The sequence below is a fragment of the Hordeum vulgare genome, chromosome 4H, assembly GCF_904849725.1.
Source record: "Hordeum vulgare subsp. vulgare chromosome 4H, MorexV3_pseudomolecules_assembly, whole genome shotgun sequence".
Classification (NCBI taxonomy): domain Eukaryota; kingdom Viridiplantae; phylum Streptophyta; class Magnoliopsida; order Poales; family Poaceae; genus Hordeum; species Hordeum vulgare.
In genome coordinates this window covers 505,164,706-505,236,794 of record NC_058521.1, presented here as the reverse complement: position 1 = coordinate 505,236,794, position 72,089 = coordinate 505,164,706, and the positions used below count along the sequence as shown (strand labels likewise).

Below are 72,089 nucleotides of genomic sequence, written 5' to 3'. Positions count from 1 at the left end.
CTTTTATTCCAGAAAAAATCTCCGTAAATTTTTAGGACGTTCCGAGAACTTTCATTTCTGCACAAAAACAACACCATGGCAATTCTGCTAAAAATAACGTTAGTCCGGGTTAGTTCCATTCAAATCATGCAAATTAGAGTCCAAAACAAGGGCAAAAGAGTTCGGAAAAGTAGATACGACGGAGACGTATCATGCGCCAACTTTCAACCTAATCCGAAAAAGGTTTTACGCAATTTTAAAATCAATATTTTTGAGTTGTCGCGGGAGGGTGCGCGTGTGGTTGGACCCGAAATGGTCAATGGCAAAAACAAAGAGAACCGGCAACTAATAACGGATGCATGTTTTGAAAAATGCCGGCAATGGAATGTGGATGTAATGCGAATGATGTGATGACGAATGTGTGACGCCCTCATTTTAATCGTACGCTAATCATACACGCAAATGCGTACAATCAAACCCAAGGACTCACGGGAAGACATCACAACACAAATCTAGACACACAAAAAAACATCAGCTTCATATTACAAGCCAGGGGCCTCGAGGGCTAGAATATGGAAGCTCGATAAACACACGAGTCAGCGGAAGCAACAATATCTGACTACAGAGATAAACATGGGGTGCCTTAGAGAGGGCTAGCACAAAAGATACAACGATCTAACGAGGCGAGGCCTCCTGCCTGGGAGCCTCCTAACTACTCCTGATCATCAGCGGCCTCCACGTAGTAGTAGGCACCGTCGGGGTAGCAGTCGTCGTTGGCGGGGACCTCCATCTCCTGGGCTCCATGATCTGGTCGCAGCAAACGGATCAAGGGGACAAGGGGGAGCAAAGCAGCGGTGAGTACTCATCCAAAGTACTCGCAAGTCTTACATCAGATCTATTCTAAGTATGCATCAGTATCAAAGAAGGGGGGTGGTTAAATGTGGACTGACTGTAGCAATGCGAGAATAGAGAGAGAAGGCCTAGTCCTATGAAAGACTAGCATCTTCAGGGTCTTGCAGCAATAGACGAGAGTAGAACAGGTGTAACACATTAATAGTCATATTGTTGCAGCATATTAAAGTGAGGTCACGCCCAGAGATCCTCCCGCGACTCCCTGCGAGGAAGCAATCCCGAGGCAACTAATACCAATTAAGTAACAATTGTAGTTGTATAAGATTAGGGCACAACTCCAAGTCGTCCTGCAACCGTGGACACGACTATTTGAATAGTTAATTTTCATCCCTGCAGGGGTGCACCACATGTCCCGTCACGCTCGATAACACTTTGGCCGGATACACTTTTCTGGGTCCTGCTCGGCCTCGGAATATCGACACGTCGCAGCCCCACCTAAGACTAGTCAGAGAGGCCAGCCCGCCGTTCTAAATCCTAAGTGCAAAGGGTTCATGGGCCCAGTTCCCCTCCACGTTCCTGCACGATGCAAGGGCGGCCGACGTCAGTTCTAGCATCCCTTAATCACAAGCGCGATGCATCTCGGGACCACTCGGGCGCGCGCCACTACGTTGCTGACATCTGAAAAGCTTCGGCTGATACAGCGATGCCGAGTACCCATAATTCTTCCCGCGTAGCCGGTTAGTGCGAAAAAGGTCTCCGACCAACCCAGATCAAATACCCAAATCCATTAACATTTTAATTAGGCCATCGACACAATCTCGCGGGAATCCACCCGTCTTAACAACTAATCACAAATGATCCCAGTAACATGGTCGAGTAACTGTGTGGTTGTAACATCGGGGGAATCCGAGGTATCACCCTCGTTGAATTCCGAATGATGTATCCATCAAGGTGGGGCTTAGAGGAATCACCCTCGGGGGTCCCACACTTGAGGGGTTGCACGATAGAGGCATCGTCGGGAATGGTGAAAGAGGAATCACCCTCGATAACGACGACCGACTAGCTATACTACAGAGATATCATCAGGAGTACATAGTGAGGTGTCACGCTCGGTACCCGATAGTATCTGTGTAGCGTCGTACGACTAAGGGGGTGTATGTGCTGTGTCGGGTCTGGCTCATCGATCAGGGATCGAGATTTGAAAACAAGCGGGGCAACTGGACTACGGGGTCAGAGGGGATGACTGCTCCACCTATACTAAGCATATTAAAGGTACAGGACTGAAAGTAGCAGTTCATCAAAAATAGACTATGCATCAGGTATAGGAGCTAACTACAACAGTAGCAAAATACTAATGCAAGTAGTAGGAAGAAAGACATAGGCGATATAGGAATGATCAAGGGGGGTTTGCTTGCCTTGCTGCTCTGTGGCAAAGGACTGATCGGCAGGGTCGTAGATGTACCCGACAGCAGCGTCAGTCTCGGGGTCTACCGGTAAGAAGAGGGGAAAGAAACAATAAATAATAGCAACGGTGCAACACAATGCATGACATGGCAAGATGCAGGCTAGACATGAGCTAACGCAGCAACATCCGTCATAGACGGGTCGGAAGAATATCTCACGATATTTTCCGGGTCTCGGGCTACTACCGGCAGATGGAAAACGATGGAAATGTTCCACGTTTTCTATGCTAGGGACGCGTAACAAACGAATGGACCGTGTATCCGGGTTCGTCTCGTTGTGTTGATCACCTTTCATGTTGTCAATATTTTGATGTGACTTACGGATTATTTTATATTAATTTTTTAAGTTTTATTCAATAATTAGGAATTAAAACAGATTAAATTAATTTAATTAAATGTTATTATGACATCAGCATGATGTCATGCTCACATCAATAGTTGACTGGTCTACTGACCAGTGGGTCCCGAACGTCATAGACACAAGTTTTTAGTTAAGATTAAATAGTAATTAATCAGATTAATTTAGTGGGGGACCCACGTGTCATACTCTAATCATACTAATTACCCAATTAATTAATTAATTAATATATCTATTTATTTATTTAATAAAAACATTATTTTTATTTCTATATTTTAATTTTCACTTTTCTCAAAAAAGGGGTGTGGGGCCTCCGTGTCATAGACACCGGGGTGAGTTGGCCCCACCGGTAAGTGGCTTAGGCCACATACATATATTTCCTACATACACGTATTCTCCACATACCCACATACATAAATACATACATATGTGCATCTCATACATACAAAATACGTATGGCATCTAATACATACATACATACGCAATACATCATTTATTTTTATTTCTTTCTTTCTCATCTCACAACTCCAACCTCTCTGTTAACACAGACTCAACAAAGAGAGAGAGATACATCACCAACATCACCTACACAAACCTAACGGCGTCGGATCGGAGCGCTGTTTGCCGGAACGGAACCGGGACGGCGCGAGGAAGGAGATGATGGGAGGAGCCTGGAAAGGGGCTCACCGACGTTGACGAGAGGGCCCGGTGAAGCCGGAGTTCTCGGGAGGCGGAGGTGACGGCGAGGAGGAGGACGAGGCGGTGACGGTGATGACGCGGTTCCGGTGAGGTCGTACCGGCGAGGGGAGCCGGCCGGGGAGTCGCCGAGAGGGGCCCTGGTGAGGAGGGGTCCCCGGGGATGTGAGGGCCGCCGGATGGGCTCGGTCGACGCGGGGGGGCCGACGGGAGATGGTGTGGTCGACCGGCGGGGCTTGTAGGGGAGGGTCAGTCGACTGGGCTCCTAGGGCCGATGGGGGGAACCCGGGGCTCGGTGGGGGTGGTGTCGTGGGGGAGGGGCTCGGTCCCTGGGAGTTGGGGCCGACGGGAGTGAGGGAGAGGGCCGGTCGGCGGGGTGACCAGGGGGGTCGCGGCCGACAGGGGAACCGGGAGGGCTCGGGTGGATCTGGATCGGGGCCGGCCTCCACGGAGGACGAGGGGGAAGAGGTGGATCGGGAGAGCAGGGGGTTGGTGGGGAGATCGAGCAGGTGGGGGTGTCGGCGGCACGGGAAACGAGGGGAGCTGGGGGTCGGTCACTAGGGTTTCCCATGCGGGTGGGTGGTGGCGTGGCCGGCTCGGCCACTAGGCCCAATTGGGCCAGGGGGTCTCCTTTTTTTTAATTTCTTGTTATTATTTCTAATTCTTTTTATTATTATTTTTATTATTAAATCTTATTTACTTTCTTTTACAATTTATTATATATGGTTTTAATACTTCCTTTCTATTTCTTTCTTTTCATTTACTATATTTCTTGCGACTCAAGGCATCAACCATTACGTTAGCCTTGCCAGGGGTATATGATATACTACAGTCAAAACCTGCTATACGCTCCATCCATCTTTGTTGACGTAGATTCAGCTCCGGTTGAGTGAACAAGTGACTTGCACTCTTTGGCAATAGCTAGACGAATGCTGATTCTGTGACAACAAACCTTCCCTTGCAACGGCACCAGAAGAATGCTGCTAGCACTCCCCGGCAACGAAACTAGAAGAATGTTGTTGATGGCCCACCAACGCGTGGGTTCGCAACAGTTTTCGAGGGTAGAGTATTCGACCCAAATTTGTTGATCGCCAAACAGTAGGTGAGAGAATACTCTCGAGTATTAGCAGCTGAATGTGTCAGACTCAACCACACCTGAAAGATTAGTATCTGCAAGCAAAGTAGTAACAGCAAATTAGCGAGTAACGGCAGTGGCAAGGAACAACAGTAGTGACAGCACTAGCAAGTAGCAACAATAGCAAGCGACCGTAGTAGCAATAGTAGCAGCAGAGCAAGACAAGTAACAACAGTAGTAGGACAAACTCGTAGGCAATGGGTCGGTGATTTGTTTGGATGATATTCATCATGCAACAATTATAACACGGAGAGATATGTGGCTAGCTCCCGTTCGTCAATGTGATGTAGGCATGCATTCCGTGTTTCATCATACGTGCTTAGGGAAAAGAACTTGCATGGCATCTATTGTCCATCCCTCCCGTGGCAGCGGGGTCCAAAAGGAAACTACGGTATATTAAGGTTCTCCTTTTAATAAAGAACCAGACCAACGCATTATCACTTGGTGAACACATGAACTCCTCAAACTATGGTCATCACCGGGAGTGGTTTCGGTTATTGTCACTACGGGGTTGTCGGATCATAACACATAGTAGGTAACTACAACTTGCAAGATCGGATCTAAAACACACATATATTGGTGACAATATAATAATTTCAGATCTGAAATCATGGCACTCAGGCCCTAGTGACAAGCATTAAGCATGGCAAAGTAGTAGCAACATCAATCTTAGAACATAGTGGATACTAGGGATCAATCCCCATCAAAACTAACTCGATTACATGATAGTTCTCATCCTACTCATCACCGCCCAGCGAGCCTATGAATATATTACTCACGAACGACGAAGAGCTTCATGGAATTGGAGAGGGAAGAAGGTTGATGATGACGATGGCGACGATTTTTCCTCTCCGGAGCCCAAAACGGACTCTAGATCTGCCCTCCAGATGAAGAACAGGTTGTGGCGGCGCCTCCGTATCGCAAACGCGATGAAATCTTCTCTTTTTATTTTTTCTGGGACGAAAGTGAACTTATAGAGCTGAGATTGGGGGCGGCAGAGCCACGTCGGCCCCACAAGCTTGCCCACCGCCACCAGGGGGGTGGCGGTGGCAGGGCTTGTGGCCCACTAGCCCACCCCCTCAGGTGGATCTTTGCGCAGGTATTTTTCATATTTTCCAAAAATGTTCCCCGTTAATTTTTAGGACGTTCTGAGAACTTTGATTTCTGCACAAAAATAACACCAAGGCAATTCTGCTGAAAACAGCGTCAGTCGAGGTTAGTTCCATTCAAATCATGAAAATTAGAGTCCAAAACAAGGGCAAAAGAGTTTGGAAAAGTAGATACGATGGAGACGTATCAACTCCCCCAAGCTTAAAACCTTGCTTGTCCTCAAGCAACTCTGTTGACAAACTGAGAGAGAAAGAAAAACTTTGACAAACTCTGTTTGATCTTGTTGTTGCAACTATGTCTAACTCATAACCAGAATTTCATTAAGATCACAAGTTAACCACATAAGCAAGTGACACAAAGGTCTCACGGTAAACTAATATCAATGGCATAATCAGCTAACAAGCAAATAATAATGAGTTTCAAATACCAACACTTCAATCAAAACAAGCATGAAGCAATATGAATAGGTGGTATCTCGCTAGCTCTTTTTGAGACCGCAAAACATAAATGTAGATCACTTTCAAAGACCAAGGGCTGACTAAACATTGTAATTCATAGCAACGAAGATCCAGTCATAGTCATACTCAATATCAATCAAAAGAAAAGCATAAAAATGACAGAAGTGCTCTCTAATTGGTGCTTATAAAAGAGGAGGATGACTCAACAGGAAAATAAATAGACAGTCCCTTCGCAGAGGGAAGCATTGATTTGTAGAGGTGCCAGAGCTCAAGCTTTGAAAACAGAGATAATAATTTTGGGTGGCATGCTTTCATTGTCAACGCAATGACCAAGAGTTCTCAATATCTTCCATGCTACTCATGCTATAGGTGGTTCCCAAACATAAAAGTAAAGTTTTAACTCCCCCACCACCAATCAATCACACTCCACGGCTAGCCGAATCCTCTGGTACCGTCCATACTAACATCAATCCGAGGGGAGTCTTGTTTTACAGTTATGTTTTCGATTTAAGCGTGGAACTGGGAATTCCAATTACTGGCCCCTTTCTCATAAATGACAGTGAATAAACACATGTCGAGGATAACACTCCTAGCATGGAAGATACCAATAGCCCCTTGTCACCACATGAGCGGTTCGGGCATGCAAAACAGATTATTTCTTGAAGGTTTAGAGAGTGGCACATGCAAATTTACTTGGAACGGCAGGTAGATACCGCAAATAGGTAGGTATGGTGGACTCTCATGGAAAAACTTTTGGGTTTATGGAAGTGGATGCACAAGCAGTAATCCGCTTAGTACAAGTGAAGGCTAATAAAAGACTGGGAAGCGACCAACTAGAGAGCGACAACAGTCATCAAGATGCAATGAGTTTGACTAACATTGAATGCAATCATGAACAGGATATAAATCACCATGAACACGAACATCATAGAGGCTATGTTGATTTTGTTTCAACTACATGCATGAACATGCGCCAAGTCAAGCCACTTGAATAATTCAAAGGAGAATACCATTCTATCATACTACATCATAGTCATCTCAAAATCTATGTTGGCATTCAAGACAAACCATTATAAGCTCTCAACTAAATAAGCATGGCATCATAAACTATGATCTCTAAGTTGTCATTGCAAACATGGTTCTCTCACAACAAAGCTGAATCTGGGTCGACAAGCTAGTCATATTTACAAAAACAAAATAGATAGAGTTCATACCAGCTTTTCAGTCTTAGTCACTTCATCATATATCATCATTATTGCCTTTCATTTGCACGATCGAACGATGAGAACAATAATAAGAGTGCTCGTGCATTGGACTAAGCTGAATCTGCAGGCAAACACAGAGGAGAAGACAAAGTAATATGGCTCTTTGAAGGCTAAACAGGTATGCATGCAAGAGCCACTAAACATTGTAACCAATATCTTCTACCTTGACCCAAAGAAAAAGAAAACTATTTACACGGGAAAGCTCCCAACAAGCAAAAGAAGAAAGAAAAATCTGTTTGAGTTTTCTCAAAAGGACACAAATCAAGAAAACAAGAAAACGAAAATAAACTAGCATGGATAATACAGTGGCAAAGTGTAAACACCGGCTAACAAAGTGAAAGCATAAGCATGAATGTAAAGTCGGTGAGAACACGTACTCCCCCAAGCTTAGGCTTTTGGCCTAGCTTGGTCTACTCCAATGGTGGGAAATCACCTGCTCCAGGATACTCCGGAGCAGACTATGGATGCCACTGCTGTGTGAGCTCCTCTGGCTCCCACTGATAAACTGGCGTCTGGTACTCGACTGGCGGCTCGGGCACGGGCGCCTGTGGTTGGGCCAAGCCCCAATATGCGTAGATGTCCAAGGGCATAATAGTGTACCTGCCTGCATGAAGATCGAACAAAGAAGGAGCAGGCAAAGTAATATTCTCTCGAGTACCCTCACTAAATACCAGGTTATAAATCATCCGTCTACTAGCATCTCTATCCAGAAAATCATGGCAAACCATGCTGCCATAATCCAGATATTTCTCGGGGAGAAGCATCTCTCCTTCCTCTCCCAGACTAATGGGTATCTCAAAGTGTCTGGCAAGACGGGTAGCATAGATACCTCCATAGACGACACCCTTGGAACGGTTGGTGTTCAACCGCTGAGCCACTATAGCACCTAGGCTATAAGCCTTATCGTTATAAAGGCCTTCGCGCAAAACCGCAAGGTCTGGAGAACTAAGTGATCCAGCCTCCCCACGGCCAATCAAACATTTTCCCACAAATAGTGAGAAGTACCAAAGCACAGGAAAATGTATGCTAGCAATTCTAGCACGAGACACTCCTCTCTCCTCTCCAACAGCAATAGTACCAACGAAATCCTCCAAGTCCCGTGAACGAGGGTCACAGATATCCCCAACATAAGGTAATTTGCATACATTGCAAAAATCTTGTAATGTCATGCACTGGGGAACATCGTATATCATGAACTCAACCATGGGAGGATTCTTCCTCGGATAAAAGTTGAAGCTTTGAACAAAAATATTGGTGAGGAGGAGGTATTGTGAGCACTTATCTGCAACGAACGCAGTAAGACCTGCGTTCTCCACCAAGTAATAAAAGTCTTCATAAAGCCCAGGGACGCGCAAGAATTCATCACTTGGCCACTCGCACGCTCGAACTTCTGTGACTCGAGGGACTACGTACTTGGGGTGGTTATTCTCATCCTCCTTGGGGTTACGGCTTGAAGAGCCTCTCAAGAACCTCCTCATCTTTTCCTTTTTCTAGCTCTGAAAAATTCTAAAAAATTTAGAGACTTCGAAAGAAAAGTGAATAAAGATTAACCCAACTTGTAGCAACTACTCCTACTAGTGCCTAGAGACCGTATCACGCGCTAAAACTACTTGGGACCATCTAAAATCAACCTTTCTAGCTCAAGAACAGGGTCACCAAGGTAGCAAGAATACGTGAAAGATAAAGCACTAGAGCAAAAACTAATTGGACCAATGGAGGAGTCACTTACCAAGGAGTAATTTCCCCAAAATGGTTTGGAGAATGGTGCTTTGAGCAAGGAGATCGAAAATCACAGCCAAAATGAGCAAGAACACGGGTTTGAGCCGCGAAACAATTTTTTCTGGAGGTGGAAGAAGAGGCTGGGAGCTGGAATGAGTGGAGGGGGCCCTGTGGGCCCCACAAGCTTGCCCTCCGCCACCAGGGGGTGGCGGTGGCAGGGCTTGTGGCCCACTGGTCTGCTCCCTAGGCCAGCTCTCAGGCCCAGTAATTTTCAAAAATTCCATAAAAAATCATACTAAATTTTCAGGACCATCAGAGAACTTTTATTTTCGAGGTATTTTTCACCAGGATGCTAAAACAGAAAACAGGAAAAACTAAACTAAATCCATCATTTTTCTTCTAAGCAACAGAAAATGAAAGCTCAAAACAGAGGTATGTGACTCTTTGATTCATCCATTTCATGGTCATCGAAAGAAATCTGTCAATAGGGTTGATCAAGTCCTCATGACAAAACCTTCTTGAATCTCAAGAGAGAACGGAGAATTTTCGAATAGCCACTAAGTCACCTCAATGGGGATATGTATCTCCCCAACAAGCAAATCATACTTCATCTTGACACGAGGAATAGGGCATTCAAAGCTCCCAATAAGAATCGATGAAGTCTTTTCGATAGCATTGATGCAATGTACTTGATATCGTTTCTTCAGAAAGTGCACTCTGTGCTCATTACCGTTGACATGGAAAGTGACATTGCCTTTGCTGCAATCTATAACAACCCCTGCAGTGTTTAAAAAGGGTCTTCCGAGTATGACAGCCATGGCATCGTCCTCGGGAATATCCAAGATGACAAAGTCTGTTAAGATAGTGGTGTTAGCAACCACAACAGGCACATCCTCGCAAATGCCGATAGGGAAAGCAGTTGATTTGTCGACCATTTGCAGAGAAATTTCAGTGGGTGTCAACTTATTCAACTCAAGTCTACGATAAAGAGAGAGCGACATAACACTAACACCGGCTCCAAGGTCACATAAGCCAGTTCTTACGTAGTTTCCTTTAATGGAACAAGGTATAGTGGGCACTCCGGGATCACCAAGTTTCTTAGGAGTTCCACCTTTGAAAGTGTAATTGGCAAGCATGGTGGAGATCTCAATATCTAGTATCTTCCGTTTATTAGTCACGATATCTTTCATGTACTTGGCATACGGAGACATTTTGAGCATATCAGTTAACCGCATCTGCAGAAAGATGGGTCTTATCATCTCAACGAAGCCCTCAAAATCCTCATCATCCTTTTTATTGGATGGCTTAGGAGGAAAGGGCATAGATCTCTGAACCCATGGCTCCCTTTCTTTACAATGCTTCCTAGCAGTAAAGTCATTCTTATCGTAACTCTTAGGTTGTGGGTTATCAGGATTAACCGAAGGTTCAATCTCCACATCCTCATCATTACTAGGTTGAGCATTATTATGAACATCACTGTCCATTTTGTCACCAGGTTCATGTTCATCACCAGATTGTGTTTCTGCATGAGACGCAGAAATGTCTTTAGGTTCTTCAGGTGTGACAGTATTTTGTGAACTCACATGTAGGTTTCTATCATCCTTCTTCTTCTCCTTATGATGACTGGGTGTATCAGCATTGATTCCTTGAGAATCTTGATCAATTCTCTTAGGATGACCTTCATGATACAAAGGTTCCTGAGTCATTTTGCCTCCTCTAGTAATGACTCTGACAGAGTTGTCATTTAATTCATTGAGCAAGTCATTCTGAGCTTTAAGTACTTGTTCTACCTGAGTAGTAATCATAGAGGCATGTTTACTCAGAAGCTTCAGATCATTGACATTTTTGTCTACACAAGCACTTAAATGGCTAAGCATACGAGTACTTTGTTCCAAGTGTGTGCTAACATAATCATTGAAACTCTGTTGTTTGGCAACAAAGTTGTCAAATTCATCAAAGCATAGGCTAGCAGGTTTGTCAAAAGGAATATCACTCTCATCAAACCTACGCAGAGAATTTACTTCTACTACCTGTATCGGGTTATCGAGACCATGGATCTCTTCGATAGGTGGTAGATTTTTGACATCTTCAGATCTAATGCATTTCTCTTGCATAGATTTCTTGGCTTCTTGCATATCTTCGGGACTGAGGAATAGAATACCTGTTTTCTTAGGAGTTAGCTTAGGAGGTGGTTCGGGAATAGTCCAAGCATTATCGTTGATCAAGATGTTATTCAGTAGAGTCTCAACTTGTTCTACAGTTCGTTCCCTAAAAACACAACCGGCACAACTATCTAGGTGGTCTCTAGAGGCATCGGTAAGTCCGTTATAGAGGATATCAAGTATCTCGTTCTTCTTAAGAGGGTGATCAGGCAAAGCATTCTGTAGCTGGACGAGCCTCCCCCAAGCTTGTGGAAGATTCTCTTCTTGGAGTCGAGCAAAGTTGTATATTTCCTGCAAGGCAGCTTGCTTCTTATGGGTAGGGAAATATTTCTCACAGAAGTAATAGACCATATCCTGGGGACTACTCACACATCCAGGAGCAAGAGAGGTGAACCAAGCTTTAGCGTCATCCTTTAGAGAGAAAGGAAACAGCTTAAGGATATAGTAGTGGCGGATCTTCTCCTCATTAGTGAAAAGGGTGGCTATATCGTGTAGTTTGGCAAGATGGGATACGACCGTCTCAGACTCATAACCGTGAAAAGGATCAGATTCGACTAGAGAGATTATCTCAGGATCGACAGAGAATTCATAATCCTTATCGGTGATAAAGATAGGTGAAGTGGCAAACTTCGGGTCGTATTTCATCCTAGCTTTCAGAGATTTTTCCTTCCACTTGAGAAGTAATTTCTCAGCGTCATAGGCATCCTTACACGCAAGAAAATCCTCAGCTATCTCTCCCTCCATAACGTAACCCTCTGGTATATCAGGCAATTCATATCTAGGAGAGCTAGATCTAGCAGGAGCAAAAGCAGGTTCTATCTCAATAGTATCGGCAGTTTCAAAAGCATCACGAGCATTGACAATAACTCTAGCAATATGAGCATCAAGGAACACCCCTAGTGGAACATCAGGCAAAGTAGTATCTCTAGCAGTATCAAGCATAGCATCATCAGGCAAAATAACATCTCTAGCATCATCAGGCAAAGCAGTATCAAGCATAGCATCTCTAGCAGTATCAAGCATAGTATCTCTAGCAGTATCAGGCAAAGCAGTATCGGGCATAGTATCAAGCATAGAATCTCTAGCAGTAGCATCATAAGCATCATCAAGCACATGCGACATATCAAAATTTCTAGCAGGAGGTGATGTCGCAAACTTACTCATAACTGAAGGTGAATCAAGTGCAGAGCTAGATGGCAGTTCCTTACCTCCCCTCGTAGTTGAGGGCAAGACTTTGGTTTTCGGATCCTTCAGATTCTTCATAGTGATCAGCAGATATAAATCCCAAGTGACTCAGAGAATATAGCAATACCTCCCCGGCAACGGCGCCAGAAAAATGCTGACTGGCACTCTCTGGCAATAGCTAGACGAATGTTGATTCTGTGACAACAAACCTTCCCTTGCAACGGCACCGGAAGAATGCTGCTAGCACTCCCCCGCAACAAAACTAGAAGAATGTTGTTGATGGCCCACCAGCGCGTGGGTTCGCAACAGTTTTCGAGGGTAGAGTATTCGACCCAAATTTGTTGATCGCCAAACAGGAGGTGAGAGAATACTCTCGAGTATTAGCAGCTGAATGTGTCAGATTCAACCACACCTGAAAGATTAGTATCTGCAAGCAAAGTAGTAACAACAAAGTAGCGAGTACCGGCAGTGGCAAGGAACAGCAGTACTGACAGCAGTAGCAAGTAGCAACAGTAGCAAGCGACAGTAGTAGCAACAGTAGCAGCAGAGCAAGACAAGTAACGACAGTAGTAGGAAAAACTCGTAGGCAATGGGTCGGTGATTTGTTTGGATGATATTCATCTTGCAACAGTTATAACACGGAGAGATATGTGGCTAGCTCCGAGTTGGGCCACGGGGTCTCCTTTTTTTAATTTCTTGTTATTATTTCTAATTCTTTTTATTTTTCTTTTTATTATTAAATCTTATTTACTTTCTTTTACAATTTATTATATATACTTTTAATACTTTCTTTTTATTTATTTCTTTTCATTTACTATATTTCTTTTATTTATTTTATTCAAAGCTCCAGTTTTAAATATATAGGGGTTACCAATAATTCCTAAATTGCACGATCTGATATTATAATCTGCTAGGGAATTTTTTTAACTCCCCGACGTTTTTATTTCAACAACATAAAAATCTTTTCTCGTCCGACTTTAATTTTAAGTTTCGAACTTTGATTCGGTTTCAACCAACACGAGATCATTGATATAATTAACGGTGATGTGGCATCATTAGCGCGGGATCACTGTCACTTAATTACAATCATCACTGTAGCAAAAGTCGAGGATGTCACAATTCTCCCGTACTAACAAGAATTCTTGTCCCGAGAATTAAGAGGTAGAAGGAAAGAGCCCAGGGTATTCATCACGAAGATGATCCTCTCGTTCCCAAGTGGCTTCATCTTCAGAATGATTTGACCACTGCACCTTAAGGAACTTGGTGACTTTGCGATGAGTTTTACGTTCAGCTTGGTCGAGAATGCGGACCGGATGCTCTTTATAAGAGAGGTCTTGTTGCAGCTCAAACATACCATGATCCACTGCTTGAATAGGATCCTTGAAGCAGCGGCGGAGCTGAGAAACATGGAAGACATCGTGAACCTGAGAAAGGTTCGCCGACAGTTCCAATTGATAAGCCACTCTCCCACGCCTTTCAAGAACAGTGACAGGACCAATATAACGAGGAGCTAACTTGCCTTTGATCCCAAAATGATGTGCACCTATCATTGGTGTGACACGAAGATCTTTTCGCCAGGTTGATAGACCATATCTTGATGATAACAGTCATACTGACTCTTCTGACGAGACTGAGCAGCCTTCAGATTCTCATGAATAATGCAGACTTGATCTTCGGCATGTTGAATAATATCAGGACCGAAGAGTGATCGTTCCCCAATTTCTGACCAATTCAGAGGAGTTCGACACCTTCGTCCATACAATACTTCGAAAGGGGCCATCTTCAGACTAGCTTGATAGCTATTGTTGTAAGAGAACTCGGCATACGGGAGAGATTCCTCCCATTTCTTACCGAAGGAAATGACACAAGCTCGAAGCATGTCCTCGAGAATTTGGTTGACTCGTTCAACTTGTCTCTGGGATTGAGGATGAAATGCAGTGCTGAAGGACAGATGACTCCCCATAGCCTTCTGAAAACTTTCCCACAATTTTGAAGTGAACAAGCTGCCACGGTCCGAACTGATTACCAACGGAATACCGTGAAGTGAAACAACTCTTGACATATAAAGATCTGTCAGCTAACTAGCATTAATTGTTTCTTTGACGGCCACGAAATGTGCAACTTTGGACAGTCGATCAATGACGACAAGAATAGCATCATTACCTTTCTGAGATCTGGGAAAACCAGTGACAAAGTCCATTTCAACATGGTCCTATTTCCACTCAGGAATAGAGATAGGTTGCAGAGTTCCAGCAGGCTTTTGATGTTCTCCTTTGATATGCTGGCATATATCACATTCTGCCACATAGCGTGCAATGTCTTGTTTCATATTGGGCCACCAGAATCTTTGCCGGATGTCTTGGTACATCTTGGTACTACCTGGCTGAATAGAGAATGGTGTGTCATGAGCTTCTTTCATCACCTCCCCGGTCTTCCTGAGATTTTCCTTCTTATTTGGGACGAATAGGCTACCCTTGAAGTACAAGGCGCCATCTTCAGCAACAGTGAAAAAGGAGGGTTTACCCTTCGCAATATAGCTCTTAATCCTGTCGACATCATCGTCAAAGCCTTGCAGATTCTTTATGGAGCTCACAAGATCTGGTTCAACCACTAGGTTACTCAGGGAACCCTGATTAACAAGACGAAGGTTCAGCTTTTGACACTCTTCAGGAGGGGGAACAAGGTAACCCTGAGGAACAATATGGAGGTTCAGCTTGCGGAATTCCTCTTGCAGACGATCGTGAACCTTATGAACCTGGAGGTGGTTGCAGTATGACTTGCGACTCAAGGCATCAACCATTACGTTAGCCTTGCCACGGGTATATGATACACTACAGTCAAAATCTGATATACGCTCCATCCATCTTTGTTGACGTAGATTCAGCTCCGGTTGAGTGAACAAGTGACTGGCACTCTCTGGCAATAGCTAGAAGAATGTTGATTCTATGACAACAAATCTTCCCTTGCAACGGCACCAGAAGAATGCTGCTAGCACTCCCCGGCAACGAAACTAGAAGAATGTTGTTGATGGCCCACCAGCGTGTGGGTTCGCAGCAGTTTTCGAGGGTAGAGTATTTGACCCAAATTTGTTGATCGCCAAACAGTAGGTGAGAGAATACTCTCGAGTATTAGCAGCTGAATGTGTCAGACTCAACCACACCTGAAAGATTAGTATCTGCAAGCAAAGTAGTAACAGCAAAGTAGCGAGTAACGGCATTGGCAAGGAACAACAGTAGTGACAGCAGTAGCAAGTAGCAACAGTAGCAAGCGACGGTAGTAGCATCAGTAGCAGCAGAGCAAGACAAGTAACAACAGTAGTAGGACAAACTCGTAGGCAATGGGTCGGTGATATTTTTGGATGATATTCATCATGCAACAGTTATAACACGGAGAGATATGTGGCTAGCTCCCGTTCGTCAATGTGATGTAGACATGCATTCAGTGTGTCGTCATACGTGCTTAGGGAAAAGAACTTGCATGACATCTATTGTCCATCCATCCCGTGGCAGCGGGGTCCAAAAGGAAACTACGGGATATTAAGGTTCTCCTTTTAATAAAGAACCGGACCAACGCATTAGCACTTGGTGAACACATGAACTCCTCAAACTATGGTCATCACCGGGAGTGGTTTCGGTTATTGTCACTCTGGGGTTGCCGGATCATAACACATAGTAGGTAACTACAACTTGCATGATCGGATCTAAAACACACATATATTGGTGACAACATAATAATTTCAGATCTGGAATCATGGCACTCGGGCCCTAGTGACAAGCATTAAGCATGGCAAATTAGTAGCAACATCAATCTCAGAACATAGTGGATACTAGGGATCAATCCCCATCAAAACTAACTCGATTACATGATAGATCTCATCCTACTCATCACCGCCCAGCGAGCCTACAAATAGATTACTCACGAACGAAGAAGAGCTTCATGGAATTGGAGAGGGAAGAAGGTTGATGATGACGATGGCGACGATTTCCCCTGTTTGGAGCCCAAAACGGACTCCAGATATGCCCTCCAGATGAAGAACAGGTTGTGGCGGCGCCTCCGTATCGCAAACGCGACGAAATATTCTCCTTTTATTTTTTCTGGGATGAAAGTGAACTTATAGAGGTGAGATTGGGGCGACAGAGCCACGTGAGCTCCACAAGCTTGCCCACCGCCACCAGGGGGTGGCGGTGGCAGGGCTTGTGGCCCACTGGCCCACCCCCTCAGGTGGATCTTTGCGTAGGTATTTTTCATATTTTCCAAAAAGTTCCCCGTAAATTTTCAGGACGTTCTGAGAACTTTTATTTCTGCACAAAAATAACACCAAGGCAATTCTGCTGAAAACAGCGTCAGTCCAGGTTAGTTCCATTCAAATCATGCAAATTAGAGTCCAAAACAAGGGCAAAAGAGTTTGGAAAAGTAGATACGATGGAGACGTATCAACAAGTACTTCAGACTTTGATGGTCGGTGTAGATTTCACAACGATTACCGACAAGATATTGTCGCCATTCTTTCAGTGCATGAATAACTGCGGCAAGCTCGAGATCATGAACTGGGTAGTTCTCTTCATGAGCACGCAGTTGATGTGAAGCATAAGCAATCACCTTGCGATCCTGCATCAGGACACAACCTATTTCTTGATGAGAAGCGTCACAGTATATGACGAAATCCCTTGTTGTATCCGGAGGAGCAAATACTAGAGCGGATGTGAGTTTGTCCTTGAGTGCCTGGAAACTTTCCTGACATTTATCAGTCCACTCATACTTAACACCTTTGTGAAGCAGGTTGGTTAAGGGCTTCGCAATCTTGGAGAAGTTCTCGACGAATCGACAGCAATAACTAGCGAGTCCGAGAAAACTTCTGACTTGCTTGACATTCTTCGGGGGAGTCCAGTCAAGAATAGCTTGAATTCGTTCGGGGTTGACTGAAATACCATCCTTGGAAATCACATGACCAAGGTATGTCACTTTGTCTAGCCAGAATTCACATTTGGAATACTTCGCATAGAGTTTATGCTCCCAAAGCTTATCCAGTACAAGACGAAGATGTTCGGCATGTTCCTCTTTATTCTTCGAAAATACCAGAATATCATCCAGATATACCATGACGAATTTGTTGAGGAAGTCCATGGATATATAATTCATCAACCGAGAGAAGGTTGTCGGTGCATTGGTTAAGCCGAAGGACATAACGGTGTACTCGTACGATCCATAACGAGTAACAAAGGCGGTCTTTGGAATATCCTCTTTGTGAACACGGATCTGGTGGTATCCCAATCTCAAGTCGAGCTTAGAGAAGACGGTGGATCCAGCAAGTTGATCATACAGATCATTTATCCGAGGGAGAGGATATTTGTTTTGAATAGTGGCCTGATTGATAGGACGATAGTCTTGAACCAATCGATTTGTCCCATCCTTCTTCTTAACAAAGAGAGAAGGTGCTCCCCAAGCAAAGGAACTCGGACGGATGAAACCTAGACGGAGCGAGTTGTCAATTTCTTGCTTAAGTTCAATAAGTTCATGTGGCGGCATTTTATAAGGACGCTTGGCAATAGGAGTGGTATCGGGTACCAAGTCAATGACAAACTCGACAGCTTGAGCAGGGGGAATCCCCGGAAGTTCTTCTGGAAAGACATCTTGGAATTCTCGGACCATTGGAATGTTTTCAATCCCTTCAAGAGGCGACGCATTTAATGCATTCAAAGCATATAGCCGTGCCTCAGCATTACGGACGAGATGAGCATGGTAGCTTATTAATTCATCTGAAGGGTGTAGGAGGTGGACGGTCTTGGTGGCACAAACGACCGATGCCGTATGAGCTTTCAACCAGTCCATCCCCAGTATGAGATCAATGTTGGAAGAACTTAACAACATGGGAGAGGCAAAGAATTCCAATCCTTCAATTTCAATGGGGACATTGGAGCAGACCATGGAGGGTCGGCATTGGCCCGAGGGGGTGCTTACAACTATTGGGACGTCCATCTCTTCGTACTTAATGCCATGCATGAATGCAAACTTTTCCGACATAAAGGAATGCGATGCTCCTGTATCAAACAATACAGAAGCAGGTACTGAGTTAATGAGAAGTGTACCCATCACGGTAGCAGGCTGGTCTTGAGCTTGACCCATATCAATGTTGTTGGCCTGACCACGAACATAAGCAGGCATAGCGTTGAAGTTGCGGTTCTGGTTGTTGCCATTGCCAGTAGAGGGAAGTGTCAGCTGATTCGGATTCTGCCTGCAGTCTCTAGCACGGTGATCTGGATGGCCACACTTGAAGCACAGCCCGTCCTCAGGGCGGAAAGGAGGAACTCGAGGCGGTGGAGCTGGAAGCCTCGGCTGCCTAGGTGGTGGAGGAGGCAGGCGAGGTGCAGCATAGGACGGCCTCGGAGCAGGTGCATGGTACATGTTGTTGGGAATCCAGATCTTCCGCTTCTGTGCAGATGAGCCCAAAGATGATCCCATGTCACGGTTGCGCTTGCTGCTATCCTTGTATTCCTACAGACTAGTCTCAACCTGAATACCTTGTTCACCAGGGTGGCGAAATCAGCATAGTCCTCAACGAGGAGTGTCAGCTTGATATCAGGGTGGAGGCCTTCACGAAACTTCTCCTGTCTGCGTGCATCAGTCGCAATGTCTTCTTCAGCATAGCGAGATAAGTACAGAAATTCCCGCTGATAAGCATCCACAGTCTTGTTGCCCTGGACCAGGTTGCGAAACTCACGCTTCTTCCAGTCCATGATTCCTTGAGGAATGTAGCGAGCACGGAAAGCAACCTTGAACTCTGTCCAAGTGATGACAGTCCCATCGGGCTGAGAGCGCCTGTAGCTGTCCCACCATTGAGCAGCGGGACCCTTTAGGAAGTAGGCGGCAAAGTTGGCATAGCTCGCGAGGGGCACATTGGCAGACTCCAGCTCGTAAGAAATGTCACGGAGCTAGTCATCAGCATCAAGAGGCTGAGTTGAGCTGGGATAGATCGCAGGGTTGAGGTGGCAGAAGTCTTGCAGTGTCACGCCTTGTTGTTGGTTCATGTTCGGCATTTGGAACTGGTCCATGAGCCCTTGCATAAACTGGCGGTTCAGCTCAAACTGTTGGATCATCCCCGCCATATACTCAGGAGGCGGGGGTGGTGCATCGTTGGCAGGGGCATGCGGGCGGCCAGTTGGTCTAACCATCCTGTTAAATATTTAACAGGGGTAGTTTAGCTTAAAGTAATTGCAAAGGCATCGCACGCATTCATGAAGTAATCAAGCATGATGAAAGGGAAATGCGATAGATACTTCATAGTAGTTGAGTTCGACATATAGACCCATACATAAGTTCGATTACAGACCAACTATTACAAACTCGAAATTTGGCGATAGCCTGGACGCATTAGACGATACCCTGGACTCACTAGGCGGCACGCAGGCACGCGGTGGAAGAGTACCCACAACGAGATATAGCGATAAGGCTACATCAACGTCGGAGAGGACAAACGAATCCTGGTAGCTGGCGGTGATAGAAGGTAGGAACAGGACCTTGTGTCCCGTTGTGACTCTGGTGATGGTACCGCATCCACTCGAGGAGCTAAGGTCCAAGTGCAGGGGTTCTACCCCCAACATTAGCCCACTCGAGAGCTGATGGTAGCTCTGTCCTGCTCGGCTCGCGGATGCGCATAGGGGGAACCCTCGGGCAGTGTGATGGCTGCAGCTCTATCAACGCGTCGTAAAGACGAACGCGCGTAGTGTACAACTCCACAGTCAGAGCTCGAAAAGCACGATCCAGTGCCTCAGTATACTGCACCAGAACCCGCGCGTCGTAGCGATGCGTCACGTAGGGGGCGCAAATAGCGACGTAGGATCGGTCCCTGCGCTCCCGAATGTCAGAAGCGTAGGCAGTGAGATCAGACCCGGTCTCATCCCCAGCAGGAGCATGCGGAATGTATCTGAAAGGGCTCTCCTCCAGGTGAGGGTACGCCGCATGGAGATGGGTGATAGCGATGTAGGCCGCATCATGGATGACCATCTCGACCGACACTCCAATACCATAGAAGACGTGGCGCTCGAGGGTCTCGCCGCCCATCTGGTCGAAGATGCGAACCTCAGCCTGGTACTGGTACTGGTTGTACTCGCGGGAGTCCTCGAACACAGTGTACTCGGGGTACCAGCGATATCCCAGCCTGGTCAGGAGGTCGACCAAAATGGCCGGGAACCCAGTCGTCTCAGTGGCCTGGGTCAGGCGCACGTGCTGTCTTGCGGGACGCATCTGAAAATAAGATTGACGGATCTCAAATGATAGTGTGTGTAATATATATTTAGGAGAAAAGAGTAGATAGTCCAGCGCTCCGGGTCGATGTGATTACGAGAACCTAATGTTAGAGTTAGTAAAATCTTTGACCCTAAAGAGAAGAGAGAGTAGAGCCCAGAGTATAGGAAAGGAGTAAAAGATACTAATACCACCCAATTGAGATGTGGGCCCGTAAGCCACAACATCAGTGTTAGTAAAGTTTTTCAAACACTAGACTCAACTTCGGCCAAGGAGTTGGAAAGGGGGCTACCTCCAGGCAGTCGGCTCTGATACCAACTTGTGACGCCCTCGTTTTAATCGTACGCTAATCATACACACAAATGCGTACGATCAAACCCAAGGAATCACGGGAAGATATCACAACACAACTCTAGACACACACAAAAAACAACATCAGCTTCATATTACAAGCCAGGGGCCTCGGGGGCTAGAATACGGAAGCTCGATAAACACACGAGTCAGCGGAAGCAACAATATCTGACTAAAGACATAAACATGGGGTGCCTTAGAGAAGGCTAGCACAAAAGATACAACGATCGAACGAGGCGAGGCCACCTGCCTGGGAGCCTCCTAACTACTCCTGATCATCAGCGGCCTCCACGTAGTAGTAGGCATCGTCGGGGTAGCAGTCGTCGTGGGCGGGGACCTCCATCTCCTGGGCTCCATCATCTGGTCGCAGCAAACGGATCAAGGGGACAAGGGGGGAGCAAAGCAGTGGTGAGTACTCATCTAAAGTACTCACAAGTCTTGCATTAGATCTATTCTAAGTATGCATCAGTATCAAAGAAATGGGGTGGTTAAATGTGGACTGACTGCAGCAATGCGAGAATAGAGAGAGAAGGCCTAGTCCTATCGAAGACTAGCATCTTCAGGGTCTTGCAGCAATAGACGAGAGTAGAACAGGTGTAACACATTAATAGTCATATTGTTGCAGCATATTAAAGTGAGGTCACGCCCAAAGATCCTCCCTCGACTCCCTGCGAGGAAGCAATCCCGAGGCAACTAATTCCACTTAAGTAACAATTGTAGTTGTATGAGATCAGGGCACAACTCCAAGTCGTCCTTTAACCGTGGACACGGCTATTCGAATAGTTAATTTTCATCCCTGCAGGGGTGCACCACATGTCCCGTCACGCTCGATAACATTCTGACCGGACACACTTTTCTGGGTCCTGCCCGACCTCGGAATACCGACACGTCGCAGCCCCACCTAAGACTAATCAGAGAGGCCAGCTCGCCGGTCTAAATCCTAAGCGCAAAGGGTTCATGGGCCCAGTTCCCCTCTGCGCTCCTGCACGATGCGAGGGCGGCCGACGTCAGTCCTAGCATCCCTTAATCACAAGCGCGATGCATCTCGGGACCACTCGGGCGCGCGCCACTACGTTGCTGGCATCTGAAAAGCTTCGACTGATATCGCGACGCCGAGTACCCATAATTCTTCTCGCGTAGCCGGTTAGTGCGAAAAAGGTCTCCGACCAACCCAGATCAAATACCCAAATCCATTAACATTTTAATTAGGCCATCGACACAATCTCGCGGGAATCCACCCGTCTTAATAACTAATCACCAATGATCCCAGTAACATGGGCGAGTAACTATGTGGTTGTAACATCGAGGGCATCCGAGGTATCACACTCGTTGGATTCCGAACGATGTATCCGTCAAGGTGGGGCTTAGAGGAATCACCCTCGGGGGTCCCACACTTGAGGGGTTGCATGATAGAGGCATCGTCGGGAATGGTGAAAGAGGAATCACCCTCGATAACCACGACCGACTAGCTATACTACAGAGATATCATCAGGAGTACATAGCGAGGTGTTACCCTCGGTACCCGATAGTATCTCTGTAGCGTCGTACAACTAAGGGGGTGTATGTGCTGTGTCGGGTCTGGCTCGTCGATCAGGGATCGAGATTTGAAAACAAGCGGGGCAATTGGACTACGGGGTGAGAGGGGATGACTGCTCCACCTATACTAAGCATATTAAAGGTACATGACTGAAAGTAGCAGTTCATTAAAAATAGGCTATGCATCAGGTATAGGAGCTAACTACAACAGTAGCAAAATACTAATGCAAGTAGTAGGAAGAAAGACATAGGCGATATAGGAATGATCAAGGGGGGTTTGCTTGCCTTGCTGCTCTGCAGCAAAGGACTGATCGGCACGGTCATAGATGTACCCAGCAGCAACGTCAGTCTCAGGGTATACTGGTAAGAAGAGGGGGAAGAAACAATAAATAATAGCAACGATGCAACACAATGCATGACATGGCAAGATGCAGGCTAGACATGAGCTAACGCAGCAACATCCGTCATAGACGGGTCAGAAGAACATCTGACGATATTTTCCGGGTCTCGGGCTACTACTGGTTAGATGTAAAATGATGGAAATGTTCCACGTTTGCTATACTAGGGACGTGTGATAGACGAATGGACCGTGTATCCGGGTTCGTCTCGTTCTACTGATCAACTTTCATGTTGAAAATATTTTGATCTCGCTTACGGATTATTTTATATTACTTTTTAAAGTTTTATTCAATAATTAATAATTAAAAACATATTTAATTAATTTAATTAAATGCTATTATGACATCAGCATGATGTCATGCTGACATCAACATTTGACTGGTCAACTAACGAGTGGGTCCCGAACGTCATAGACACAAGTTTTTAATTAAGATTAAATAGTAATTAATCAGATTAATTTAGTGGGGGACCCACGTGTCATACTCTAATCATTCTAATTACCCAATTAATTAATTAATTAATTAATATATTTATTTATTTAATAAAAACATTATTTTAATTTTTATATTTTAATTTTCACTTTTCTCAAAAAAGGGGTGTGGGGCCTCCGTGTCATAGACAGCGGGGTGAGTTGGACCCACCGGTAATTGGCTTAGGCCACATACACTTATTTCCTACATACACATATTCTCCACATACCAACATACATAAATACATACATATGTGCATCTCATACATACAAAATACGTACGGCATCTAATACATACATACATACGCAATACATCATTTATTTTTATTTCTTTCTTTCTCATCTCACAACTCCAACCTCTGTGTTAACACAGACTCAACAAAGAGAGAGAGATACATCACCAACATCACCTACACGAACCTAACGGCGTTGGATCGGAGCGCCGTTTGCCGGAACGGAACCGAGACGGCGAGGGGAAGGAGATGATGGGAGGAGCCCGAAAAGGGGCTCACCGACGTTGACGAGAGGGCCTGGTGTAGCCTGAGTTCTCGAGAGGCGGAGGTGACGGCGAGGAGGAGGACGAGGCGGTGACGGTGATGACGCGGTTCCGGTGAGGTCGTGCCGGCGAGGGGAGCCGACCGAAGAGTCGCAGAGAGGGCCCCCCGGGGATGTGAGGGCCGCCGGAGGGGCTCGGTCGGCGCGGGGGGGGGGGGGGGGGGGGGCGACGGGAGATGGGGTGGTCGGCCGGCGGGGTTTGCACGGGACGGTCGGTCGACGGGGCTCCTAGGGCCGATGGGGGGGAACCGGGGGCTCGGTGGGGGTGGTGTCGTGGGGGAGGGGCTCGGTCCCTGGGAGTTGGGGCCGACGGGAGTGAGGGGGAGGGCCGGTCGGCGGGGTGACCCGGGGGGTCTTGGCCGACGGGGGAACCGGGAGGGCTCGAGTGGATCTGGATCGGGGCCGGCCTCCAGGGAGGACGAGGGGGAAGGGGTGGATCGGGAGAGCAGGGGAGGTTGGTGGGGAGATCGAGCAGGTGGGGGTGTCGGCGGTAGGGGAAACGAGGGGAGCCGGGGGTCAGTCGCTAGGGTTTCCCGTGCGGGTGGTTGGTGGCCTGGCCGGCTGGGCCACTAGGCTAGTTGGGCCACGGGGTCTCCTTTTTTTCTTCTTATTATTATTTCTAATTATTTCTAATTATTTGTATTATTATTTTTATTATTAAATCTTATTTACTTTCTTTTACAATTTATTATATATAATTTTAATACTTCCTTTTAATTTATTTCTTTTCATTTACTATATTTCTTTTATTTATTTTATTCAAAGCTCCACTTTTAAATATATAGGGGTTATCAATAATTCCTAAATTGCCCAATTTGATATTATAATCCGCTAGGGAATTTTTGTAACTCCCCGACGTTTTTATTTCAACAACATAAAAATCTTTTCTCGTCCGACTTTAATTTTAAGTTTCAAACTTTGATTCGGTTTCAACTAACACGAGATCATTGATATAATTAACGGTGACGTGGCATCATTAGCGCGGGATCACTGTAGCTTAATTACAATCATCACTGTAGCAAAGGTCGATGATGTCACAGGATGCGACAAACAAAGAATCACACAACGAAAATAAATAAAAGGGAAATCTTCTGGAGCGTCGGTTCCGGGCTGTTATAGTTCAACCTAGTGAATTTCTATATCCCAGTGACAGAAGGGGACGAGATGCGTCTTGGTGTTGCTGCTACTAAGGATAAAACGATGGGTTTTATTCATATTGCTTGAGTTTACTTTGTCTACATCATGTCATTGTTCTCCATGCATTACTCTGTTTTACTTAATACTCTAGATGCATGTTGGATAGTGGTCGATGAGTGGACTAATAGTAATAGGTGCACGCAGGAGTTGGCATATTTGTTTATGGACGTGATGCCTATATACACATGAACATTGCCATAATATCGCATAACTATCCGCTTTTCTATCAATTACCCAACAGTAATTTATTTACCAACCGTATGCTATTTTTCATGAGAGATGCCATTAGGGAAAACTATGCCCCTCGGGTATATTCACAACATATTGGTCAAACCTTCAATACTTTGCTGCCATTTACTTGTTTTTATTTTATCTTGCTATCTACAATTATCTACACACCTCACTTGCTTGCAAACAACAAGACAAGAGGATTGACAACCCTCTTGCCCGTGTTGGGTGCTAGTTTTTTGTTCCTTTGTGTGTAGCCGCTGAAGATGGTTGTGGTTTATATTCCTATTGGTTCGATATAAACCTTGGTTTCATAACTGAGGTAAATACTTATCCACATTGTGCTGCGATAACCCGTTCCTCTTCACAAAAAACCCAACGCAGATCACAAGTATTAGTACATATTGTACGCTTTGTGTGTTGATCAACTTGATTCACTCTTTGTCTTAGTCTTGATCAACCTTGTATCTTATCTTCTCAATGACCAATCTTTGGACAAAACTTGAATACCACCTTGGTCACCATATAAACTCCTTGAAACCAAGAGATGGACTTCAAGAAGTGCCTATGGAAAAATCCTTCGAATATAACCCAAGGCAACAGTTAGTCCATAGGGATTGTCATCAACTACCAAAACCACACATGGACAAATATGTCTTACATCTATGTTCTCCAATGCAAATATCACCGCGATTCCTACGGTGATCTGTCCTATGTCATCCTCTTTGTATTTGTTGGGATTCTATGAATTATGAGTTTATGTTAAGATTATTCATGAAAAGTATTTGAGTCATCTCTGAATTCTCATATGCATGATTATGATAGCTCGTATTTCCCTCTGATCTATCGGTTTGGTTTGGCCAACTAGATTGATTTATCTTCAGTGGGAGTGGTGCATTGTGATGGGTTCAATCTTGTAGTGCTCAATCCCAGTGACCGAAGGGGACATGACACATATTGTATTGCAGCCATTAAGGGTAAAATGATGGGGGTTATCCATATTAGTTGAGTTTACTTCGTCTACATCATCTCATCTTGCTTCAAGCATTACTCCGTTTTTACTTAATACTCTATATCCATGCTGGATAGCAGTCAATGAGTGGAGTAATAGTAATAGATGCATGCAGGAGTCGATCTAATTGCTTATGGACGTGATGCCTATATTTGTGATCATTGTCATGAATAAATGTTACATAACTATGCGTTTTTATGTCAATTGCCCAACAATAATATGTTTACCTACTGTATGCTTTCTTTGAGAGAAAAGCCTCTAGCGAAAACTATGGCCCCAGGTATTCACAAATCATATTATAAAAACTCTAAAAATATTATTGCACTTTTATTTCTATTATTTTAGTTTATATTTATATTATCTATCTATCACTACTCATTGCTTGCAAGTAATGAGTTCAAGGGGATTGACAACCCTCTTGCCTATGTTGGGTGCAAGTGTGTGATATTTTGTGTGTAGGTGCTGACGACGGGCATTTGTGTGGTCCTCCTATTGGTTCGACAACCTTGGTTCTTATTGAGGGAAATACATATGTCTAATACGATGCATCTCCCCTCCTTTTCGGGGAAAAACCAAACACAGTTTATAAGTAGCACCCGCGTGCGACGCGAGAGCCACCAGCCCACCGCCCCCGCATGCGCAGAGGTGCCTCGCCGTGATCGTTGTTCTCTGCAACTTCGCAGCCGTCTATAGCCGCCGGACACACCATCTGCCACCCATCTACTGCTCGACACGATAACCTGATGACGAACCCATTTCATGCGACCAAAAACATGAAACCCGACGCGGCTGCGTCCGACAATTTCCTGCCCCCGTCGACCATGGCATCCTCATTCGGCCAAGGAACCCCTCCACCACCTTTGTCGCCGCCACCGCCTAACATGGAGAAAGATGTGTTCACGTTCACGACCACCTCATGCAACATGTTCGACAAAATGTCGCACAACGACCGGCTTGACATCTTCAATTTGCATTGTCTATTGGAGTTGCATTTTTACATCACCAATATGCATCATTTGTTGGAGTTATCTATTTAAAAAAATGTAAAATGCATTTTGTAGAGATGTAAATCATACATCATTTATTAAAGATGTTCTTAGGGGAAATCCAACACTAGACCCCAAACAGACGTCTGTTTCGTCGAGATTTCGACCATTTGAGGCAGAAGAACGGACATGCCCGTCTGCTTGCGGTCGTGCGGCCCTCGGTGCACCCAACCGTCCTGCCCCATTCAAAATTGTCTGTTTATTTGAACTTCAAATTTAACACACAAAAATCCAAATAAACATTGCAAATAATATAAAAACATTAATATAAACATTAAAACGTCCATATTAGCCAAGTTCACCACACTAACATAAACAAAAACTAAAAAAAAACTAGATATGGACCTTCGCCGTCGATGCCATCATCGTCATCCGTAGCCACCATCCTACTCATCGTCGTCTTTACCAGCGAGTTCGACATATGGAGTTAGCTGCGAGGTGGGCTGGTGGCCCCTTCCAGGCCGGAGGCATTTGCGGTGGCGCATGCACAACCTCTTCCTGTGGCGGGGAAGGCGACCACGGGCCAACGTCTACCTTAGGCGTTCATGACATGGTCTCTGTCCATGTCTAGGGCTGCCCGATCAAGCCTGGGTTCCGTCCAGTTGGCTCCTCCTTCCTCGGAGCCTCCGCCCGGACGTCCTCCATGGACTCCTCCTTGACGTAGGCATCCAGCTCTAGGAAGACAATGTCGCCGGCTGTTGACAGTGTCATAATGTCCTCAAGGCATTGCCATTGGCGCTCATTGTGGATGTGGAGGGAATCCTCCATCACCTACCTCATGAGGTTATCCTCCTCCTCATATGTCATTGGTGCGGGTGGTAGCGGGGACGAAGACAATGACGACGTCAGAATCACGTTGTGAACTAGCCTGCGCCTGCAGTGCTGGTGTGGGTTGGGAGAGCGCGCGCCCGCAATGGGCTCGGAGGACGGCCGACAAAGTACGATTGCCGACAGATGTCATGCTCATCGCGGAGAAATTATCCCAGAGTGAGGAGTCGACGGCGTATCTCTAGTTGTCGATGAAGTTCGGCGGCACGCGGGCGTGTTATCGATTGATCTCTTCGCGGGCGGGGGGGGGGGGGGGCGCTCACCGGGATCGGGGAAATGGAGATACGTCCCAAACGTATCTATAATTTCTGCTTGTTCCATGATCTTTTAGGTGACATTGTTATATGTTTTGCTACACTTTTATATCTTTTTACACATATTTGGACTAACCTACTAACTCAGTGGACCCAGTGCCAGTTTCTGTGTGCTGATGTCTTTTTTGCACGGGATTTTACCCTAATTTTTCGAAGCCCCAAAAATTCCGAGAAAAAAATATAAAAATAAGCGCACCAGAAGCTTCACGACGCACGAAAGGGTGCCAAAGGGGTGCCAGGGGCCGCCCAGGCGACCTGTGGGCGCGACCCACCCCTAGGCCGCATTAGGAGGCCGCCTGGGTGGGTCCCACGCCCTCTGGTGCCCTCCTTTCGCCTATATTTACCCCTCGACGAGGAAAACCCTATACGGGATCCAGAATCGCAAATTTTTCCATCGTTCCGCCGTTGCAGCGCTTCCGAGATCGGGGGCGTCAGGAGACCTCTTCCCGACACCCTGCTGGAGGGAGGATTGACCTCCGGGAGCTTCTCCACCGCCATGGACACTTCCCGGACGTGCCGTGAGTAGTCCTCCTTGGACCATGAGTCCATGACCAATAGCTATGTGATGTCTTCTCTCCAATCTTGTGCTTCCATGATTAGTCCTTGTGAGCTGCCCTACATGATCAAGGAATCTATGTAATTTTCATGCTATTGCTATGCTTGGTTTGTTGGGATCCGATGGATTATGAGATTATGTTTAGATTGTTATGAGTTATATATTTGATTATCCTTTTATATTATGTTCTTTAGTGATTCATGCATGTTTTCCGTTGCTTTGTATTGCTTTGGCCGAGTAGTAGATTGTAACTCTAAGAGGGAGCATAATGCATGATTGTGGGTTCATGCCCCCTGATGTCTAGCTTGATTGACAGAAACATGAGACTAGGAAATATGTTGTTGCCATCAGGGATAAAACAACGGTGCTTGTGAACACGGTTGCAACGATTGTTTACCTTACACATAGTTTGTTAATGCATCTGTCCGTTGCTTTGAGTTTACACTTTGGGTGGAGCTCGCAACTTAATACCAGCGAGACGTTCTGGATAGATATCTCAAGGTGGATGATTAGTAAGTAGATGCTGATGAATAAACGATCTACTTGTCTTGGTGTACTGCCCATTACTATTGAGCCTCTAACTTTCAAGTAGCATAATTAGCATTGTGGTGTGTTCATAATTCTGTCAATTGCCCAGCTGTAATTTGTTTACGCAAGCATAGTTGTTTATCGTCTTTTGGGAGGGAGACATCACTAGTGAACATCATGTGACTCCGGTCGATATCGCCACCATTGCTTATACCTTCATCATTTAATGCTTTCATTTACTTTTCGGTTGCAATCGCTATCATTATTCTCGCTTGTGTTTTGATCCTTTGCAAACTACAAGGCCGGAGAGATCGACAACCTCTCTGTACTCGTTGAGAGCAAAGTTATTTGTGTGTGTGCAGGTTCATGTCTTCTGCTAGCGCTAGGGTGGAAGACACATACTCGTTGATCATAGGAGTCCTCATAGTTCGATAAACCTTACAGTCTCCGTGTAAGGGAAAACCTGCTGCTGACTACATCTCAACCTTCCACTTATGGTAACCAACGAGGGGCGAGAAGTATATACATCATCTCGTCATCAAATGGGCACCCGATCTATAGATAGGTGCTAGTTGTTGGGATGTGCATGTCTCTCCACGACGGCGGCGTGCGCATCTCCTAGTATCTCTTGCAGATCTCCTCCTTGGCGTACGACCGCATCCGAGGTGTCGCCCCGTCCGACAAGATATGGAATGCGGGCGGCAGAGGTGGAGGTGAAGGTAGAGGTGGAGTGGTGGAGCGGCGACGGCGGACGGACGACGACCCACCCTCGTGGTCGTGCCTCGTCTTGCGGTCGGGGAACCATCGGCCCACCATTGTCGTTGGTGTGGAGGTGGAGTAGCGGCGGGCTAGGGTTTGGTTGTCGGGGCTCGTGATCGAGGAGGCATGCGTCGCCGAGAGTGAAAGTGTGGCCCACCGGTCCACGACTTTCACATTAAAAAGGACGACGACCGCTCGATGGGGTGGCTGCTAGGTGGGTCCGCCCGCGCGTGCGTCGTAAATGTGAACGATGAGAGGTAGGTGGCGAGCTGTCACGGGTTCGAGACGGACACAAAGCGGACGCGTGGGCATCCGTTCAACGTCATGTGAATCACAAACCGAATAGGAAAATAGGGTGGACCGGACGCCAAACCGATACAAAATACGAATACGGTCACTCGTTGAGTCGTGCTCTCTGTCCGTTACTCCGTTTGAACGATGGACCAGATGAGGTCCGTGGGTCGGAGTTTTTTTTGCATCGACTTCTTATGTAGGCCTTTCCGTCAAAAAATGAAAGAAAAATAGCGTGCAACGCTCATTCACGCCCAGCACGGCAGCACGGCAGCACGGGTCCTCTACGGATAAACGGTGGCTAGCCGTCCGGTGTCACACTTTCGCCCCGCAGAGCCGCCGGGATAAACCGTCGTTGGCCAGGTCTCCCTATCCGGCTTCACCCCTTGAACTATATCGTGCAAGCAGCCGCGCCGCCGGGCAAGGCAAAAATGCTCTCGGTGCGGGCGCCGCCCCGCGCTTTCTCGCCCTCGCCGCCGTGGCGGAGACGGGGCCGCCTAGACGGTTTCGCCGCGCCGCGGTGTGTCAGCGCCGCGCCACCCGTGACAACCCTAGAGACGGCTACCGCGCGGCCGGCAGGCGTCTCCTTCCCGATTCTGGTACGCTGGCTGCATTTATCACGCCACCGCTAACCTGTTCGGCGGAATGCCGCTGAGGCCACTGGTATTCAGTTGTGTGCAATCAGCAATCCTAACTTTATCGGAGTAGGCAAACTTTCACGATTGCCTTGTCATAAGTTCTTCGTTTCCTAGTTAGTTATGCAGTATGTCTACTTGATGCACAATGAGGCATCAGACTCTGTCAGCTATAAATTTGCCTTTCATCATTCTGGATTTCGAGTTCCTATGCTGCAAAGGAGGTTATTTTCAGCCGTCAAATATTAAGCTACATCATTATGTTACTGGATTTCGAGTTCCCATGGCTGCATGGCACTTTCTCATTTGAAGCAACCAAATATCAGCGTAAAACGTCTTACGCTTGTAAGACATGGTCAGTCCTGCTCACAATTTGTTGATCTCATGTTACAATTCTTTTAATCCGAGTTCCAAACCTTTATAGCATGGTAGGCCAATTTGCCAACTCCCTACTTGTACATGTTAAGGATGCCACATGGATAGTCAATAACAGTGATTACAGGTCCAGTCCAACAACTGGCTGGATAAGACCAATGGACTAGAGTTACTGAATATATTCGATTTTCTACAATGCTTTAGTACAAGATCAATTGGAATATATTCTCATACAGTCATGCTAGACAATTACTTGAGGAATTTATTTAGTACTGTAATATTTACTACTTAGTCTTTCATTTGTTCAATTTTGTAGGTGAATGGCTGCACTGGTAAAATGGGGGTATCTGTTGCTGAGGCAGCTACTTCAAGGGGTCTTCACCTAGTTCCTGTTTCATTCAGTAGTAGAGAGAACCTTGATAAAACAATACAAATTGGTGATACAGACATTGAGATATATGGCCCTTCTGCAAGAGAAGATGTTCTTTCATCTGTCATTGACGAATTCCCAGATGTCGTCGTGGTGGACTACACGGCACCGGATTCTGTGAACTGTAAGTTTTGTCTTATTATTTTATTTTGCTTTATGACATCTTATAACTTGCTTGGGATGATTTATCATTGTGGTAGCTTCTACAATCGAGAAATCACTGCTACAGAAATTTCTTTCCAATTCGTTATGTACAAACATGCTTCTATCTGACAAATATCTTTAGAAACTTCAGCTAATTGTTTAAAAAAATATATCTGCAGAAACTCCAGCTGCTTTTAAAAAAAAAAATATTTGCAAGATTTGATGCATATGTTTTTGTTTTATATTACAAGATACTATGATAGGAAACTACTTCTATTTGATAGCTTGACACATTTTACCTAGAATAACCAAACTAGTAAATTCATTTGGATCTTGCTGAAAGTCTCAGGTTCTTAATTCACGGGTAGTTTTCCCCCTCTATTGCTCAAGAGGGATACAAAACACACACTAAAGATGCTTGATTTTTTGGTCTATGTGTTGTTTCCTTTCCGTCGCCGCCCTCAGCCTTCACACTTCTGGCTGAAAACAAAACAATATTCTTACATTATGCAGCTAATGCCGAGCTCTATTGCAAGCTTGGTGTGCCATTTGTAATGGGCACAACTGGCGGGGATCAGCAGTTACTGTACAAATCAGTGCAAGATTCAAAAAACTACGCACTAATATCTCCACAAATGGGCAAACAGGTACGTCAAAAAAGCAGTGTCAAATCTAATAAGTTGATGAAAACATGAACGCCACTCATCATTTTCCCTCGTCAGGTTGTTGCATTTCTTGCTGCAATGGAAACAATTGCGGAGCAGTTTCCTGGGGCCTTCTCAGGCTATCGCTTGGAGGTATGGTTCTACCTGGATAATTAGTCTACCCTAATATGTTAAAAGTCTTTAAGCTTTTACTTCAAGGACCTGTACTTCAATCGTTAGTCTACCCTAATATGTTTGAGAGAAACTACCCAGTAATATAAGCTCCTTTGCAAGTTTTTGAATTGTCTGTTTGCTCTGAGACTTTTTGTTGGAATATTAGGCTTTGTTGTTGTTGTTGTTGTTGTTGTTGTATTAGGCCAAACACATTTCTATTGACTCACTCTAAACTTCCATGTGTCATTGTGGAGGTCTAAGTGTGAGCATATTTGCAGGTACTGGAATCCCATCAAGCAGGAAAGCTGGACACATCTGGTACAGCTAAAGCAGTAATTGCTTGTTTCGAGAAGTTAGGCGCGGTCTTTGACATGGACAGGGTAAGTTCGTATTCTTGTGCTTAAAGTTGAATGCATATATTATCCGTATTCTTAAGGAAATATCAACTTGACCCTCATAATGTGCATCATGGCCTTAAACTAGTCATTTTCAAATCCACAGTGAAATTGACGTGCCATTTTTTATTCGGAATTATAACTTTCCTTCAAATATGATTGATCTTCTCTCAAACTTCTATCTTTCTAGACCCGAGACATTAAAATAGTGCTGATAACTACTTTGGTGTTTGATTTTGTTAATATTGCATTACTGCAATCTAGATGAGGAATTATCTATTCTTTCCACAAAAAAGGTACCATAGTATGTAGTCCCTTTGTTCCTAAATATAAGACCTTTTAGAGATATGGACTACATACGGAGCAAAATGAGTGAATATATACTCTAAAATATGTCTATATACATCCGTATGTTCTTTATAATGAAATCTGTAAAAGGTCTTGTATTTAGGAATGGAGGGAGTATTACCAATTTGAAAGAAAGGTTGGCTCTTAGTGACTACTCCTGGGAGTCCAGCCAAGCTGTTTCATTGGCTGCAAGATAAATTCTGAAAATTGTATGCATGATCATAGATGCATCTCCTTATTATATTCTTGGAAAAGGTTTTAGTACATCAACTGGAGGCTATAAGTTCCAACTCTAGCCTCCTTACTCTGAAATGCTTGATAACTCCATTTGGGAATACTCGATGATTGTATTTTCTGGAAACATGATGATTGTATATAGGTCTATATCTTCGTATTTTTATACCTTTCGAGCCAAGGTTATGTTTACCTGTTAGTGTCCTGAAGCTAGGGTTGCGGTGCCTGTTTACTTTCGTCATATTTTATCGGATAAGCGGATGGTCTGATGGTAGACAAGCTTCACGGGTCCCATTTCATTTCTCCTCCTACCACCTGGGGGTGAGCTGGGAACTGCACAGTAGTACAGTGAGCTCTTGGGATGTGCCACTTGTGCAATTTCTGAAAGTTATCGAACTGGTGTTATATTATGTATTGGTTGTTACCTTCTATGCCAGCAGATGGTTAAGATCAGGGATCCTGAGCAGCAGCTTTATATGGTGGGTGTCCCCGAAGAACACATTGATGGGCATGCATTCCATTTGTACCATCTGACTTCTCCCGATGACAGGTAATTACCAATCTTCTGAAATGTGATGCTTTACATTCAGGCTTGCTGATTGTTCTGTTTTCTCCTGCCAGCGTTTCATTTGAGTTCCAGCACAATGTTTGTGGCCGTTCAATATACGCCGAAGGGTCAGTTGATGCCGCCATATTTCTGTATAAGAAGGTATGTGTATATCTTGTTTCTTATGATTGTTCTAACACGTGTTACTTGCATTTCTTGTTTCTTATTACTGTACTCTTTCTTTGTAATTTAGGTACAATCAATGGATCCTAAGAGAATTTACAACATGATTGATGTCTTGCAAGAAGGCGATATGCGGTAAAGTTACTGTTTAGCATCTTCATCCATCAAAACAGAGGGTTGGGGCGCGGGGGTAGTAATTAGTGAGCGTGGAATAGTGGAGTTGGTGATATATGTACTGAACCGCATACACCCGAAATAGTTTAGTCCGGAACCGGCAGGACGTGAATATCGTCACATGTGTGTGGTAGGTACTCCCTCTGTAAACTTCTATAAGACTGTAAACTTTTCTAAGACGTTTTAGGTAGGGAGTACTAACTGTTAAGCAAGCTTGTCCGCTCATTTTTGATCTACCAAAGTTGCATCCCATATGTACCAATCAATGAGAAGGTCAGTGGCAGAAGTCGACGTACGCATCAAGTGAGAAATAACGGGATGCCAATCATTTTTCCAACATATCGCACACAGTACATCAGGAGTGAAACAACACACACAAAACAAAGCAAGATCGAACTAGTCCAGAAATGGAACGCTCTCAACCGAACGCACAATCATCCTCGCAAACATTATTTTGTGGAAGCAACATGGCCTGCCTACCAGCGAGCAAAAGGGCGAAAAGAAACTCGTGCGTGGCTTCATCATCATTCAACCAAAAGAGCCAGCAGACTCGCTCCGCCTCCACAAGCGTATCTACGGCTTGCCGCTCTGCTTGGCAGGAGGGAAGAACGGCAGCTTCTTGAGGAACGGGAGCATCTTCTTGAAGAGCTGTGGCTCCGTGACGGCGTCACGCTGGGCTGGGGGGTGGTAGATCGGCGTAGGGGTTGGCGCCGCCGGCGTGTACACCGGCGTCGTCGGTGGCTTGACTGCAGGCGCGTGATCATGGTCATGATCATGGTCGTGGACGTGGTCATGGTCGTGGTCGTGATCATGATCGTGCTTGGGAGAGTCATGGTCATGATCATGGTCGTGGACGTGGTCATGGTCGTGGTCGTGATCATGATCGTGCTTGGGAGAGACAATGACGGGCTTGTGGAAGACGACCAAGTGGTGCTTGTGCAGAGGATTGCACAGGAACGCGGAGGCGCACTCAGCTGAAGGATGGTGCACCTCGCCGGCGATCGCGACGAAGGTCGTCTGGCCGTCGTGGCTGGGCCGTGCCGCGACGATCTTGGAGGGCTCCTGCCCGGGGCACGGCGCGCTCGACGCGCTGTGGAGCTGCGCGAAGCAGTCCTGCTTCAGCTCGCCGTCGTCGCCGACGAGGTCGGCGGCCAGGGGGACGCTGAAGGCGCCGGACTTGTCAACATGCCCCACGGCCTTGCTCTCGTACTCGCCCCTGCCGTTCTTGCACTTGACAGCAACTTGGAGACCTGACACAAGTCGATAACAACAACAACAAAAAAAGGCCAGTTAGGCTCTGCTTTTCCTTGACGCCGTTGGCAAATTATAACATCTACTCGTAAAAGGTTTACGTACCTTTGAAAGCTGCCTCGGCATTCATGTTCTTCCTTGTGCAGTCCGAGCACCTGGCCAGGCCGACCACGACCGGCGCTGCCTCGCCGTGCACAGCCACAGCGTTCGCGAGGCCGACGGCCAGCGCTACGGCGCAAACCCCGAGCAGAAACCGCCGAGGTAGGAGCGCCATTGGAGCTCGATCAACTTGTTCGGAGATGCTAAGGAAGGGAAGCTGTGGATGGCTGGATGGATGTGGGCAAGGATGGCATCGTTTATATAGGCGTCAAACACCGACGCGGTTCAATCAACCAGAGCGGCCCGTAAGTGAGAAAGTGAAGAACAGCTAAATTTGGCGCCGGCTTTGTAGATTAGCGATTAATGTGGCCTAATGTGATCTCCGTTCCTTCAAATACACTCCTCAAACTTTCCTCGTACTGGCCGTTAAATGCTCAAGCGAAGTGTAGTAGTACACTAGTACGTAGCACATGGATTGCCCTTTTTCCGTACCCAAACCTTGTGAAAAAATGACGTCGGTTTTCTGTATCCCCGTGCGAACGTCCTTCTCACCGTCTGATGTAATGTACGGATCTCAAAGCAGGGGAGAGAGACATGTCGGCTTCTTCCCTTGCACCCGGGAGACCTGGGTTTGAATCCCATTTCCTCCACTTTTTTATTCCTTTTTACTCGGGGATGAAAAAATATGCAAAAATGAAAATACATGGCCAGTTTAAACAGAAATTAGCCTATGCATGTCAACTTTATGCATTAGGTAAAGATACTCATGGGAATTGTTTTTTTTATTTTTTAATCAAAATTGTACACACTGCATGGCATATTTTTTTTCATTCATCATTTTTAAAGTAATCTTACAATAAACAAACATATTTCATAACAAGCGGAAACGAAAGCAAATCTAAGGTAGACGTCTCGGTAAGCTCCATCAACACCAAGGGAAAGCATGTCGAGTGGAGACACGAAATCCTACATAAGTCACTCCTCGTGGTATTCACCTGCAACATAATACGTTGCAGTCACGAGGATCAATACATTGAATGTATTGACAAGTCCATAGATAATTGGAAAATTATTCACCTACATGCTCTTTGGCTGGTGGGGCAGAAAATAGTTTTGTTCTAACTTGTAATAATGGTGTACTCTAATAGTCGGACATGTCATCTCTCATAGTAGTCCTAGACAATCGTCTCACATGATCATCCATGATGCAAGTGAGTATGTGGGCCTCACTCTCATACGGTTTCCCTAAACGCCCCCCAGATAATTCCCCTGATCTCACAACAGGCATCTGGGTTGGTCCATACTTCCCTTTGGTTCAACCCATTAAAATTTATTTAGAAGAGGTCATGACATGAAGCTAACAATTCTCCTATGAGTTGCTCAAAAGTTGTCCATAACCGGCGACACGGCTAACCATGATCAGTTTTATACTCTGCACAGGTTTGTGTACTTTATCCGTGATTCCAATCACACCTTCCTGCTATTAAAATTCACTTGTGAAATAGATTGGTAGATCAAGACGAGATTATTGGGAAGTAGTAGCCCTCTTCCACAGACACACCCAGTCCAACCTACACACCTACATCTGCTGGTCATGCCGAGGATGGTTCCCATAACCTATTTGGTCAAGAGAGAGCCTTATTATCTCACAGTTACACATGGAAGCTACTCAAATTTGAACATGTACAATCCCTTTGATACCTATGTGACATTCCCGATCAATGTCTACACTTCGATGACCCAAACAATGCCAATCCACCCAGATCAATTCATTAATTTAGTTTTAGTTAAGTAGTCAACCATGAGGTTGTAGTCTTGAAAAGAAATAACTAATGTCTCTCAATCCACGCCATAGTAGCGAGGCAACTACTCCATGGTTACAAGGTGAGGGTAAATTTGGATCTAAGTTCCCATCTACTGGGTTGTATAGAATTTAGCATCCTAAACTCACACCCCTATCATGGCAATTCTATAATGCATGAAAATACTAGGTACCATGGTCAAGGTGGAACTTGCCTTGGTTGTTGTTGTCACTGGTGCAATCCTCAGAGTGACATGGGTTATACTCCTCGTAATCTGACTTTATCGGAAAAACAACACGTAGAAACAACAATAACTCAATTCATGCAAAAGGAATGCTTGCATGAATGCAAAAGAAGCAAATCACACATCACAAGGTGTTGGTATGGTTTGGGTTTGATCTCATTCAATTGTTGAGCTTTCAATTTGGTTTGAATTGGTCTTGATTTTATTTTACTTAAAATATAACTTAAGTCTATTTGAATTTAACTTGGCCAAGTTTTTTTTGAAATTTAAAATCATTAAGTCACCATGATTCAATTCACTAAGCTCAACTTAGTTCATATATTCCCTTACAAATTCTTTTTATAAGATAGTCAGGGTTCCACATTATTTAAACTATGTTTTATTAATTCTAAACTCTATTTCAACTTATACGAAACACTTTTATTATGTGCACTATTAGGTTCAACAAGTCTATAAATTTCAATTAGCAAAGTTGGATATTTTTACCAAATTTGTAATTATTAAATAAATTCAAATATATGTGAAACTAGTACCGTTGAAGATATGTCCAGAAACAATTTTATAATTTTTCAAATTTTATCAAACAATGTACTAAGTTAAACCACATTTCACTAGTTTCAAAATGCAAAAAGGAATCAATCAATTTGGTTTTATGTTGGTTAAAGTTATGGCCATTTTAAGTTTCAAAACGTTATGTTCGAAATTCAAATTTGAAAATTTTAAATTTACTTTTCCTAAATTTTACAGAAAGTTTATCTCCTAAGGTTTAAGGTGCAAAAAGAATCACTCAATTTGGAGTTTCGAATAATTAGTTATGATGTTTTGAAGTTGCAGGGTCTTTCTGCAGCACTGTCATTTCTTTTTATTAAACGAATCCGTTCTAGATAATGTTGTGGATGAGGTTTTACACGTGGCGCTCTTTGATTCGTTAACACCGGTTTGTAATGAAAATAAAACACATTCCTTTGATCTAGATGTAGCAAACGTCCCCAAATCATATTATTTCATTTAAGTGATCTAATCCTACGCGTTGGATCAAGATCAATTAGTCAGGGTTAGATCTGGCTAACCGCGACAGCTAGGTCACTGAAAGTTCATCGGAAAACATGGATGCGGCTCGGACGTGGTCGAACACGATGCTCCGGTACTCCCTAGCAACCGCGAGGTGGTCCATGGGATGCAAACGGCGTCGGCGGGTGCTCTCGGTGGCCATGGTTGATGCCGGGGTGGACGGAGGTGACGTTGCGGGGTGATGACCCACAAGTATAGGGGATCAATCATAGTCCTTTGGATAAGTAAGAGTGTCGAACCCAACGAGGAGCAGAAGGAAATGACAAGCGGTTTTCAGCAAGGTATTCCCTTCAAGTGTTATAAGTAACAGTGATAGATAGTTTTCTAGCAACATAATTCGTAACAAGTAACAATAGTAGCAAAGGTGAAGCCAGGTGTCCCAATCCTTTTTATAGCAAAGGACAAGACGTAAAGTTATCTTATATAAAGCAAATTGTTCTCAAGGACACATGGAAATTGTCGTCTAGCCACGTTCATGATGTTTAGTGGATTCACATTCGTTACTTTGATAATTTGATATGTGGGTGGACCGGTGCTTGGGTGTTGTTCTTAATTGAACGAGAAACCCACTTATGATTACCCCCTCTCGCAAGCATGCACAACTATGAAATAAGAATTAAGATAAATCTAACCATAACACGAAACATGTGGATCCAAATCAGCCCCTTAAGGAATAACGCGTAAACTAGGGTTTAAGATTATGTCACTCTACCAACCCATCATCTACTTATTACTCCACAATGCCTTCCCTTAGGCCCAAATATGGTAAAGTTTCATGTATTCGACGTTCATATGACACCATTAAAGGAAGCAACAACATACATATCATCAAAATATCGAACGAATATCAACTTCACATGATTACTTATAACAAGACTTCCCACGTGTCCTCAAGAACAAAAGTAACTACTCACAAAGCATGTTCCTCAAGATGAGAGGTGTATTGAATATCATTAAGGATCTGCACATATAATCTTTCACCAAATAAACCAACTAGCATCAACTACAAGATGTAATCAACACTACTAGCAACCCACAAGTACCAATCTGAGCTTTTGAGACAAAGATGGAATACAAGTGAAGTTGTTCGTGAAGATGTTGATGAATATTGGTCCTCCCACGAAGGAGGAAGCATTGGTGATAGCGATGGCTTTGATTTCCCCCCTTTCGGAGGGAAATTTCCTCGACAGAATCGCTCTGTCGAAGAGCAAAAGTGCTCCCGCCCAAGTTCCGCCTCGAGACGGTGGCGCTTTGTCCCGAATGTATTATTTTATTATTTCTAGGTAAAAAACCTTCATATATGAGAAGATGGGCACCGGAGGCCGCCTGTTGGACCAATAAGGCACCAGGGCACGCCCTGTTTCCTTGTGGGCAGGTGGTGGGCCCCTGATAACTGATATGCCCCCTACGTATCTATAATTTTTTATTATTCCATGCTACTCCCTCTGTAAATTAATATAAGAGTGTTTAGATTACTAAAGTAGTGTTCTAAATGCTCTTATATTAGTTTACGGAGGGAGTATTATATTATCATTTTAGGATACTTTTTAAGCATTCACTTGTTGATTTATATTATTTTTGAGCACTAACCTATTAACCCAGTGCCAAGTGCGAGTTCTGTTTTCTGCATGTTTTTGCCTTTTCGGGAATACTGTACCAAACGAAGTCCAAATACCCTGAAACTTTTTGATGATTTTCTTCGGACAAAATAAGGACGTGGAAGCTTCAGAGGAATACCAGAGGGCACACGAGGCGCCCCCGAGACAACAGGGCGCGCCCAAGGGGTGGTCGAACCCTGATGGCTTAGGGCCACCTCGCAGCCCTCCAGCCCTCGTTCTCTGTCTTATAAATTCTTTAATATTCCAAAAAACCCTAAAGAGCCTCCCGGAACACTTTTTTCACCTCCGCGAGTCTTTCTTCCACCATGTGCCCATATGGAGCCCTCCTTCGGTGCCTTGCTGGAGGGGGGATCGACCATGAAGGTCCTCTACATCAACATTCCTGCTCCCATGGTGACATGTGAATAGTTCACCATAGACCTACAGGTCCGTAGTTAGTACCTAGATCTCTCTCTCTCTCTCTCTCTCTATGTACTACAATGCCAAGATGACCACAATTCCCATGGTGATCTATCTTATGTAGTCACTCTTATGCGGTGTGTTTGTTTGATTTGATGAATTGTGGGTCGATGATCAGATTATCATGCGATTATACCGAGTTCCTTGTTGGTCGTTGATACGTCTCCGTCGTATCTACTTTTCCAAACTCTTTTGCCCTTGTTTTGGACTCTAATTTGCATGATTTGAATGGAACTAACTCGGACTAACACTGTTTTCAGCAGAATTGCCATGGTGTTGTTTTTGCGCAGAAATAAAAGTTCTCGGAATGACCTGAAAATTTACGAGGATTTTTTGTGGAATATATAAAAAAATACTGGCGCAAGAATCAACTGGAGGAGTGGAGCGAGGAGTCCACAAGCCCACCAGGTGCGGGGCCCCCCTGGCCGCACCTACCAGGCTTGTGGGGCCCTCAGAGCTCCACCGCCTCCAATGACAGCTCTATTTAGTACCTTTCGTCCGAAAAAAAATCAAGGAGAAGAGTTCACCGCGTTTTACGATACGGAGGCGCCACCACCACCCGTTCTTCCTCTGGAGGGCAGATGTGGAGTCCGCTCTGGGCTCCGGAGAGGGGAGATCGTCGCCATCGTCATCACCAACCTTCCTTCATCGCCAATTCCATGATGCTCTTCATCGTTCGTGAGTAAGCTCATCGTAGGCTTGCTGGATGGTGATGGGTTGGATGAGATGTATCATGTAATCAAGTTAGTTTTTATGGGGATTGATCCCTAGTATCCACTATGTTCTGAGATTGATGTTGTTACTACTTTGCCATGCTTAATGCTTGTCACTAGGGCCCGAGTGCCATGATTTCAGATCTGAACCTATTATGTTCTCATCAATATATGTGTGTTCTTGATCCTATCTTGCAAGTTGTAATCACCTACTATGTGTTATGACCCGGCAACCCCGGAGTGACAATAGCCGAAACCACTCCCGGAGATGACCATAGTATGAGGAGTTCATGTATTCACTAAGTGCTAATGCATTGTTCCGGTTCTCTATTAAAAGGAGAACCTTAATATCCCGTAGTTTCCATTAGGACCCCGCTGCCACGGGAGGGATGGAGAATAGATGTCATGCAAGTTCTTTTCCCTAAGCACGTATGACTATATACGGAATACATGCCTACATTACATTGACGAACTGGAGCTAGTTACATATCTCTCCCTGTTATAACTGTTGCATGATGAATATCATCTAGCATAATTATGCATCACCGGTCCAATGCCTACGAGTTTTTCCTACTAGTCCTTGCTACGTTACTTTGCTGCTACTGTTGTCACTGCTGCTACTGTTACTCTGTCTCTATTGCTGTCACTGCTGCTACTGTTACTCTGCCGCTACTGCTATCACTAGTGCTACTATTACCGTTGCTACTCTTGCTATCACACCACCTTGCTACTGATACTTTGCTGCAGATACTAAGTCTTTCAGGTGTGGTTGAATTGAGAACTCAACTGCTAATACTCGAGAATATTCTTTGGCTTCCCCTTGTGTCGAATCAACAAATTTGGGTTGAATACTCTACCCTCGAAAATTGTTGCGATCCCCTATACTTGTGGGTTATCAAGACTATTTTCTGGCGCCGTTGCCGGGGAAGCATAGCACTATTCTCTGAGTCACTTGGGATTTACGTCTGTTGATCACTATGAGGAATCCGAGAGATCGAAAAACTAAAGTCTTGCCCTCAACTACGAGGACGGGTAAGGATCTGCCATCTAGCTCTGCACTTGATTCACCTTCAGTTATGAGTAAGTTTGCGACACCACCTCCTGCTAGAAATTTTGATGTGTCGCCTGTGCTTGATGATGCTACTTCTGCTGTCCATGATGCTTGTGATGATGCTTTGCTTGATACTTCTTTGCCACTAGGTGCATTCCTTGATGCAAAAATTGCTAGAGTTGCTGCTAGATGTGATGATACTTCTGAAACTGCTGAGATTATTGAAGTAGAACCTGCTATTTCGCCTGTTAGAACTAGCTCTCCTAGATATGAATTGCCTGATATGCCTGAGGGTTATGTTATGGAGGGAGAGATAGCTGAGGACTTTCTTGCTTGTAAGGATAGCTATGATCTTGAGAACTTACTGCGCAAGTGGAAAGAAAAATCTTTGAACGCTAGGATGAAATACGACCTGAAGTTTGCTACTTCGCCTATCTTTGTGACCGATAAGGATTATGAATTCTCTGTCGACTCTGAGTTAATCACTCTGGTTGAATCTGATCCTTTTCACAGTTATGATTCTGAAACGGTTGTAGCACATCTTACCAAACTGCACGATATAGCAACCCTATTCACGAGTGAGGAAAAGATCCACCACTACTATATCCTTAAGCTGTTTCCTTTCTCGCTAAAGGATGATGCTAAGACTTGGTTCACTTCTCTTGCTCCTGGTTGTGTGCGTAGTCCCCAGGATATGACCTACTACTTCTCCGAAAAATATTTCCCTGCCCATAAGAAGCAAGCTGCCTTGCAGGAAATATACAACTTTGCGCAAGTTGAAGAAGAGAGTCTCCCACAAGCTTGGGGGAGGCTCGTCCATCTACTGAATGCTTTGCCCGAGAATGGAATACTTTGCGCAAGTTGAAGAAGAATGAAATACTTGATATCTTCTATAATGGACCACCTAGATAGTTGTGCCGGTTGTGTTTTTAGGGAACGAACTGTGGAACAAGCTCAGATCCTACTGAATAATATCTTGTGCAATGAGAATGCTTGGACTATTCCCGAACCACCTCCGAAGCCAACTCCGAAGAAAAGAGGTATTCTATTCCTCAGTCATGAAGATATGCAAGAAGCTATGAAATCTATGAAAAAGAAAGGCATTATACCTGAAGATGTCAAAAATCTACCACCTATCGAAGAGATCCATGGTCTTGATAACCCGAGACAGGTAGTAGAGGTAAATTCTCTTTGTAGATTCAATGAGAGTGATATTCCTTTTGATAAACCTGCTAGTTTATGCCTGGATGAATTTGATAACTTTGTTGCCAAACAACAAAGTTTCAATGATTATGTTAGCAGACAATTGGAACAGAATGCTCGTATGCGTAGTCATTTAAGTGCTTGTGTGGACAGAAACGTCAATGATCTTAAGCTTCCGAGTAAACATGCCTCTATGGTTACTACTCAAGTAGAACAAGTACTTAAGGCTCAAAATGACTTGCTCAATGAGTTGAATGAAAATTCTGTCAGAGTCGTCACTAGAGGCGGTAGAATGACCCAGGAACCTTTGTATCCTGAGGGTCATCCTAAGAGAATTGAACAAGACTCTCAAGGAGTTAGCACTGATGCACCTAGTGATCCTAGGAAGAAGAAGAAAGATGATAGGAACTTGCATGCTAGCAACCCTGTTGCTGTTACACCTGAGAATCCAAACGATATCTCCGTTTCTGATGCCGAAACACAATCTGGTGATGAACATGATCCTAATGATAATATCGATAGTAATGTTCATGTTGATGCTCAAACTAGCAATGATAAGGATGTGGAGATTGAACCTGTTTATCTTGATAACCCACAACCTAAGAATAGGAGATACGATAAGAACGATTTCATTGCTAGGAAGCATGGTAAAGAAAGGGAACCATGGGTTCAGAAACCCATGCCCTTTCCTTCCAAACCATCCAAGAAAAAGGATGATGAGGATTTTGAGCGATTTGTTGAAATGATTAGACTTGTCTTTCTGCAAATGCGTTTGACAGATATGCTCAAAATGTCTCCCTATGCTAAGTACATGAAGGATATTGTGACTAATAAGAGGAGGATACCTGAGGTTGAGATTTCCACCATGCTCGCTAATCGCACCTTCAAGGGTGGAACTCCTAAGAAACTAGGTGATCCTGGAGTGCCCACTATACCTTGCTCCATTAAAGGCAACTATGTTAGAACTGCTTTATGCGACCTTGGAGCCAGTGTTAGTGTTATGCCTCTCTCTCTTTATCGTAGACTTGAACTGGATAAGTTGACACCCACTGAAATCTCTCTGCAAATGGCCGACAAATCAACTACTTTCCCTATCGGCATTTGCGAGGATGTGCCTGTTGTGGTTGCTAACGTCACTATCTTAACAAACTTTGTTATTCTAGATATTACCGAGGATGATGCCATGGTGGACATCCTTGGAAGACCCTTTTTAAACACTGCTGGGGCTGTTATTGATTGCAACAAAGGCAATGCCACTTTCCATGTCAATGGTAATGAGCATACGGTGCACTTTCTCAAGAAACAATATCGGGTACATTGCGTCAATGCTATTGAAAAAACATCTTCGATTCTTATTGGGAGCTTTGAATGCCCGGTACCTACTGTTAAGATGAAGTATGATTTGCTTGTTGGGGATATGCACATCCCCATTGAGGTAACCTAGTGACTATTCGAAAATTCTCCGTTTTTACGCGTTCCGATTTTTTTTTTGTCAAGGAGACTTGATCAACCTCATTGACGGATTTCTTTTGATGACCATGAGATGGATGAATCTGAGAGTCACAGCCCTGTGTTCCAAACCTTTACCATCGGTAGCTTAGAAGAAAATGATAGATTTAGCTTTAGCGTCTCATGTTTTCTGTTTTTGCGCCCCGTAGAAAAGTATCCCGAAAATAAAAGTTCTCCGAATGCCGTGAAAATCAAGTATGATTTTTTCTGGAATTTTTGAAAAATTCTGAGACGGAGAGCTAGTCAGGGGGATGCACCAGTGGGCCACAAGCCCAGGAGGCGCGGGCACCCCCCTGGCCGCGCCTACCAGGCTTGTGGGGCCCACGTGTCCCCCCTCCACTTATTCCAGCTCCCATCTCCTTCTCCTACCTCCAGAAAAAATCATCCCGCAGCTCAAACCCGTCTTCTTGCTCTTCTTGTTGCGATTTTCGATCTCCTTGTGCAAAGCCCCATTCACCAAATTGTTTTGGGGAAATTGTTCCTTGGTATGTGACTCCTCCATTGGTCCAATTAGTTTTTTCTCTAGTGCCTTATTCGTTGCATATTTTTGCTGCCTTGGTGACCCTGTTCTTGACCTTTGCATGCTAATTTTAGCTGGTCCCAAGTAGTTTTGATGCGTGATATGGCCTCTAGGCACTTGAAGGAGTAGTTTCTACGAGTTTCGTTGGGCCTTGTTCACTTTTCCTTAGAGTCACTAAAAATTTCACAAATTTTCAGAGAAAGAAAAAAAGGAAAAGATGAGGAGGTTCTTAAGAGGCTCTTCAAGCCGTGACCCCAAGGATGATGAAAATGAGAAGAAGAAACCCAAGTATCCGGTCCCCCGAGTTGCAGAAGTTCGAGCGTGCGAGTGGCCAAGCGATGTGTTCTTACGCGCCGCCGGACTTTATGAGGACTTTTACTACTTGGTGGAGAACGCAGGCCTTACCGCCTTCGTTGAAGATAAGTGTCCGCAATACCTCCTCCTCACTAATATTTTCGTGCAAAGCTTTAATTTCTATCCAATGAAGAGTCCTCCTATGGTTGAGTTCATGTTATATGATATCCCCCAGCGCATGTCACTCCAGGATTTTTGCAATGTTTGAAAATTACCTTATGTTGGGGATATTCATGAACCTCGTCCACGGGACTTGGAGGCTTTCATAGATACTATTGCTGTAGGAGAGGAGAGAGGAGTGTCTTGCGCTAGAGCTGCTAGCATACATTTTCCCGTGCTTTGGTACTTCTCATTATTCGTGGGAAAATGTTTGATTGGCCGTGGGAAAGCTGGGGCCCTTAGCTCCCCAGATCTTGCGGTTTTGTGCGAAGCCCTTTATAATGATAAAACTTATAGCTTGGGCGCTATAGTAGCTCAACAGTTGAACACAAACCGTTCTAAAGGCGTTATTTATGGAGGTATCTATGCTACCCGTCTTGCTAGACATTTTGAGATACCTATTAGACTGCACGAGGAAGAAGAGATTCTTCTTCCTGAGAGATATCTAGATTATGATAGCATGGTTCGCCATGACTTTCTTGATAAAGATATAAATAAGAGGATGATTTATAACCTGGTATTTAGTCAGGGTACTCGTGAGACTATTACTTTTCCTGCTCCTTCTTTGTTCAATCTTCATCTAGGCAGGTACATTATTATGCCCTCGGACATCTACGCATATTGGGGCATAGCACCACCACAGGCGTCCGTGCCCGAGCTACCAGTCGAGTACCAGACGCCGATTTATCAGTGGGAGCCAGAGGAGCTCACACAGCAGTGGCACTGTCGGTACACTCCGGAGTACCCCGGAGACGGTTATTTCCCTCCATGGGAGTAGACCAACTTAGGCCAAAAGCCTATGCTTGGGGGAGTACGTGTTTCTCACCGACTTTATATTCATGCTCACACTTTCACTTTGATAGTCGGTGTTCACACTTTGCCACTGTATCATCCATGCTAGTTTATTTCTTTTTCTCGCTTTCTTCTCGTGTGTTTGTCTAGTTTGAGAAAACCCAAAAAGATTTCTCATTCTTCTTTTGCTTGTTGGGAGCTTTCCCATGTAAATAGTTTTCCTTTTCTTTGGGTCAAGGTAGAAGACCATGGTTACAATGTTTAGTGGCTCTCGCATGCATATCTGTTTATCTGTCAAAGAGCCATATTACTTTGTCTTCTCCTTTGTGTTTGCTTGCAGATTCCAGCTTAGTCCAATGCACGAACACTCTTGTTATTGTTCACATCATTCGGTCGTGCAAGTGAAAGGCAATAATGACGATATATGATGAAGTGTCTGAGCCTGGAAAAGATGGTATGAACTCGATCTATTTTGTTTTTATAAATATGACTAGCTCATCATTCCAGATTCACCTTTGTTGTGAGAGAAACATGTTTGCAATGACAACTTAGAGATCATAGTTTCTGATGCCATGCTTAATTAGCTAGGAGCTTATAATGGTTTTTCTTGGATGCCAACATGAATTTTGAGATGACTATGATGTAGTATGATAGGATGGTATCCTCCTTTGAATGATTCAAGTGGCTTGACTTGGCACATGTTCACGCATGTAGTTGAAACAAAATCAACATAGCCTCTATGATATTCATGTTCATGGTGATTTATGTCCTACTCATGCTTGCACTCAATGTTGGTTAATCTCAATGCGTTTTGATGACTGTTGTCGCTCTCTAGTTGGCCGCTTCCCAGTATTTTGCTAGCCTTCACTTGTACTAAGCTAGAATACTGCTTGTGCATCCACTTCCATAAACCCAAAGTTGTTCCATATGAGTCCACCATACCTACCTATATGCGGTATCTACCTGCCGTTCCAAGTAAATTTGCATGTGCCACACTCTAAATCTTCAAGAAATAATCTGTTTTGCATGCCCGAACCGCTCATGTGGTGACAAGGGGCGATCGGTATCTTCCATGCTAGGCGTGTTATCCTCAATATGTGTTTATTCACTATCACTCACGAGAAAGGGGCCGGTAATTGGAATGCCCAGTTCCATGCTCAAATCGAAAAGATAATTACAAACAAAACTCCCCCTGGATTGTTGTTGGTATGGACGGCACCCGAGTATTCGGCTAGTCATGGAGTGTGATTGATCGGTGGTGGGGGAGTCAAAGCCTTACTTTTCTGTTTCGGAACTGCCTATAGTATGTGTAGCATGGAAGATGGTGAAAACTCTTGGTCATTGCGTTGACAATGAAAGCATGCCACCCAAAATTATTTATCTCTGTCTTCAAAGCTTGAGCTCTAGCACCTCTGCAAATCAATGCTTCCCTCTGCGAAGGGCCTATCTATTTATGTTTCTCTTGAGTCATCCTCTTCTTATAAAAGCACCAATTAGAGAGCACCTGTGTCATTTTTATGCTTTGCTTTTAATTGTGATTGGGTATGACTGTGACTGGATCTTCTTTGCCATGAATTACAATGTTTGATCAGCCCTTGGTCTTTGAAGGTGCTTTGCATTTATGTTTTGCGGTCTCAGAAAGAGCTAGCGAGATACCATCTGTTCATATTGCTTCATGATTGTCTTGATTGAAGAGTTGCCATTTGAAACTCATTATTATTGCCCCCTAGTTGATTATGCCATTGATATGAGTTTGCCATGAGACCTAAATGTCATTGCTTATGTGGTTAGGTTATGATCTTTCTAAAAGTCTGAATATGAGTTAGACATAATTACAACAACAAGATCAAACAGAGTTCGTAAAAGTTTTTCTTTTGTCTCTTTCAGTTTATCAACTGAATTGCTTGAGGACAAGAAAGGCTTTAAGCTTAAGGGAGTTGATACGTCTCTATCGTATCTACTTTTCCAAACTCTTTTGCCCTTGTTTTGGACTCCAATTTGCATGATTTGAATGGAACTAACCCGGACTAATGCTGTTTTCAGCAGAATTGCCATGGTGTTGTTTTTGTGCAGAAATAAAAGTTCTCAGAATGACCTGGAAATTTACGAGGATTTTTTGTGGAATATATAAAAAGTACTGGCGCAAGAATCAATCGGAGGAGTGGAGCGAGGAGCCCACAAGCCCACCAGGCGCGCCCCCCCTAGCCGCGCCTAGCAGGCTTGTGGGCCCCTCAGAGCTCCACCGCCTCCAACTCTAGCTCTATTTAGTCCCTTTCATGCGGGAAAAAAATCAAGGAGAAGAGTTCATCGCGTTTTACGATACGGAGGCGCCGCCACCACCTGTTCTTCCTCTGGAGGGCAGATCTGGAGTCTGTTCTCGGCCCCGAAGAGGGGAGATCGTCGCCATCGTCATCACCAACCTTCCTTCATCGCCAATTCCATGATGCTCTTCATCGTTCGTGAGTAATCTCATCGTAGGCTTGCTGGACGGTGATGGGTTGGATGAGATCTATCATGTAATCAAGTTAGTTTTGACGGGGATTGATCCCTAGTATCCACTATGTTCTGAGATTGATGTTGCTACTACTTTGCCATGCTTAATGCTTGTCACTAGGGCCCGAGTGCCATGATTTAAGATCTGAACCTATTAAGTTCTCGTCAATATATGTGTGTTCTTGATCCTATCTTGCAAGTTGTAGTCACCTACTATGTGTTATGACCTGACAACCCCGGAGTGACAATAGCCGGAACCACTCCCGGAGATGACCATAGTATGAGGAGTTCATATATTCACTAAGTGCTAATGCTTTGTTCCGGTTCTCTATTAAAAGGAGAACCTTAATATCCCGTAGTTTCCATTAGGATCCCGCTGCCACGGGAGGGATGGACAATAGATGTCATGCAAGTTCTTTTACCTAAGCACGTATGACTATATACGGAATACATGCCTACATTACATTGACGAACTGGAGCTAGTTACATATCTCTCCGTGTTATAACTGTTGCATGATGAATATCATCTAGCATAATTATTCATCACCGGTCCAATGCCTACGAGTTTTTCCTACTAGTCCTTGCTACGTTACTTTGCTGCTACTGTTGTCACTGCTGCTACTGTTACTCTGTCTCTATTGCTGTCACTGCTGCTACTGTTACTCTGCCGCTACTGCTATCACTAGTGCTACTATTACCGTTGCTACTCTTGCTATCACACCACCTTGCTACTGATACTTTGCTGCAGATACTAAGTCTTTCAGGTGTGGTTGAATTGAGAACTCAACTGCTAATACTCGAGAATATTCTTAGGCTTCCCCTTGTGTCGAATCAACAAATTTGGGTTGAATACTCTACCCTCGAAAACTGTTGCGATCCCCTATACTTGTGGGTTATCAGTCTTTCATATATATGCATGATTATGATATCTTCGTAATTCTCTCTGATCTATTGATTTGGTTTGGCCAACTAGAATGATTTATCTTTAGCAGGAGAGGTGCGTTGTAGTGGGTTCAATCTTGGGGTGCTCAATCCCAGTGAGAGAAAGGGACATGACATGTATTGTATTGCTGCCACTAAGGGTAAAAAGATGTTGTTCATTCATATTAATTGGATTTACTTTGTCTACAGCATGTCATCATCCTCCAAGCATTATTCTGTTTTTTACTTAATATGCTAGATGCATGGTGGATAGCGGTCAATGGGTGGAGTAATAGTAGTAGATGCAGGCAAGAGTTGGTCTACTTGCTTACGGACGTGATGCCTATATGTAATGATCATTGTCATGAATAAATATTACATAACTATGCGATTTTCTATCAATTTTCCCAACACTAATTTGTTTACCCATCATACGCTTTCTACGAGAGAGAAGCCTCTAGCGAAAACTATGGCCCCCGGGTCTATTCACAAATATAATTACAAAAACTCAAAATACCTTGATGCCATTATTTAAATTTTATTTATTTTCTATTTATATTTATCAAACTATCCATCTACACTACTTAATGCTTGCAAGTAACGAGTTCAAGGGGATTGACAACTCTCTAGCTCGCGTTGGGTGCAAGTGTGTGCTCTTTTGTATGTAGGCGTTGAAGACGGGAAATTATGTGGTTCTCCTATTAGTTCGATAACCTTGGTTCTCACTAAGGGAAATACTTGCCTCTAATGTGCTGCATCATACCCTCATGTTCGAGTAAACCCCCAACGTAGATCACAAGTATCTGGAAGGATTTCTCGCGCCGTTGCCGGGGAGTATCATCAATTTCCTATCAAGTACCTTATTAAAAATTATCATTCACTTGTTCTACCTTTTATTTTCTTTTATATTTTTATTGCTACAAAAATCAAAAATACAAAAATATCAATCTTTGGTATTTAACTTGTTTGCTTGTTGTACCTTCTCACAAATTATCATTCACTAGTTCGCTTCTTACTTTGCTTGCTTGGTCACAATTCTCAAGATAACACTAAGTTGTGTGACTTCTTGAATACTAATAGCAATGATTTTATTAGTACTCCTATACCACCCGCCACTAGTGCGGAGTTTTATGATATTAATGGTGTATTACTAAATCTTGTGACGAAAGAACAATTTTTCGAAATTCCTAATGAGGATCCGTTTGCGCATCTCAATATTTTTGTTGAATTATGTGATATGCAAAAGAAAAGGATATGTATAATGATGTTGTAAAATTAAAATTATTTCCTTTTTTACTACGAGATAAAGCTAAAGCTTGATTTTCAATTTTACCAGGTAATAGTTTTGGAACATGGGATAAATGTAAAGATGCTTTAATTACCAAGTATTTCCCTCCTCCTAAGATCATCTCCCTTAGAAATAAAGTTATGAATTTTAAGCAACATGATCAAGAACATGTTGCACAAGATTGTGAGAGGATGAAATTGATGATTAAAAATTTCCCTACTCATGGTTTGAACTTATGGATGATTATACAAAATTTCTATGTTGGACAAAACTTTGTGTCTAGAAATATTCTATACTATGTCGCAGTTGGTACCTTGATGGAGGTGACATTAGGAGAGGACACCAAACTTCTATACAACATCATGGCAATTATTCTCAATGGCATACCGAAAGAGCTCCAACTGGTAAGAAGGCAAATTTTGTTGAGGAAATCGCTAGTTTGAGTGTGAAAATGATTGCTCTTACGAATATGGTTGCTAGTAAATACGATCATGTTAATCACAATGATATGCCTTTGTCTACCTTGATTGAGCAAAATCATGATGATATTGATGTGAACTTTATCTCGCGAAACAATTTCAACAACAATGCTTATAGAGGAAATTTTAATGCTAGACCGTACCCTAGTAATTCCTCTAATAATTATGGTAATTCTTATGGAAATTCATCTAAATATAATAATACAATATCCTCTGATCTTTATAACATAGTTAAATAATTTATTAGTTCTCGAAAGATTTTTAATACTATGGTACAAGAAAAGTTGCATAAAGTTGATGATATAGCTAGGAACATGGATATAATTGCTCTTGATGTGGGAACTCTTAAAAATAAAAAATTGCCACCAAAGCATGATATCAATGATTCCATTAAATCCATCCAGATATCTATTAATGAAAGTAAGGATAGGACCTCTAGGTTGAGAGCTAAGCGAGAATTCTTAGAAAAGGCTCTTCCACCCGGTTTTTATTGTAATCATGATGAAGATCTTAACATGATTGGTACTTATCCCATTGAATCTTTGTTTGCTAATCTAAAAATAGATGATAAATGGACTGGAGATGAGTCAAATTTAGCTAGAAGGCATCTCGTTTGTTCGGAGGGTGATGATTCTAGGGATTTTTATTCCCATGCACCGGGTTCCTTAGTCGTACTCAGTTTTCCCAACATGCTCATTTTGGGTAAGTTTTGAGCCATTTTTCGAGGGGCAAAAGTGAGGAAAATGTGAAAGCAAAATTTCATCGCATGGTGAAAAGTGAGCAAAAACTAAGGAAATGGGGAAACTGAGTACAACTAAGGAACGAGGGGCATGGGAATAAAAACCCATGATTCTAATGATAAAAATGAAAAAAGTAGGTTTGGGAGGTCAAAACTTTAACTTGTGATGTGCCACTATCTTGGATTATAAGTACTTTAATTATGAGATTTGTTCTTTAGTATAATGTATTTCCATGCTGCAATCCATTATTATCTCACCCAATGCTTATGAACAAAATGAAGCTTCTACTAAACATATAGTAGAAGCGATGATAAAAGCTTATGATGAGAAACTTGAGCTAGAAACTTCTATACCTAGAAAATCGCATGATAAATGGGAACCTACTATCAAAATAAAGCATAAAGAATATGAATGCAATGCTTTGTGTGACCTTGGTGCTAGTGTTTCAAGTATACCTAAATCTCTTTGTGATGTGATTGGTCTCACCGATATACAAGATTGTTCCCTTAACTTGCATCTTGCAGATTCTACCATTAAGAAACCTTTGGGTAGAATAAATGATGTGATTATTCTTGATAATACAAATTATGTGTGTGTTTATTTCATTATGCTTGATATTGAATGCAATCTGTCTTGTCCAATAATACTTGGAAGACCTTTCTTACGAACTATAGGTGCTATTACTGATATGAAAGAGTGAAACATAAGATTCCAATTCCCATTAAATAAAGGAATGGAACACGTACCTAGGAAGATAATAAAACAACCTTATCAATCTATCATGAGGTCTACTTATGGATTGAGTGTCAAAGATTACAACACTTGAACCTATGCATTATGCATAGTTAGGGGCGTAAAACGACATCACTTGTTGGGAGGCAATGCAATAGTTATCTTATTTTTCTTGTCTACTTTCTATTTGTGTGAGCCGAAATGATTATTTCTACTGTAATAATTGTGTTTTATATTTAAATTAGTTTTTGTGCTAAGTAAAGCCTTTTGTATGATTTGAATGATAAGTAGAATTGATGTTGTGCAAAAACAGAAATTTTTACGTCTAGTGCAGAATTTCTTTGATTTCACTCAAACCTATTTTTTATCTGAGTTTTTACAAAGTATTGGTATAAAAATTATTCAGGTTTTCCTAATATTTTAGAATTTTTGGAGTTACATAAGTATGGTGTTTTTTGCTGATCACTACAGACTATTCTGTTTTAGACAAATTCTGTTTTTGCTTGCATAGTTGGCCTGTTTTGATGATGCTATGGATCATATCAGGGGGTATAAGTCATGTAGAAGTTAGAATAAAGTACCTTATGCAATAAGAATATGTGAATCAATTTATAATAGTACCTAAAGTTTGTGGTTCGCCTATCATACTAACAGATCTCACGAGATTTCTATTGAGTTTTGTGTGCTGAAGTTTTCAAGCTTTGGGTGTTATCATGATGGATGAAGGAATAAGGAGCGGCAAAGAGCCTAGCTTGCGGATGCACAAGGAAACCCAAGTAAAATTCTAGGAATACTCAAGGGTATAAGCTTGGGGATGCCCTGAAAGGCATCCCCTCGTTCGTCTCAATCCATCGGTATGTTACTTGGAGCTATATTTTTATTCATCACATGATATGAGTTTTTCTTGGAGCATAATATTCTTTAGTTTGATTTTTTTAGTTTCCCACAATCATTGTTTGTTGGATACACCATGAAAGTGCGTTATGTTGATTAGAGGGAGGTGAATAGGCGATTTTTATGAATTCGTCACTAAGGAATTCGCCGGTGATGACATTGCTCACGCACAAATAGTCCGCAGCGGAATAAGTACTCATGCGTAAGCGCAACACAGTAAAAGCTTAGTCATCATGAAAAAAATGGAACGAGCACTTAGAATGAGAAGCATGATCAGGATATGCAGGTGAAGAATAAGGGAAGTAAAGAATTTGAGATGAGGAAATTGTGAAAGTCTTCAGTCAAATTCTTCAAACATTAGAATCAATTTCATCAACACGTAAATGAGGAAATAGAAGGGCCGGGGAAATATAACCAGGTACTCGGTGAAGACAATAATTTGATGACCCTGTTCCAACTGTTGTTACAGTCGTAAACCTGCTTTCGAGCGGCTTGGTGTTTAAACCAAAGGACACAAAGTCGCAGGACACTAAGTCCTTATCGTATTCTCCTTGAGATAAGGACACACAGTACTCGCCCAACACTCATGGTAAGTCTTTAGGGCAGACCTCCAAACCCTCACAAACTCGGTCACCCGGCAATCTGCAATTTACTGTTGGATGCTCTAGACTAGTTACGTCTAACCGTCTGGAAGATGCACAGTCTTCAAAGGTAACAAGAGCTAGTTCCACACACGAACAATCTCTTCAGTGATGCTCAATCACTTTTGGTTTTGGGTTTTTGTTTGGGTGTTTGGGGTTTTTCCTCACTTATGATTTTCTCTCAAAGTCTTGGAGGAATGGGTTCCTCTCAAATGACAAGTGTCAATTTCTCTAGCGGAGCAGCCAACCGGCTAGTGGTTATGGGGCAGCTATTTATAGCCTGGGAGAAATCCTGACATGATTTGACCTAAGTGCCCTAATGATATGACCGCTATGTGGATAAGGTATGGGGAGAGCTGGCGCGGAGTGCAGCAACGGTCGGAACTTTCAAGCTGTGAAAGTCCTCATGTCTCTCATATTCCTCACTTGTAGGTAATTCGCACTGGTGAAAACCTAACTCCTTAGTTAGAGTAATTTTCTCACACACTAGAAGATCTTCATCTCTGTTACTAAAGAAATTGACTAAACTATAAAATATTTCCAAAGGCTTCACTCGAAGGATTGTGTGCGTAGGCTTTGAGATGAACATCACTTGGAAATTTTCCTTAGTTTTACCTCAACCCCCTTTAATAGTACGGTAGTCCTATGACTCAAAAGAAAGGAAATGAAACTACGAAAACTAAAGTCTTCATGCTTCAAAGTCCTTGCATCAATATCTTTAAGGACACACCAATTTCCTCGCTTTCAAAGTCTTCGAGGAATAGTCAAAGTCTTCAGCCGAAGACATTCATTTTTAGGGGTCGATATTCTTCGAATAACTCAAACTCCTCAGCGACTTATAGAGTCTGTGTACACTCACAAACACATTAGTATCTTAACCTATAAGTCTTCAATACACCAAAATCACAAAGGGGAACTAAATGCACTTAAAATATCCCCCATTTTGGTGATTGATGACAAATAGTTTAAGTTTTCAACGGGGATGTAAGGGCATTATCTTACCTTAAGTGTTTTGGTGATGATGACACCTCACTATGTTATCTAACCAGGTGTCAAGTTGTTCAGGTATCATGTGTGAGACACAAGACGGTTAGGTATTCCCTCCAAACGGAAAAGATCGAAGACGGTGTTCTCTACGTGTTTATTCTCTTTGGTCATAGGGATCCCGTACTATTAAGAGGGAATCGACATTGGAAGTTCTTGGGTGAATCAATTCTCTCTCACATTCTTATGCACCCAACTCGTTCCATCACATCAAAGAGAGAAAGAGGTCCCTCTTACCTTCTATGCTTGCCGGTTGTACAATTGCCCCAGGCGATTGTACTATCCATAGCTGGGTGACCCAGGGTGGCAGCCCTGGATGGTTGAACCTGCCTAGCATCGGGCTTCAACCGGACACGATTCTGTTGAAATCTGGTTGTTGGGCGATTGTGGGCCGGTTGTACCGCTATTATATAGCCCGATACTACCAGTCTTCCAGGCGGTTATACCGCTTGGGACTTTGTAGTGTCCAGTGGTCGAGTTGAGTGGAACCGCCGACCACGTTTCTGTTGTGGTCCGGTGGTTGGACGGTTGTACCGGTCATGCCGGTTGTACCGACCGCAACACGGGTTGTACTGCTGCCATGTAAAAATGGATGTAATGGTTGGAAAGTGGGGGCCTATATAAAGGGGTGGTTCCTCCACTTCTATCTTATCTCTGACCTCTCTTTCTCCATCACTGATGCACTCCAAGCTTTCTTGCCCAGACTCTCTCTCTAGCTGCCCAAACTTGGTGTCTTGCTCGGGATTGAAGGAGGAGATCTAGATCCACATTTCCACCAAAAGAAAATTGATTCCCCCCATACTTTATTTTGTGGATTATGTTCCTCTTGGGTGTTTGAGCACCCTAGACGGAAGAGGTCACCTCGAAGCCATATTCCATTGTGGTGAATCTTCGTGGTTTCGTTGGGAGCCTCCAATTAAGTTGTGGAGATAGCCCCTACCTTGTTTGTAAAGGTATGGTCGCTGCCTTCAAGGTCAACACTTAGTGGAATCCCGACACCTCGCATCGTGTGAGGGCATGAGGATAATACGGTGGCCTTAGTGGCATCTTGGGGAGCACTGTGCCTCCACACCGCTCCAACGGAGACGTACTTCCCCTTAAAGGGAAGGAACTTCGAAAACAGATCCTCGTCTTCATAGGTTCTACTTTTGGTTATTTCTTACCTTTACTTGTATTTACTTCTTGCTTACTATTATTGTTTTTAGCATCATATAGGTTGATCACTTAGTTGTATATATAGACAACCTATTTGTTGCTAAACTTAATTTGTTAAAAGAAAATATTAAAGATTTGATAGTTGCCTATTCACCCCCCTCTAGTCAACCATATCAATCCTTTCAATTGGTATTAGAGCCTCGTCTCTTTATTAAGGGTTTCACCACCCAAAGAGTATGGTTGACGACGAGGTTAGTCCGGTGGAGTTGCATGAGGCAGATGTTGCGAACTCGGTCTCCCGAGAGGACCTAAATGAGGCCATGTCCACATTTAGATCCTTAGTGGCTATCGAGGTCAAGAACATGCTTAAAGATTTCCTTGGTAGTTTCAAATCGTCTACAGACCCATTGCATGTGTTTAATCCCACAACTTCGGACACGGGGACCAATTTCGAGAAGGAAAATGCAAGTAGTGAAAGAGATAAATTGACTCAAGGAATGAGTGGGGCAAATACATCTGCCTCGGTTCCTCCTCCCATGGTCTATGGAGGACCGGTTCACCCACCGCATATTATTAACCTTGGTCCTCCACCTAAGCTTGTTAAGAATGATTTTGCTATCTGGGTTTTCCATATAATGGCTCATTTGAATCGCAGCTCAACACAATTTTGGAGAATCATCGAGCAAGTCTACTACCCACATGATCCAAGAAACCTCACTCCAAGAGAAGGGGTTGACAATCAGCTCAACCATTCATCCTTGTTCATCCTTCAAGCGGTTGTACCTATTCAAGATCTTGCTCGTTTGCGTCCCTTCACTCATGCCAAAGATTGTTGGGAGGATATCATTTCCATGTACAAAGGACGTTCTAGTATTCAACGGTCAAACTATGAAGTCATACTGGATGAGGCCGATGAATTTGTTATGATTGAGGATGAAGATCCTCGTGAACTCTACCGAAGGGTGATAACCCTTACTGTGGCTCTTCAGGATCATGGAAGCAAGGATGTGGATGAAAATTGGATCAAGTGTAAGTTTCTAAAGGCTATTATGCCCTTCAACAAATCTATGTCCTCCATCATCCGTTAGAGGCCATACTTTCACTCCATGTCCTTAAGTGATGTGTTGGATGAGTTCATTACAATGCACATATTGAACAAGACCGCTGACAATGCTCTAGCTCGTGCTCAATGGTCAATAAAAGACTCTCCCAACCTTGCTTTAAAGGCCAAGGTTGTATTGGAGGAAGATGATGAAAAATAAGAGGAGTGTTACCCCGAAGACACCAAATATTCTTATGAGCACATGGCTCTTGCGTCTAGACAATTTTGGAGAAACAAGAGAAACTCAAAGCCAAATTTCTCCAAGAACAACTCAAGTGGTTCCGAGGGCAAGCAACTTGTGAGGACTTGCTATAATTGTGGCAATGTGAATCACTTTGTGGTGGATTGTCCATATGAGAAGAGGGAAGACAATGGTGGCAAGCTCATCCGTAAGGAGAAAGCCAAGTCTTTCCCCAACAAAAACAACTTCCCCAGGAGAGTGCCTCAAAAGTTGTTGGTGGCTCAAGAAGAGTACCTCTCCGATGAGGATGAGGACAATGAAGTGATGGGGATGGCCACCATGGCCATTGCATCCTCTTCTCCAAGCAAGGTGTCCCTCTTCAATGCCCCCAATGAGAACCGCATTGCCAAGTGCCTTATGGCCAAAGCATCCAACAAGGTAACATCCAACAATAAAACTTCCAACCTCAATGCTACCATTTCCACTACCTCCATCAGTGGTGATGAAAAGGAAGAGGTAGAGGTTGAGGAAAAATCCTTTGATAAATTGATGAGAAAAATGAAGGGTAAATCCAAGAATCATTTTGTTGCTCTCTTGGAACAACTAGGAGAGGCTAATGACCTCATTGAATCTCATGAAGAAACTATCTCTACATTACAAGGACGTAGTCATGACTATGCCGATGAGATAGCGGACCATTCTATTGCTCTTGAAGAAAAGCAAGGACTTCGTTTGACTCTTGAGGAGTCACACAACGATGACCTTGCTAAATTAAAGAAGGATCTTGATCATGCTCTTGTTCTTACTCGTATGCTCCAATCCGAAAAGGTTGCACTTGGGCTTGACCATGTTATACTCAAGGAAGAGCTTGCAACACTTGACAAGACTCACAAGGCCTTGAAGAGTATTCATGCCTCTTTGAAAGAGTTTCATGCTCAACTCCAAGTAAAACTAACTAAGGAAATACCCACTTGCTCTCCATTTGTTTTAATTGATAATGTCCATGCTACAGACCCTTGTTGTGAGCATGCACATCTTGTGGAAGAGAATGCCAAATTAAAAGAACAACTTGTGACAGCCCGAGACCGACGTTCTAGAAGATTCCCCCTTTATTTCTGTTTCCGTCGTGTGGTTATTTTATTTTGTTGCATCATCATTTAGTTTGCATCATGGCATCATGCATGGCATCATGTCAACTGTGTTTTGTCGGTGTTGCTTGTTGCTCCGTGTTGTTGGGTGTCAATACTTGTGAGTGCTTTGTGAGTGTGGCATTGTTCATTGGCGTGATGAGAGTGGGTGCAACAGAGCCGCTTCAAACCGTGTGACACCGCGGACCTAAAACCTTCTCTCCCCTCTTATTTCATTTTTGTGGTTTTGCTAAAGATTTCAGTTTCAACCCCTTTAAAATAAGTTCGTCTTCTTTTAAAATCCTTTGTTGAATGTGGGGGCAACCCCTTGGGTTTTCTTTATTTTTTCCTGTTGTTTATTTTCAAAACTAGAGTCTTGTGGGGACCCCGACTTACTAGTCGAGAATCGCCGTGCTCAGTGATCCCAGAGATCAATGCTCACCGAACAGAGATACCGAAAAAGAGTCCTACATCCATACATACCGTTTGATACAATAAATGACCACTTCGGTCGAGTCTTACATATATAGGGCCTTAAAGGCCTACACTTGAAACTCAACCAATAGCGGAATTATTGGTTGAAAGCGTGAACCCATGCCATCAGCCTTAACCTATAGGCATTCTGACTGGGAAGCGTCCTAGCTTGCAAGAACGTCACCGAGTTAATCTTCACCATATCATGTTCTTTCATACCTGGTCAATGAAATAACCAGTGGCAAGCCAATGAGTACTTTGAATGTACTCGCAAACAGCCCATGATATGAACATTGAAACTGAAGGGTAACAATATCATGCATCATTAGTGTAACTCATTTGGGTGGAATGATCATGAATATGCATGAAGTTAAAGAATTACTCTTGAAGAACAGGTTACAGATATCAACATATCTGCTAAGGGCTGAACCATCCGGGTTCACCCTATATGCCAAGTCATCGAACTTGGTCATAACCTCAATGTATCAGCTGAGGGCTAAACCATCCGAGTTCACCCTATATGCCAAGTCACCGAACTTGGTCATAACCTCAATGTATCAGCTGAGGGCTAAACCATCCGGGTTCACCCTATATGCCAAGTCACCGAACTTGGTCATAACCTCAATGTATCAGCTGAGGGCTAAACCATCCGGGTTCACCCTATATGCCAAGTCATCGAACTTGGTCATATTATTATTTCCATAACAACACCTTTTTAACACCACACACACACACACACTCACACTTGGTTTATGCGGAAACGCTGGACGTAGTTTAAGAAGGATTACCCAACTGTCCTTCACCGTGGACATGGCTATTCGAATAGTTTGACACTCTGCAGAGGTTGCGCGCTGTACCCACGAGAACCAGGAAACTTCCGTGTCATCCACGACTCGCGGTATATCACATATACCCGAGGTAAGTACCCGATCATTATCTTTCCCCTGACGATACTAGACAAAGAGGTCCACTCGATTGGTACCCAGCCCACATGTTGTACGTCTTACGAGCACCGACTCTGGATAGTATCAACCATGTGGGGACTAACGGTGTGCCTGGAACTCATAAAAATGGCATAGTCGCCCTTCCTGACACGACCCCGTCAAGAGAGTGACGACAATCACTCCCGCCACTAGTAATGTGGTTCTTTGCTAGTACCGACCAGAGTAATCAACAAAGCCCCGTCCCACAAAGGGGTAACGTGGTCGCACATGTGAGGTTGGGACGGTCGACACATCATAAATCTAATCCCATTTCCGAAACCATACTCACACAAAACACGAGTGCACCACTTCACCAAAAGTGGCCACCCATCTCATCATCACCCTCGGGCATTACTGGCACCCGACGGTTTTTTTCATAAACCTTTGATTTAACTCAACATCATGCTCATGCAATGGTTCTCTAACTCTACTAGTCAACATCATAGTAGCATGATCCTCATAGATGGTAGGATCAAGCTCATCATGCTTGTGCTCCGAGGAACCATATGTATAACATCACCATCATGCAAGTGATTCGAAGAAGCCTTCGGTACCATCACACCAATGATGAACCGGCACTATGATCACATGCAACGGAAAAGTACTTGCTATTCTAGCATGCATCAATTCATATGCTCAAGTCATGGTCAAAGGGCTGCTTGCCTTGCTCACGTAAGTCCTCGGGGTCTTCGAGGTCTTCCGCTCCAGCTCCGAATACTCCGTCTACCGTCAACTATCGTCGGAAACAACCATAGTGAGCCACATGCCAAGCAGAATAAAAGTGTTCTATAAATAGAAGTTATATTTTTCTTGGACCTCTCTGGTCATAAGAAAAATACTTGAATCATTTCATAGGAGATTTGGATCCTCAGGGATTTTTGAATAGTTGAAAGGAGCAATAGGTGATTATTGAAGGAGCCAACTGAAATCATTCTGTTAAAAATGAGTGAAGGCACCCATTTAATAGAGAATGATTTTAGAAATATTTAGGAAGTGGTTTTACTGGATTTGGAGTTGAAATGAATACTCTAGGGATTTTACAATGTGGAATAAATAGCAATAGGAGCTATTTATTTATTGCAACAGAAGTAAGCCACACAAAAATGTTGACCAGGGTTCTAAAAATGGGGAAGGATTTTAGAAGGCCCTAGGAATTGGAATCACTCCATTTGGAGTTTATTTGAATCTTCTAGAAATTTTGAAAGGTGGGATATTTTATATCCACATTGGGATTTTAAATAAAATACCACAGAAAGTGGGTAGGGAAAAATGTGCAAAGTACTTATTTGGATAGGCCTCATTTTTAGGATCCTGCAGAAATTTGAATCATGCAATTTGGAGTCAGAATGAATTTGATATAGATTTTTGAAATAGCTCGTGCAATAAAAAGGAAAGGGAAACCTTCAGGGCTTATAACGCGCTCGGCGCGTTAGATAGGCAATGGGTCGGCCCAGCTGTTCCACCCCGCGGCAGACCGGCCACGTCGAAGACATAAACCTAGCTCTATGCTTCTACCACGGGGAGGCGTAGCCTAGCTGAGACGTCTCCACTCAAGCGCTAGGCCCGGTCTGGCCGTCGCTGACGGGCGGGCCCGGATTGCCAGGTTCGTCTCTCACCTCCCGCTCGAGCTGGGAGAGCGGGGAGGCGGAGCAGGGTGGTGACCGGCGTAGCTCGGGCGGCTTCGGCCGTCCCCTGGCGTCGCCGCGGCCACCGGCACGTGCGGGGCGACGAGGCTGGCCTGCCTGGCTGTTCGCTCTTCGTCAGGGAGCTCCGAGGCGCGCGGGATCTCTCTGAGAGGAGTCGGCACCGACAACCGGGAGGAACGGCGCACCGGCCGCTGGGAGAAGGGGCAACGATTGGGGAGGGCCTTGCGGACGAGCTGGGGTGCTCTGGAGATGCTCTAGGCGGAGGAAAGGGGCCGGGAAAGCACGCGACCCCCGGGTCATGGCGGCGGCCATGGTTGTCGAAGATAAAAGGGGAGGAAGAGAAGGCTCGGGAGGAAGAAGGGGAGCTCGAGAGGGGTTCCAGGGAGAGAGGAGGAGGGTCTGAGGGAGCCAGAGGTGCTCGGGAGGCTCTAAGTGGGGGAGGAGGAGCCGAGAGAGCTCGGAAGCTCCTGGAGCTCGCGTGGGCATGGGCGCCACATGTCCCAGAGGGGCATTGGATGCTAGCTAGCATCATGGAGGGAGTCAAGGAGGGATGGGGGAATGCTCTGGCGCTCTGGGGCATACTGCAGCTGCGGGACATGAGCTAGGGAACAAGGAAATGGTGCAGAGCACCATTTGTGCAGGCTGACAGCATGGTCACCATGGACACGCTTGTCCAGGGTGTCCATTTGACCTGAAAAAGACGTCTCCCATGCAAGGCATGCTTGCCAGAGGTCACCGGTGGAGTTTGGAGCCAAGTGAAGAAAGTTTGAATGGGTGCTGACTATGATTTAGTTTGCCGCAGCAAACTTAGGGCTAGCAAAATTGGTTTGCACAGGGGGCTAATTGAGGGAAAACCATGTCCATCACTCTTGTTTATAGAAGGACTACTAGCCTGCCAAATTTGAGCTCAGGAAAGCTAGTGTAGCTAGTACTTGCTGTACAAAGCCATGATTCAGCCAGAAATCCATTTGAAGAAGTGCTGCTCATTTTCTCCACATGAGCATGCCATCTCTTGGTTCCAAATGATGCTTTGGCATAGGATAGATGCTCTGGAAAGAGTTGGGAGTGATAGCTTAAGCAGAAGTATGAGAAGAGAGGTAAAATAGTGCTTACAAGGGTGAAAATGAGAGAAACTTACAAAGGAACCTTCTCCAATAATTGACGAGTGGCCATGGGGAAGTTACTGGAGGTAAAATATGACTATGTGAGACTGTGGTAGAAAGTTGAGCTCAAGGGTAAAAGTGAAAGGGGCAAAAGAAGCCAAATTAGTGAGTGCACACATGGTGTTTGATCTGTGGTTAGGCTACCACATGGATTCCAATGGCTATGAAACTTAACAGGGTCAAATAATAGATGAAAATAGGCTTGCACACCAAATTTGGGATTTGCTGGAGGAGTTTTCCAATGTAGACTTGAAAAACCCTAGAAATGGGCAGAAATGGGTTTCTTCTTAGAACCCTATTCAAATAAATTCCCACAAATCCAATATTTGGTGTAGGGGCATTATTTGAGCATTAAGGCATGCACAAAAAGTTTGAGGTAAATTGGAGAAACTTTATAATTTAAAGTTTACCAAAGTCAGAAATCAACAAAGAGGGTTTTGAGGGTCTTAGGACAAGTTACTCTATTCTCCTTGGTATACCACTTGGTGTGGATGCCTCATTGGAGTATTGGAACATGTCCACTAAATTTGAGCACAATTGGAGACACTTCACAATGTAGAGTTGCTCAAATTTGACTCTGGATAGATAGGGTTTTAGAGTGATTAGGGGAGCCAAATCAACTTGGATTGAAATGAAACTTATCAAGATCATCAATAATATCATAGATGACATGCTAGAATTTTACTGGAATTTATTGAGAATATTTCTTATAGAAATATTCCAAAAGCTTGAAATAGGAAGGAATGGTTTTGGAGGGGTTTGTCCAATATTTTGAACATGACCATGTGTTGAAACTCCTAAATATGGAATAGATATATCCACTGAGTTTCCCTAAATTTTCTTAAATATTTTGAAAGCAATAAAAATAACTTTCCTTCATAAGAGACCATTTCTGGCCTCACAGAAAGGCTTTTAAATAAAATAATAAAATAACTTTTAAAATAATAATATGGTGGTTTTTGGAAGACATTTTGATAATAGGTTTTAAATAAAATAATTGGTGCAAAAGAAATTCCCCAATTTGAGGACTTGTAGTACAAACCTCATCTCAGGGGTTTGAAAGTTTAATTCAAAGAAATGCTTTTTGGGGTAAAAATAAATATTGGTGAAAATAGATATTTATCCTAAACACATGGCATGATCATTAGGCAGGAGGTCATGGGATGAGGAGGTGATTAGGAGAGTGACATGATCTATTAGGTATCAAACACAATCATGCAAACAAGCAAGGCAAACAATAGTCACTTCAAGCATCAGAAGTATTTCACAAAAAATTTAATTGGTCCTAAATTTTGAAATAAGTTAGTTAATTAGGAAGGCCAAAAATTGGGTGTTACAGACCTTACCCCCTTAAGAAAATCTCGTGCCCGAGATTTCTAGGCTAGGGGTTGGTGAGGTACAGAATCTTGAGTCGGAGGTAGTCTTCATGTCTCCATGTTGCTGTGGTGGTCTTCAGGTGCTTGATGATACAACTTAGAATGTTTCGCACGTCCTTGCCTGATCGTGGGTGGGGTCTGGTAATAAGTTAGGCTTGACCGAGGTCAAGGGCTTGGTGAACTAAGTTCGTGCAAGGTTTTGGTTGCAAGTGCATTCCTAGACAGAATATGTGGCAAGATAGTGTGTCTGGGTTCTGGTCCTGGGCTTCGCATGCCGGTTAGTGACATCAAGATATCTCGTGTTAGAATGCACTGCCAAAGTCTTCGCATGGCTTCCTGCTTACAGGGATGTCCTTGATTTCCTTTCGGCAGTCAAGCTATGGTCGCAAATAGTCTTCGTAGGCTTCTCGTGAAATGTCCGGGTTGGGTCTCACCTACGAGTCTAAGCTCGGAGGCTCAAGCCCAGAATGGTCCTGCCATCTTGGGGGGGTTTGCGAGGGGTTCTGGATAAGCTGGCTACCCAAGAGTATAGACCAGTCATCCATTCCCAAGGTCTACGACTCGGCGAGTGTGTGGATCACCTTAGGCAGGTCTTCACCACGACTTACTAGTACTCGCGTCCTCGATTTGGACCAAGGAGAGGTCGTCTGATTCTTTTGCTTGCCCAAAGACTTCATCACCTTGAATCGTCGAGGCTTCTTGACGTCGTTGATGTGGTCGGGGCGCGGTCGGTGATTGACTTCTATTGCATTTATCGTCGTTGTCGTGGCTTCCTCGTCACGGGGGTTCTTCGTCTTGACTTGAGTAGGATAGACTTCTGTCGTCTTGAGATTGCTTCAAGAAGTCCACTTCTCGAGATATCACTGTACCCTCAAGAGGCATAACAATCGGCGTTCCTAGGGCTCGTCCAAACAGGACTAAGGTGTTCCTCCTCTTACTGGGTGAATAAGTATGTCATCAGTGAGGATGACAACATACCTTCCCCAAACATGACATAAGCACAGTGCTCATGGGTCAGGCGAGGAGAACGGGGACTTGCTATGGGCGGGTACTGGCCACATTTTAACGACTTAGAGTTGTCTTCTATGGTTGTAATTCGTCCATCTTGTGGCTCAACGAAGCTTTAGGATCTGAAGGAACTTAGGATGTGGGCGAACAGTTATCATCTTATCCCTAAGCACATTCCTGAGATGCCAATAGTTCGACCTCTAACTTGGGACAACATCACCTCATGTCATCAAACATACCATCCCACAGGGGTCGACTCTACACCGCTCATGCTAGTCAACTCCGGGTTGAGGGAAGACTAAACCCAAACACTACAAGTATGGTGTAGCTATGATGCACACGCACTCCTATGCAAGAACCTTGGGGAGACATACAACTACCACGATTGAATCTGAGGTACAACAAATCCAATTGTCCACCTAAGTCATCCAACGGACAGGGTACTACACTACTATTTTAAGTAAACACATAGTATACCAATCCAATATCTTGTTTCCTTTCTATGAATCCGACCAAGTGATCCATCAATCCAATCAATCATCACTGGACCTATCACTCCTACAAATCCAACATTGATGGGTTTTACATGATCTCTAGAGTCCTCATAATTCACATATTACTGCAAGAATTATGTCATAGTATATCCACCAACTTCAATAATCATGGCCATCTAATCTCCAAGGCCTAACTACATAGGTTGTAAATCTATTTGACAACTCCAAGTGTATGCACTCTATATCCACCGAGTAACATGGTATCATGATCGAGATTATCATGCTACATCCAATTTACTCCGAACCATGTGGTTTTTGTCATCCTCAATACTCTATTAAGATCACCTATTTAAATCCGAGACTCAAGTCCAATAAGAAGTCTACTTGATACTCCAAATCAGTATGGTAAACGCATCAAATCATGCCAACTACTTGCTAAAGGCATGTATACCACCAAAATATTGTTCGCAATCATAATCGTCCTACTAAATCCAATCTTACTCCAGATTATGTAGGTTATGCTACTATATCTATTTGCCCCACCAAGTTCACGTACCTTATAAGTGTCTCATGATCCACCAAAATAGTCTGGCTATATCCTCAAGACAACTATTATCATCACAACAATCTTAGTCTAATGCTCTCATATCTGAGATCGGTCCTCTTATGGCATCAAGGTTACAGTGCTATCTTGAGATGGAAGGATACTTGTTCACGGTGATCACTCATTCCATAAGGAACCCAGTGCTTAGCGGGGTTTATCGGGGACCTACACAAGTTCTGGCAAGTCCGTGCACTAGACACGTGACCAGAAATTTTTGAGCCGGAAAGGCTTGTGGAGGTTAGTCTGGTCTAGTGTGGTTTTCCAATCTTGAAGGAAAAGCACACTCCTACGGGTTGCGTGTGATTAGGCATAGCACAGCCAGTGTCTTCAGTGTCAGCCATCCTTCGAAGTGGACCCTTGGTGCATCTTGCCTTACCGTCTTCAGTTGTCGAGATGGGTGAGAGAGAGAGCACAGAGGGAAGTGTCTAAGGGTCTTAGTGCAATCAAACAAGCGTTGGAAAGTCAACTCAAACAAGTGCTAAAATTATTTTGAACATCGAAAATAAGACGAGTCATATAACCGCATACTTGTTGCCTAAGCAAAAGTGCGACTTATATAAAAGCACAAACAACAAAACAACAACACATAACATGGTCCATCCGAACCATTCCACGGACTCGACTTCGCATAGGGAATTCACGACTCATCCTATCCTAGGTTTTGGGACTCGATAGTCGTGCTTGCTTCGTGCTCCGGAGAGGAGTCCGCTAATTCTTGTGGACCTTCTCATGGTGTTGTCACGCCCCTTGTTGTCTTCTCGTCTGGGAAGTTGCTGACGAAGGTGGTTCTTCATAGCTGTCACTAACAGGGTCTTCTATTGTCTTCATGATCTTGTGAGTGTCTTCTTGTCTTCCGAGGCTTCGAGAGTCTCACGTGGACACCTTCATACACCGATATTTGCATGACATGATAGAGATCTGATCTGTCAATCATACTAATTGCGATATCGACACCTAGAGCGGGGGATGAAGAGAACCGTTTTCCTACTCACTAAGGTGAGGCAGACCAAATGGCGAGATTCTCATCCACCGGTGGTGGTCGACACAATTCCTTATAACTGACAGGGTTGCTCTATTAGGGATGTAGATCAAGGTTTGCATATATTATGTCCAATCTATCGTAGGCGAAGGTGGCATTACTCTGAAACAGTGCCCAGGGTTTCACCATCTTCTAAGCCTCGATGTCATGGTTCTTCATGGAGGCACTTTTGTGGCTGTTGCCTGGTCGCAGAGTGGCCTTCTCTGTCCTTCAGCACAGGTGTTTGCCTGGAAAGGTTACTTCATTCCAGGCTGCCCACGAGGATTTCAATTTATCCCGTGGTCAGAGGGCATAAGGTACTAGCGACCATTTGCAAATTTTGAAAAAGTAGACGAGGAGTGTCAGGAAAATAAGAGTGGAAGGCTAGAGCATAACCTTTATTTTCTTTGAAGATTTAGGAGAGTCGAGAAAATATATAGGTTTTGTAAGTATTTTGAAGGATCTGGAAAGCAGTTTTATCCTAACTAACGTCCGTGCTAACTAAGGGCTTCCTACAGTCAGGATGGCTCTAATACCAGCTCTGTGGGGACCCCGACTTACTAGTCGAGAATCGCCGTGCTCAGTGATCCCAGAGATCAATGCTCACCGAACAGAGATACCGAAAAAGAGTCTTACATCCATACATACCGTTTGGTACAATAAATGACCACTTCGGTCGAGTCTTACATATATAGGGCCTTAAAGGCCTACACTTGAAACTGAACCAATAGAGGAATTATTGGTTGAAAGCGTGAACCCATGCCATCAGCCTTAACCCACAGGCATTCTGACTGGGAAGCGTCCTAGCTCGCAAGAACGTCACCGAGTTAATCTTCACCATATCTTGTTCTTTCATACCTAGTCAATGAAATAACCAGTGGCAAGCCAATGAGTACTTTGAATGTACTCGCAAATAGCCCATGATATGAACATTGAAACTGAAGGGTAACAATATCATGCATCATTAGTGTAACTCATTTGGGTGGAATGATCATGAATATGCATGAAGTTAAAGAATTACTCTTGAAGAACAGGTTACAGATATCAACATATCTGCTAAGGGCTGAACCATCCGGGTTCACCCTATATGCCAAGTCATCGAACTTGGTCATAACCTCAATGTATCAGCTGAGGGCTAAACCATCGGGTTCACCCTATATGCCAAGTCACCGAACTTGGTCATAACCTCAATGTATCAGCTGAGGGCTAAACCATCCAGGTTCACCCTATATGCCAAGTCACCAAACTTGGTCATAACCTCAATGTATCAGCTGAGGGCTAAACCATCCGGGTTCACCCTATATGCCAAGTCACCGAACTTGGTCATATTATTATTTCCATAACAACACCTTTTTAACACCACACACACACACTCACTCACACTTGGTTTATGCGGAAACGCTGGACGTAGTTTAAGTAGGATTACCCAACTGTCCTTGACAGTGGACACGGCTATTTGAATAGTTTGACACTCTGCAGAGGTTGCGCGCTGTACCCACAAGAACCGGGAAACTTCCGTGTCATCCACGACTCGTGGTATATCAAATATACCCGAGGTAAGTACCCGATCATTATCTTTCCCCTAACGATACTAGACCAAGAGGTCCACTCGATTGGTACCCAACCCACATGTTGTACGTCTTACGAGCACTGACTTTGGACATTATCAACCATGCGGGGACCAACGGTGCGCCTGGAACTCATAAAAATGGCATAGTCGCCCTTCCTGGCATAACCCCATCACGAGAGTGCCGACAATCACTCCCACCACTAGTAATGTGGTTCTTTGCTAGTACTGACCAGAGTAATCAACAAAGCCCCGTCCCATAAAGGGGTAACGTGGTCGCACAGGTGAGCTTGGGACGGTCGACACATCATAAATCTAATCCCATTTCCGAAACCATACTCACACAAAACACCAGTGCACCACTTCACCAAAAGTGGCCACCCATCTCATCATCACCCTCGGGCATTAGTGGCACCCGACGTTTTTTTCCATAAGCCTTTGATTTAACTCAAGATCATGCTCATGCAATGGTTCTCTAACTCTACTAGTCAACATGATAGTAGCATGATCCTCATAGATGGTAGGATCAACCTCATCATGCTTGTGCTCCGAGGAGCCATATGTATAACATCACCATCATGCAAGTGCTTCAAAGAAGCCTTCGGTACCATCACACCAATGATGAACCGGCACTATGATCACATGCAACGGAAAAGTACTTGCTATTCTAGCATGCATCAATTCATATGCTCAAGTCATGATCAAAGGGCTGCTTGCCTTGCTCACTTAAGTCCTAGGGGTCTTTGAGGTCTTCCGCTCCAGCTCCGAATACTCCGTCTACCGTCAACTATCATTGGAAACAACCATAGTGAGCCACATGGCAAGCAAAATAAAAGTGTTCTATAAATAGAAGTTATATTTTTCTTGGACCTCTCTGGTATTAAGAAAAATACCTGAATCATTTCATAGGAGATTTGGATCCTTAGGGATTTTTGAATAGGTGAAAGGAGCAATAGGTGATTATCGAAGGAGCCAAGAGAAATCATTCTGTTAAAAAGGAGGGAAGGCACCCATTTAACAGAGAATGATTTTAGAAATATTTAGGAAGTGGTTTTACTGGATTTAGAGTTGAAATGAATACTCTAGGGATTTTACAATGTGGAATAAATAGCAATAGGAGCTATTTATTTATTGCAAC

General features: G+C 43.9%; 2 protein-coding genes across 3 annotated transcripts; one reads left to right on the top strand and one right to left on the bottom strand.

The window, feature by feature from the left end:
• The first annotated feature begins 30,952 nt into the window (after positions 1-30,952).
• LOC123449167 (probable 4-hydroxy-tetrahydrodipicolinate reductase 2, chloroplastic) lies at positions 30,953-35,183 on the top strand. Of its 2 annotated transcripts, none has more exons than XM_045126273.1 (8): positions 30,953-31,291; positions 32,019-32,256; positions 32,790-32,923; positions 32,999-33,073; positions 33,373-33,474; positions 34,512-34,621; positions 34,693-34,780; positions 34,872-35,183. In XM_045126273.1, exons 1-8 carry the CDS (start codon positions 31,124-31,126, stop codon positions 34,938-34,940), a joined length of 984 nt encoding a protein of 327 aa, XP_044982208.1. In that variant the 5' UTR covers positions 30,953-31,123; the 3' UTR covers positions 34,941-35,183. The 2 variants fall into 2 exon arrangements, with proteins under 2 accessions (XP_044982208.1, XP_044982209.1); XM_045126274.1 differs by lacking the exon at positions 30,953-31,291 and adding an exon at positions 31,442-31,682.
• On the bottom strand, positions 34,906-36,935 carry LOC123449168 (proline-rich protein 2-like). Its single transcript, XM_045126276.1, has 2 exons — positions 36,332-36,935; positions 34,906-36,225 (listed from the first exon to the last, which is right to left on the bottom strand). Exons 1-2 carry the CDS (start codon positions 36,498-36,500, stop codon positions 35,549-35,551), a joined length of 846 nt encoding a protein of 281 aa, XP_044982211.1. The 5' UTR covers positions 36,501-36,935; the 3' UTR covers positions 34,906-35,548.
• Positions 36,936-72,089: the final 35,154 nt, after the last annotated feature.

Excerpts from the sequence above, each read along its gene's own strand:
- LOC123449168 (XM_045126276.1), bottom strand. The coding sequence starts at position 36,500 with ATGGCGCTCCTACCTCGGCGGTTTCTGCTCGGGGTTTGCGCCGTAGCG. Across the intron at positions 36,226-36,331 it reads TGCCGAGGCAGCTTTCAAAG|GTCTCCAAGTTGCTGTCAAG; the intron begins GTACGTAAACCT and ends GACTTGTGTCAG.
- LOC123449167 (XM_045126273.1), top strand. The coding sequence starts at position 31,124 with ATGCTCTCGGTGCGGGCGCCGCCCCGCGCTTTCTCGCCCTCGCCGCCG. Across the intron at positions 33,074-33,372 it reads TCTCAGGCTATCGCTTGGAG|GTACTGGAATCCCATCAAGC; the intron begins GTATGGTTCTAC and ends GCATATTTGCAG. Across the intron at positions 34,622-34,692 it reads CTGACTTCTCCCGATGACAG|CGTTTCATTTGAGTTCCAGC; the intron begins GTAATTACCAAT and ends TTCTCCTGCCAG.